This window comes from Rhinoderma darwinii, chromosome 10, assembly GCF_050947455.1.
Source record: "Rhinoderma darwinii isolate aRhiDar2 chromosome 10, aRhiDar2.hap1, whole genome shotgun sequence".
Taxonomy (NCBI): Eukaryota; Metazoa; Chordata; class Amphibia; order Anura; family Rhinodermatidae; genus Rhinoderma; species Rhinoderma darwinii.
Window position 1 is genome coordinate 40,266,360 of NC_134696.1, and position 72,089 is coordinate 40,338,448.

The following is a 72,089-nucleotide window of genomic DNA, read 5'->3' on the forward strand; positions in this document are numbered from 1 at the left end:
TATTATTTGTTATTACGTAGGTTATGACGCTTTAAGGAATGCCTCTTGGCATTGAGTGATTGGTTACTAATATTCATCCCCTATGCATATTCATATGTATAAAATTCTAATATAAACAATACATTTTAGATCAGAAACTAATCCTGACTGGTCTGTTGCCTACAATATTATCTGAAGAGTAAACCCACTGTATTTTCTTTTTATAAAAAAAATTCTGTTATAGGGTTTAAATTGCAGTAAGGAACCAGTGAAATGCTTTCTAAAACAATATAAAAAAAATATAAACAGTATAAATACAAATTTACTTATCAGGTCAAAAAGAGGGACATTCAAGGAGGTGATCAAGACAATGTCAAAAAGAGGCACTGTCCCTCCAAAAGAGAAACACTTGAGAGGTGTGGCCATGCCCTATGCAGCTCTCCCACTACCAATACCTATAGGGACCATAAATGTTTCCTCAGGAGCTATATACTCCGTCTTCCTTAGCTCCGATAAGCATGTGATGATAAGAGAAAATGCAGGAAGACGTCACTGCTGCTGATAAACGGCTCTTCTTGTATTTACAATGCTGCCCAAGCTGCTCTGGCAAAATCCCTCAACTTTTCCTGAGCTGGGGCAAAACTGTGAAGAAGTGACGGAACTTACCAGAGCACATCTGCTGCAGGAGTGACTGGCCAGACAGCACTACACCTTGTAAATAAATTCTCTAAGTTTCGTTTCTGAAAATGATCTGCTGGAGGCGTTCCCAGAAAGAGAATTTACACACAGAAATGTTACTATATCTGTTCTAAAAAAAAAATTATAGTCTGTAGTATGTATATAGTCTAAGATAGAGATTTTTATTGTATATTTAAAGTTGCATCGGAGTGGACATACAATGCACTTGTGGGGGTCCTTCTGCCACCTTAAAAGCTGCTTCCTACTGTCTATTAGATTGCATGTAAGGGACTGAGCTAATGACATTAGCTCTTAATAATTGGTGAATTGTTCGAGACATAAGTGCAGGCTGTACTTTGAAGAAATATTGGAGAACAAGGGGCCCGTATACTGTTCTTGCATGGGGGGCCTTCTGCCTTCCTCGCCTGCCCCTGAGCTGCATCTAGGCATCACAATTCATGAAACCACCAAAAACTATTTATGAACAATTAAACTTAATCAACAATAAATAATAGTTGATGGTTTTCATGTATTTACAATTATTTCTACAACTAATTGAAATCATCATATATAAAGCATTACATTAAAGGCTCTTTGTAGCTTTTTGTTCTCATGAAATGTATGTGTTATGTAATTCTATAAACTTTTCAAATTGACATTTATTAAAAATGTTATTTCATTTTTGCGCTGCAGCCTCTATGTATGCACTATACGTAGAAGCTGCAAAGCACCTGCAGTAGGCAGAATCCATCAGTCTGCTGGACCGACAGCTCGGCTCGCAGCTGCTCCTGTGTGCCCCTAAGGGGGCATTTACATGTGTCAGATTTTGTGGCAGAAATTTTCTGCACTTGTAAATCAGTTCCATGCATTAAAATGGGGTTGTTTTTGAAGCCGGTTGAGGGATTTCCGCAAGTTTCATTCAGAAGAATGGAACTGATTTTCAGTCGCAGAAATTTCTGCAACAAAAGTTGTCGCATGTGACTGCACCCTTATACCGATCACATCTAACTTTATCAACTTAGTTGACCCCAGAAGAAGAAACAGTGAAATGCGCGCTGTGCATGTGGTTGCCACTATCCTGTATATATACCTTTATTATGTTACTCTATTTATTAGACATCTGAGCACTAACCAGCACTAGTAATTTCTCTGTACTGTACAATCTTACTTTACATTAGGCTACATGCATACAACCGTTGTTTTTGTCATTTTTAACAGACAGCACACTGACCCATTCCTTTCTATAGCCCCAACCACACTACCGTGTTTTTCACGGATCCGTGTGGAGGCCGTGGGACCGGGCAGCAAAACTCAGAGCAGGTCTTATTCCTGTCTGTATTTGTGGCTCAGTGTTGCCCATTCAAGTCTATAGGGGTGTGTGTGTGTGTGTGTGTGTGTGTGTGTGGCACTATCTATATGATGTGTGTGTGGCACTATCTATAGGGGGTGTGTGGCACTATCTATAGGGGGTGTGGGCACTATCTATAGAAGAGGGCGGACATATCGCCTGTGCAGCCAGTTCGGCTGCACAGGGGCCCGTAGGGGGTGGAGGCCCGCTCAGTTGCCCTTAACGCTGTGCACATAGATCGGCACAGGGCACCCATCCTCCCTGGGCCCACATGCCCGGTGGTTTTTGCTAGCACCGGAGGGGGCCCCCGGTGCTAGCAATAGCCATATTCACTTATATCTGCATCTTCAGTGTCACACAGAGCATCACCAACACTCTGGCCAGGGATTCCACTCAGGAGGAGCCCTTGCCGCCCAGTCCGGCGCACCTCCCTTCCATCCCACATAGTTGCGTCCGAGGCAGATGCCCACCAGCCCCCCTAGATGCGCCCCTGCTCTGCCATGTGTCCAAACAGCAGTTTATGACCACATTTCTGGTATTGCCGTACTCGGGAGAAGTTTATTTACAAATGTTGGAATGCTGTTTCTAATCTATTCCTTATAAAAATGAGAAAAAACTGAGCTAAAACTTCATGTTATGAATTTTCATGGCATAATTCAAATACATTTACATAGTAGAAAACCTGTGGGATCAAAATGCTCACTATACCCTTTTATAAATTCCTTGGGGGGTATAGTTTCCAAAATTGTGTCTTTTTGTGTGTTCCCTATGTTTTGGCACTACAAGACCTCTTCAAACCTGACATGGTGCCTAAAATATATTCTAATAAAAAGGAGGCCCCAAAATCCACTAGATGCTCCTTTGATTCTGAGGCCTGAGTTTCTGACCAGTAGCACACTAGGGCAACGTGGGATATTTCTAAAAACTGCAGAATCTGGGCAATAAATATTGAATTGTGTTTATTTGGTTAAACCTTCTGTAATACAGAAAAAAAATGGATTAAAATTAAATCTATGCAAAAAAAATGAAATTTGTAAATTCTACCTCCACTTTGCTTTAAATCCTGTGAAACGTCTAAAGGGTTAAGAAACGTTCTAAATGCTGTTTTGAATACTTTGAGGGGTGCAGTTTTTAAAATGGGGTGATTTATGGGGGTTTCAAAAGTATGGGCCCGTCAAAGCCACTTCAGATCTAAACTGGTCCCTAAAAAATAGGTTTTGGAAATCTTTTTGAAAAAGTGAGAAATTGCTGCTAACGTTGTAAGCCTTGTAACGTCCTAGACATATGGGAAATGTTAACTAGTTACTATTTTGTGTGATATAACTGTCTGTCTTACAAGCAAATACATTTAAATTTAGATTAAATTTTTCTAAATTTTCTCTAAATATATGTGTTTTTCACAAATAAATGCTGAATCCATCAACCACATTTTTCCACTAACATAAAGTACAATATGTGACGAGAAAACATTGCTTGAAATCGCTTGGATAGGTAAAACCATTCCAAAGTTATTACAACATAAAGAGACACATGTCAGATTTGAAAAAATGGACTGTGTCCACAAGACCAAAATTGTCCGTGTCTCCAAGGGGTTAAGTAGTGATAAAGGTCTGTATGATTATTTTTCAAATGGGTCTTTCCCTTTATTTATTAGGATTAATGTGATATTAGCGTCTGATATCCTGCACACAGCCTTAGCTGTGTGCATGGTCCGTGATTACGGCACAGACGGGCAACGGAGTGTCATCTGCGGGCCGTCCGCAATCACGTGCCGTGCATACACAAGATGTGCATTCATTTCAATGTACCCGGACAGCAAATGCGGACTGTATAATGACATGTCCTATTTTTTTCGCGGTACGGACTCCAGGCAATGCACGGACCATGGAGACCACGGTCATGTGCGTTGGCCCATAGGAAAGCATGTGTTCTATACTATCCGCAATTGCAGCTCCGCAATTGCGGATAGTATGCGGACGCAAAACTACGGTCGTGTGCATGACGCCTAAGATTGTCTTATCCAATAAACGAAATACTTCTAAAAGAACAAGTAAAGTGACCCCCATCGACGGAACATCATCAATGACATCTTGTTTCAGAGTGTAGTATTGTGCTGTCTGCACAGCTCATGCACAGTAGCTGCATCCTGGCATATGCAGAATAAAGAAGAGCGCTTTCCCTTTTAGGGTATGTTCACACGGCTTATTTTCGGCTGTTTTTTAGGACATAAACGGCCGAAAAATTGGAAGCAGAACGTCTCCAAACATCTGCCCATTGATTTCAATGGGAAAAACGGCGTTCTGTTCCGACAAGCCACGGTCGTGTAAAAAAACGGCTGCAAAAAAGAAGTGCAGGTCACTTCTTGGGACGTTTTTGGAGCCGGTTTTCATAGGCCCTATTGAAAACAGCACCAAAAACGGCCGTAAAAAACGCCGCGAAAAACGCGAGTGGCTTAAAAAACGTCTGAAATTCAGGAGCTGTTTTCCCTTGAGAACAACTCAGTTTTTCAGACGTTTTTGGTTAAGCGTGTCAACATACCCTTATACAAATTAGAACAGCACAAGAGGCTTAAACTACTGACATGCCCCACAAGTCCAGCACTAAGATGTAAACAAATGGCGCGCTGAAAGAAGGCGGATATCGGTCGGTACTTTAAATCAAAGGAATAAAGGTAGGGGCTGACTTTAGAATAGATAAAAACTCCATGGCTGTGTTGTTTTTTGTTTTTTTTTAAATGAAATCAGAAAACCCCTTTAGGGTATGTTCACACGACAGCGTCCGTAACGGCTGAAATTACGGGGATGTTTCCACCTGAAAACATCCCCGTATTTTCAGCCGTAACGGCATGTGCAGGCGCTTGAACGCCGCGTCCTTTACGGACGTAATTGGCGCTGCTATTCATTGGAGTCAATGAATAACGGCTCCAATTACGGCCAAAGAACTGACAGGTCACTTCTTTGACGCGGGCGTCTATTTACGCGCCGTCATTTGACAGCGGCGCGTAAATTACGCCTCGTGTGAACAGACAAACGTCTGCCCATTGCTTTCAATGGGCAGATGTTTGTCAACGCTATTGAGGCGCTATTTTCAGACGTAATTCGGGGCAAAAACGCCCGAATTACGTCCGTAATTAGTGCGTGTGAACATACCCTTAAGGTCAACACTAGAAGAGGATTTACACAGCCAAGGGAAATATGACAAGAACTAAAATAACGTTTTCTCCTGATCCTGAGAGAGAGTTGGAAGTAAAAGAGTAAATTTGCACGGAGCGCTGCGGATTTTCCACAATGGATTTAGTTGTGTAAAATCCGCAGAATAATACAGTAGCAGCAAAGTGGATGAAATATGAACACATCTCATCCACATGTTGCGTAAATAATGAGCGGAAAATACGTTCAGAAATTGACCTGCGGTGCAGTATTTTAATACGCAGCATGTCAATTGTATTTGCATAATCGCTGCTTTGACATTGCGGGTTTTCCTCATTGAATTCAATGGGGAGGTAAAACCTGCAACAAATAGCAGATGTTGCGTTTTTTTCTGCAGAAAAGTAGCGGTTCCGCTGCAAAAAACACACTTCAGAGGCTGGCCTCCTGGGATGACGTTTCATCCCTTGTGACTGCTGCAGCCAATCACAAGCTACAGTGGTCGCATGAAGCCGGACTGCAGGACATCAGAGTATGCAGTGTTCCGCAGCGGACATTCCAACCGAAAACGACACCACAATTTGGTGCAGTTTTTTGGCTGGTATTTCCTGCGGCTCCCAGGGCGGAAACACTGTGTGCTTTTATCCAGCGTACCCGCCCTGTGTGAACATACCCATACTATGACTTTCTTGTTGATTATGGACAATATAGGCCAGTAAATTTGCATGATTCACAAAAATATTTTTGTCCAGCAAAAAATTTCTTCCAGAGCTAAGCTTTAATCCATAAGCAGTCCCTATACAGTTTTTTGAGCATCCTACAATTTTTCCCTATTTATTCCTGTTGGATCCTCTGAGAACTCTCCCCCATTCTGAGTTACATATTACCTCAACATCTTCTGATTAAAAAAGGATTTAGAAGTGTAAATATTTATTTCATGGGAATACCCCTCAGAAATGCCTTGAATGGATCCCATACATAACGAATGTGGGTGGTGCTGTTATTAGTGTCCCAGAACGGGACTATATATCTTTCTATTTTGACATGTTTGTCGATAATAAACAGCCAATACAGGTTAAGTCTGAACGGCAGTTTCCTACTGCGACTAATACTACCTGTAGTGTAGCAAATGTCAAGCTACATAGGAGAGTGGGCAGATATTCTATTAGGCTCATAACCCATTCTTTCAATATGTTCTATTGACAAATTGTTGGTCAGCGCCAAGTCTATTCTTAACATTGAATACTTACGAGCGTCTCAGAGCGTCTCAGACGCCTCGTAAATTACGAGGAGGAGCATTTACGTGTGAAACGAGGCAGCTGTTAACAGTCTGTCTTTTCACACGTAAATGCCTCTCATCGTGTGAACATACCCTTAGGCTCATAACCCATTCTTTCAATAAGCTCTATTGACAAATTGTTGGTCAGCGCCAAGTCTATTCTTAACATTGAATTATGAAAATGCCCTATTATCTGAAGTAGGATTATTCATTACTAATCTAACCCCATCTATTTGTCTGTCTATTATACAGTTAAAGGGAATGTGTCGCTAGAAAATTATTATTTTTTTTTTTAGTTAAACAGTTAGTGTATAGGTGATTAAACATTGTTCTAATTTTTTTAATTTTTTCACGAGTCAGGAAATATTATAAATTAGATTCTAATTAATAACATTTCCCAGCGCTGGTCACTAGATGGAGCAATTCCCAAAATTGCAGCATTGCATGTGGTAAAGCAACCACATTGCTTTATGCTGCAAAATTTGAGAAAACTCACTCGCTCTAGTGAGCTCACAGAATCCCCCCCTCCTTTATCCTGGCTAGTGCCAGAAGAAAGGAGGGGATTGAGCGGTCAAAACTTCTACACTGTGTGTCGCCATTTTTTGAGCTAACACACAGTGTAGTAGGTTTACATACAGTAGTAATCACACAGTAAAACACGTACATACATAGACTTAACTTACCTGCTCCTGCCGCCGCCGCTCCCTCCGTTCCGTCCGCTCCGGTCTGCTCCCTCCGCTCCAAGTGCACAAGTCCGGAAGCCGCGACCGGAAGTAGTAATCTTACTGTCCGGCCGCGACTTTCGGTCCACAAGAAAATGGCGACGGACGGCGCACAGTTCAACTTGGACTGTGTGGGAGCGGCGCATGCGCCGTTCCCACACAGACGGCGTACAGCATAGTGGATGGAACGGGCCCCGTTCGCATTCACTATGGGACTGTATGTGCCGTATTCCATGTCTGTATGTATCGTTAATCGACACATACAGAGATGGAAAAAAAAATGGCAGCCCCCATAGGGAAGAAAAAGTGAAAAAATAAAAAAAAGTAAAACACAAACACACAAATAAATAAAACAATTTTTAATAAAACACTAAAAGCAAATTGATATAAAAAAATTTTTTTTCGTGACACTGGTCCTTTAACCCCTATCCGCACCAGGACGTAACTGTACGTCGTTGCGGGAAGTTACTTCCCGCACGAGGACGTACAGTTACTGAGTTAATCCCGGTGCACACTGTCGGCGACAGTGTGCACCGGGAACCAGGAGGTCAGCTGTCGCCGACAGCTGACACTCCCCTCTTGCCGGCCAGCGGTCCTTTGCCGCTGATTTCGGCGCATTAACCCCTTAAATTCGGCGATCGGGTGCAATCGCCGAATTTTAGGGGTTTCTAACATATCGGCAGACCCCCGTCCGAAATCGCGGGGTCTGCCGATAGTTAGTATGGCAAACGGAAGCCAAACACTGGCTTCCGGGTCTGCCATGGACAGAAGCCCATCAGGACCAACCTTCGGCTGGTCCTGATAGGCTTCCTGTCAGAGTGACAGGAAGTCACTGTGTCGTTCCCGATGCACACTGTCGGCGACAGTGTGCATCGGGAACTTGGAGATCAGCTGTCCCCGACAGCGGACACTCTCCAGTGTTGCCGATCAGCGGCTCATCGCCGCTGATTTCGGCAATTAACCCGTTACATGCGGGGCTCGATTGCAATCTCCGCATGTAGCGGGTTTGTAGCGCATCAGCAGCCCCCATGCAATCGTGGGGGCTTCTGATGCTTGTGATGGCACCTGGGGGCCAGACAACGGCCCCCAGGTCTGCCATGTATGTCAGCCTATGAGGATCAGCCTCTGCTGATCCTCGTAGACCAACTGTCAAAGTGACTGTGACGTCACACTGACAGTTGGAATACATTACACTACCTAGGTAGTGTAATGTATTCTAGCAGCGATCAGAGCTGCAGGTCAAAAAAAGAAAGTGTAAAAAGTAAAAAAAAAAGTTAATAAACAAAAATATAAAGTGTAAAAAGTAAAAAAAAGTTAATAAAAATGTTTTATAAAAGTGTAAAAATAAAAGGTTTTGTTTTCCTATAATAAATCATTTATTATAGGGAAAAAATGAAAACGTTAAAAAAAAGTACACATATTTGGTATCGCCGCGTTCGTAACGACCCAATCTATGAAACTATAATGTTAATTTTTCCGCACGGTGAACGCCACAAACAAAATAAACTGAAAACTGTCAGCATCGCTATTTTTTGGTCACCACCCCTCCCAAGATATAGAATAAAAAGTGATCAAAAAGTTGCATTTACCCCAAAATGGTACCAATAAAAACTACAACCCGTCCCGCAAAAAACAAGACCTCCCACAGCTTTTTTGACGAAAAAATAAAAAAGTTACGGCTCAGAATAGCGTGTCCCAGAAAATAAATTATTTTATAGAAACTTCATTTTATTGTGCAAACACTGCAAAACTTAAAAAAAACTATACACATATGGTATCGGCGTAATCGTACCGACCGGCAGAATAAATTAAAACGTAATTTATTGAGCACGGTGAACGCTGTAATAAATAAAGAATTTAAAGCGCCAAAATCACTGTTTTTTGGTCACCCTAGCTCTAAAAAACATCCTGAGGGGCCAAAATGCTCACTATACCCCTAGAAAAATTCCTTGAGGGGTGTAGATTCCAAAATAGGGTGACTTTTGGGGGGTTTCCACTGTTTTGGTCCCTCCGGGGCGTTGCAAACCCGACATGGCACTGAAAACCAATCCAGCAAAATTTGCTTCCAAAATCCAAAAGGCGCTCCCTCCCTTCTGAGCCCTGCTGTGGGTCCAAACATCAGTTTACGACCACATATGGGGTATTGCCGTAATCGGGAGAAATTGCTTTACAAATGTTGGGCGGCTTTTTCTCCTTTATTCCTTGTAAAAATGAAAAAGTTCTATGTTTCCACAGAAATATAGGTGATTTTCATCTTCACAGACTAATTCCACTAAATTCTGCAAAAAAACTGTGGGGTCAAAATGCTAACTATACCCCTAGAAAAATGCCTTGAGGGGTGTAGTTTCCAAAATGGGGTCACTTTGGGGGGGTTTCGGCTGTTTAGGTACCACAAGACCTCCTCAAACCTGACATGGTGCCTAAAATATATTCCTAAAAAAAGGAGGCCCCGAAATCCACTAGCTGCTCCTTTGCTTCTGAGGCCTGTGCTTCAGTCCATTAGGACACTAGGGCCACATGTTGGATATTTCTAAAATCTGCAGAATCTGGGCAATAAATATTGAGTTGCGTTTCCCTGGTAAAACCTTCTGTGTTACAGATTTTTTTTTATTACAAATGAATTTCGGCAAAAAAAATGAAATTTGCAAATTTCACCTCTACTTTGCCTTAATTCCTGTGAAACGCCTAAAGGGTTAAAATATTTTCTGAATGTGGTTTTGAATACCTTGAGGGGTACAGTTTTCAAAATGGGGTGATTTATGGGGACTTTCTAATATATAAGGCCCTCAAAGCCACTTCAGAACTGAACTGGTCCCTGAAAAAATAGCCTTTTGAAATTTTATTGAAAATATGAGAAATTGCTGCTAAATTTCTAAGCCTCGTAACGTCCTAGAAAAATAAAAGTACGTGAAAAAAAATGATGCAAACATAAAGTAGACATATAGGAAATGGTAACTAGTAACTATTTTGTGTGGTATTACTATCTGTTTCACAAGCAAATACATTTAAATTTAGAAAAATGCTAATTTTTGCACATTTTTGCTAAAATTTGAAGTTTTTCACAAATAAATATTGAATTTATCGACCAAATTTTTTCACTAACATAAAGTACAATATGTCACGAGAAAACAATCTCAGAATCGCTTGGATAGGTAAAAGCATTCCGGAGTTATTACCACATAAAGTGACACATGTCAGATTTGAAAAAATAGGCTGTGTCCTGAAGGCCAAAACAGGCTGTGTCCTAATGTGGTTAAAGTCTCCAGAAATCAAAACTTGACAACAGTTTATCTGGTTAGTGAACGCAACCAGTTCGTTCAGTGCAGAAGCAGAGTTTGGTTGTGGAAAGTAAATAAAGGCCAGGGTGCAGTTGAGACCTTCTTATATACCATGGTAAAATATGTAACTTCCTTCTTTATTAGTAAGAGAGAAGATTCATTTAAAGCATACTTAACATTTCAGGTGAATTTTCATTTTCTGAATAAACTTTCATATGTTTGTGCATGAGTAATAACACTATTTTTGGCTATTAAATGACTTGTATCTGCATTATTTAGCAGTTTTGTCCTCTGCAGGCTCTATCTTTAATTCTCAGTTTTCTCTGAGCTAGTGAGCGGAGTCTAAGGGTATGTTCACACGGCAGCCTCCGTTACGCCTGAAATTACGGAGCTGTTTTCAGGAGAAAACAGCTCGGCAATTTCAGACGTAATGGCATGTGCAGGCGTTTTTCGCAGCATCCATTACGGACGTAATTGGAGCTGTTTTTCCATGGAGTCAATGGAAAACGGCTCCAATTACGTCTCAAGAAGTGACGCGGGTGTCTTTTTTACGCACCGTCTTTTGACAGCGGCGCGTAAAAAAAATGACCGTCGGCATAGAACATCGTAAAACCCATTAAAAAGAATGGGCAGATATTTGCCGACGCTTTGGAGCCGTACTTTCGGACGTAATTCGAGGCTAAAATGCCAGAATTACGTCCGTAAATAGGGTGTCTGAACCCAGCCTAACTGCTATCATGTCTTCTATACACTGCACATAGAGAAGAGAAGAATCCTGCTCTTCTATCTCTGTCTATCAGATATATAGAAGCTACAGCACATGAAAGAGATTAAACAGCAGTAATTAGCAGTGTAGATGTAAATCCAGCACTGGGGTGAGATGTAACACTCAGTAGGAAGCTGCAGCAGCATCTCCGTGTGTCTCTTTCTGCCTCTCTCACTGTGCTCCTGCTCTCCGATCTCTATATACCACACATATAGAAGCTGCAGCATAAAATACATTATATAGCAGTAATGAGCAGTGTAGCAGTAAATCCAGCACTTGGGTGATATATATCACCCAGCAGGAAGCTGCAAAGGGATGCCGATTAATTTGATTAAGGTCAATAAAACTTTTTATTCTGTCGCCCAGGCCTGTAACACTTCACCTTACATTTTTTTACAGACTTCTTTACTTAAAGAGGCTCTGTCACTAGATTATAAGTGCCCTATCTCCTACATAATGTGATTGGTGCTGTAATGTAGATAACAGCAGTGGTTTTTATTTTGAAAAACAATCATTTTTTACCAAGTTATGAGCAATTTTAGATTTATGCTAATTCATTTCTTAATAGACAACTGGGCGTGTTTTTACTTTTTAACAACTGGGCGTTGTGAAGAGAAGTGTATGTCACTGACCAATCAGTGACCAATCAGTGTCATACACTTCTCATTGTTCCAGCCAATTGTTAGGGTATGTGCACACACACTAATTACGTCCGTAATTGACGGACGTATTTCGGCCGCAAGTCCCGGACCGAACACAGTGCAGGGAGCCGGGCTCCTAGCATCATACTTATGTACGATGCTAGGAGTCCCTGCCTCTCCGTGGAACTACTGTCCCGTACTGAAAACATGATTACAGTACGGGACAGTTGTCCTGCAGCGAGGCAGGGACTCCTAGCATCGTACATAAGTATGATGCTAGGAGCCCGGCTCCCTGATCTGTGTTCGGTCCGGTACTTGCGGCCGAAATACGTCCGTCAATTACGGACGTAATTAGTGTGTGTGCACATACCCTTACAGTGTGATATGCAGTGAAAGAAGCTGGGCTGGAACAATGAGAAGCGTAGGACACTGATTAGTCACTGATTAGTCAGCCTCATACACTCCTCTGTACAACGCCCAGTTGGGAAAAACTAAAAACACGCCCAGTTGTCTATTAAGAAACTAATTAGCATAAATCTAAAATTGCTCATAACTTGCTCAAAAATGATTGTTTTTCAAAATAAAAACCACTGTTGTCATCTACATTACAGCGCCGGTCAGATTATGTAGGAGATAGGGCACTTATAATCTGGTGACAGAGCCTCTTTAAATGAAAAATTCTCCACCACTACCTTTGCCACATCCTCTTTTATATTCTCCACCACTTTTTCAAGGTTTTCATTTCAAAGTCTTTTAGCCTTTCCCTGATTTAAGTCCACACAAATCAGTGAGATGTTGCTGGGCACCACTCCCATTTGTGTAGTTAGGCCTTCCAGTGTGACATTGATCTTTTTTACTGTGTTCAATTTGTCCTTTAGAACATCATTCTCCTCATTTCTGTTACCAGCATTGATCCCAGGCCCCTCTAGCCCCTAAGTCCAGCACCGCAAATCTAGAGGTTTTCCATCCTACTGGTAGTTTCTGCTTTATTTGCAGACTACTCTTTTGGTGACATCATCCCTCCAGATTTCCTGTTACCGGATTTCAGGGGCCATTTTTACTGCGTAACACACTTCTGTTAATGGACAGCGTGCTTCTAGTACATAAGACAAATAATTCTTACCTGAGGGCTTTCCTCCCCTCTTAAATGCTTAGTGATCAATCTCAGTTCAGTGAGATTTATTCCTAGAATTTCTTATAGTCCAGGCTGGACCATGGATTACACAAAAATTTAAGGGTTGTGCTTAACCTGAACAACGTTCAGAATTAGCTCACTTTGTTTCTCGTTTGTAGGTGATAACAAATAATAGCTCATCCTCTAGGTCACAGATCATAAAGAAAAAGAAGACAGTGCTTCTCACCATTCTGTTGCTAAGAATTAAAGGGTATGTACACCTTTGAATGTTTTTTGATTTTTTTAATACATTGATGTCAGTGTGATTAGATTAACTTCTTAATTAGTTTTTATTACAAAATAGTTTTACTTTTTTAGATACAGTTGCTCTGTAATCTCTATGCAGAACAGCTGTATCTAGCGCTAAATCCTGTTCCAGGTGCACTGACCTGACGGGTTCAGTGAGAGCGGGTCCTGCCTGTCTCTGACATGCAGGATCCACCTGTTATCTGTCACATCTAAGTTTATAACTTAGATGTGATTGATTATAGGTGGATCCTGCATGTCAGAGATTCGCAGGAGTCGCTGACACTGAACGAGTCAAGTCCGCGGGACTCAGTGAATAGCGAACAATACAGCTTGTTCTGTATAGAGAATACAGAACAGCTGTATCTCAAAAAGTAAACAAAATTTTTAATAAAGAAGTTACACAAAACACACTGACTGATCAACTTACTAAAAAAAAAAGATGTACACAGCCTTTAAGCTTCAGTTGCTTCTGTATTGTGGGATGGCCACAGACTTTCACTATAGCTGATAAGGGAGTCCCGCATCTGGAAGTTGGCATGTGGAGGTTGTAACCATGGTAGAGTCTCGGGTGACCTGTTCCTCAGGGCTTCCTCTTGGTCCTTGAAGACATTGGTGAGAGGCTATGGTTAAGTCACAGGTCAGATCGAGGGAGTCTGTGTCCATACGGTCCGTCAGCGGGCTTTGTGCGTCCTCAATGGGATGCAGCTAAGTTTTTAGCTACTTTCTTCGCATTCAGCATGTTCCGACAAGGAGGAAGGAGGGTGTAGAGCATGGTACAGGCGCAATTACGTCATGCTGTTATGTCTTATCTGTCCCTCCCCTAAAAAAAAAAGTTTTCTGGGGTTTACATGCGATGTGTAATGTGGGGGTGACACAATTGCAGATGAAATGAATGTTGTTACTGAGCACAACTGTTATCACATCAGCACCACATGCATACGGTTCCCTCCTCTTTATGATGCTTGACAAGCTTAATGGTTACAAGCGTGAGGCTATGTTCACACACACGCTTATCAAAATAGGTCTGAAAATACGGAGCTGTTTTCAAGGGAAAACAGCTCCAGATTTTCAGACGTTTTTTGGGAAACTCGCGTTTTTCGCTGCGTTTTCGCTGCGTTTTTACGGCCGTTTTTGGAGCTGTTTTCAATAGAGTCTATGAGAAAACAGCTCCAAAAATGTCCCAAGAAGTGTCCTGCACTTCTTTTGACGAGCCGTCATTTTACGCGTCATATTTTGACAGCGACGCGTAAAATGACAGCTCGTCTGCACAGAACATCGTAAGACCCATTGCAGGCAATGGGCAGATGTTTGCCGACGTATTGGAGCCGTCTTTTCAGGCGTAATTCGAGGCGTAAAACGACTCCATTACGTTTGAAAAGAGGTCGTGTGAACATACCCTTATGCATCATTTACATGAGCGTAATATACGCGCGTGCGACAAGCATGCTTTTCACGCGTGTCGTACGCACCTATATTAGTCTATGGGGCAGTGCAGACAGTGCGTGAATTTTGCGCAGCGCGAGTGCGTTGCATAAAACTCACGACATGTCCTATCTTTGTGCGCTGTTCGTGCATCACGCACACATTGAATTCAATGGGTGCGTGAAAACCACGCATGCCGCACGGAAGCACTTCCGTGCGAACTGCGCGAACTGTCAAACTCAGAATGTAAACAGAAAAGCACCACGTGCTTTTCTGTTTACAAACATCCAAACGGAGTGTCATAATGATGGCGGCTGCGAGAAAATCTCGCAAATGCGCATCATACACTGATGACACACGGAGCTATTAAGTGCCTTTTGTGCACAAAAAAACGCTGTGTTTTTTGCATGCGCAAAACGCACACGCTCGTGTAAATAAGGCCTCAAAGTGGAACATTTCCGCGTTATGCATAAAGCAACTTATGCATTTGATCTACCTAATAGAAATGCTCCGGTGCATTATCTCCGGCATTGTCCAAAGTGTGAGTTAAACAAAGCTTACCTTTTACATGGTCTCTTTGGTTATCCCAACCTGCACGCCTTGTGGAAGGAAGCGCAAGTATATATAAGGGCATGGCCCCACGTGGCGTATTTCTTCCGCAACTGTCCGCATCAATGCCGCACAGAATCTGCGTTGCAGATTCTGTGGCGGATCTGCCCAAAATGTGCAGTAAATTGATGCGTACTGGCCGTTGCGTATTGAGGGGAAAGTATCCTGCGTCAGTGCAGGATAGGGAGAAGGGACAGCACTTTCCCTAGTGAAAGTAAAAGAATTTCATACTTACCGGCCGTTGTCTTGGTGACGCGTCCCTCTTTGGGCATCCAGCCCGACCTCCCTGGATGACGCAGCAGTCCATGTGACCTCTGCAGCCTGTGATTGGCTGCAGCCGTCACTTAGACTGAAACGTCATCCTGGGAAGCCGGACTGGACAAAGAAGCAGGGAGTTCTCGGTAAGTATGAACTTCTATTTTTTTTACAGGTTGATGTATATTGTGATCGGTAGTCACTGTCCAGGGTGCTGAAACAGTTACTGCCGATCGCTTAACTCTTTCAGCACCCTGGACAGTGACTATTTACTGACGTCGCCTAGCAACGCTCCCGTAATTACGGGTGCACACACATAGTCACCCGTAATTATGGGTGCACACACATAGTCACCCGTAATTACGGGTGCACACACATAGTCACCCGTAATTACGGGAGCCCCATTGACTTCCTCAGTCTGGCTGTAGACCTAGAAATACATAGGTCCAGCCAGAATGAAGAAATGTCATGTTAAAAAACCAATACGCTCCGCAGCACACATAACATGTACATGACATCTGGGGACTTCATTGCGGAATTTAGAATCTCCATTGAAGTCAATGGAGAACTTCCGCAATGAGTCCGCAACCAGTCCGCCACAGGTCCGCAACATCCATTGTATGCTGCGGACACCAAATTCCGCACCGCAGCCTATGCTCCGCAGCGGAATTTCCCGCATCGTCTGAACGAACACTACTAAAAAGCAGTGGAAGGCAATGGAGAAACGGGTCCGCTGCGGATTAACGCTGCGGAGTGTCCGCAGCGGAATTCCAGAGCAATTCCGCCACGTGGGGCTTTGCCCTAAAGGAAGTTTGGGCTTCTAAGACCCCATTGACCCCACAAAGTCGATTTTTTCATTATATTCCGATAGATGAGAAAATGAAGATTCCAGTTTCATAGCAATAAGGGGGTACATTTGGCTCTTTTGAAAACAAAATAATGCATTTTACTTCAATGGTTGCAGTCCCAGATACCAAAAATGCATGAGATAATAGTGACTCGTAAGCTCTATTCAGGCGAATGTGTTCGAAATCTGCTGGGAAAATGGCACTTTTTCATGATCCTTTTGCACCCGTGCAGGATCTATTTTCGCGGATCCCTCATAGACTTGAGTCTATTGAGAGATCTGTGAAAATGGACAAAAATAGGACGTTATATTTTTTTCACAGACCCTTCACACGGTCCATTAAAACAACATGCAGCCGTGTGAATTTATTTTTATTTCTTGTCTGTTGTGTATTTTGTTTCTAATTTTTGGGCGACATAAAATGCTAAATCAAGTTTGTTCACGCAATTTGAATTGTTGCATATCATATGTCTATGTATGGCGATCTGAGATATGATGATATGTAAATTGTACAACTCAAATCATGTTGACTTTGTAACATTTTCTACAGCTGTGAATAACAATAAAAATATTGTTTAAAAAAGTGTCAGTCTTTTGAACGTTACTGTTAGGCCCTGTTCACACAGAGTTGTTTGCAGGCAGAAAATCGGCCTCTGAATTCCTTCAGGAATTGTTAGGCACATTTTGAACTGCCCGCACTTTTTTTTTTCCGCATTTTTGCTATGTTTTTGCCCGCGGCCTTTGTAGCTAATGCAAGGACTGCGGGCAAAAAATGCTGCGAAAAACGCTCAGAAGCATGGGTCTTTTTCTGCCTCCCATTGATCTCAATGGGAGGTCAGAGGCTGAAACCGCAGCAAGAAAGGACATTCCGCTTTTTTTTCCCTCGAGCAGCCAAAAGCCGTCTGGGGAAAGAAAACGTCTCTACCTGCCATTGAAATGGGGGGCAACGTCTGCCGTTATTTATTGCTGATTCCTGCGTCAATATCAGCGCCAAATAACTCTGTGTGAACTGAGCCTAACACACATAACCCTCCGCTTACTTTTCCGCCTTTTTGTTAGACGTCATTTTCCTCCGTTTGCGCCTTAACGGTGCCGTTTCCCATCTTGCGGCCATAGTCTCTAAGGCCCCTTGCCAACCAATAGCTCTGACCCCACACTTTAAGGGCTTATTTGATAAAGGACACTACTGTCAAATGTTCAGCCAGCAGACTTACCAGAGCTACCACTCCTTCTGACAAATTGTCTGCCACCAGAACTGGTTCAGCGATGGACCAGTTGAACACGCTAAGCCACCCTCAACCACAGCCTTCCTCTGTCCGTTCTAGACTATATAGTATTAGCATATAGTATTATATAGACTATTTAACAGTCTGATAGCTCCCCATTGTCTCCGTGACTCTTGCCTTTTGCTACACTCCACACAACAGCAGTCGTCTGCTTCAGTTCCTCATAGGCTGTGTCACCCCATTGCCCTCCTGCAGTAAGGCAAGCCTACTCAGGTCACCGGACATCTCTGGCTCTGCACAACTGCAGCAGCCTTCTCTATACTTCACTTGGTAACCTGCTCACTCTTTCTTTGGGCACCCAAACACCCCCTTATATCAGGTACTCCTTCTTCCTCTCCCTATCAGGTTGTGCAGAGCATCATCACCATACTCCACTACTCGCCAGTATTTGGCTCTTCCAGGGCGTGCTAGTCACTACCTATCAGCTCCTGTTCTTAGAGCAGCCGCCTGAATAAAACCTGGATCAGAGGAAATTCCGATCTCAGACGTTTAACCCTTTGATTGCCAAAATCCTAATGACACGATCAGAAATTGGGGACGTCTCTGCAGTCAGCCCTGGGGACCCAGAAAGTAAGCCTGCTGTTAGGGAACACCATATGTTGCCATTGTTAGGAAACATCCGTCTCTCTTTTAAGATTGCCATGACTACTAGTCTAGCTTCTGGGCGGCTCTGGTTTTAGTTGCCGAGCCTATCCCACTTCTCTGTCTTTCTTCCTATCAGATTGAAGGGTGGAGTATTTAAATCTGGTTTGGTTCTGTCTTATTTGCTTGTGATTCTCTTTGTTTGCATTTGTTTGATCAAGCCCCTGATTATACCCTGTACCTTTGACTATTTGAACTTTAGGAACTGGACCTCGGCTTGTCTCTAGATTTACCTTTTGCTTACTGATTTGGACATTCTGCTCCTGGCTGGTTTTGACCTCGGCAATTCCTGATATCCTCTAGCTTTGTGATTTGGACTTTCTGTTCACCCTCGGGCTGTCTTGTTATCTGTTCTGGTATTGCCTGCATTGCACATCTTGTCCAACACCAAGTTCTGTTAAAGCAACCTGGGTTCTATGCAGCCAAATCCAACCTGCCTTGCGGTGGGCTCCATTGAGTAGCCTTAGACTCTGCCGATCAGAGATATGACGGATTTGAGGTAGCGGATTTACTTGCATGCTTTCCAGACAGTCTCCAGCTGCCTTTGGGGAATAGTGATTTCTGCAATATTGCCTGATTTTGCAACTGAGATTAAAGAATGTCAGCAAATCGCTCTGCAAACCACTCCTACTGGGAGATTATTTGTACCTCCTCAGTTCAGGTTTCGTTTGTTCAATGAGTTACATGATTCTGGTTTTTGTGGCCATCCAGGGATAACTGGTCCTAAAAAATTTGTCTTACAGCTCTACTGGTGGCTGTCTTTATCTCATGATGTGAGTTCCTATGTCTCTGCTTGTGATGTCTGAGCTCGCGCTAAGACTCCTCGAACTCGTCCTATGGGTGAACTGCTGCCATCGTCTGTTCCGCAGAAACCTTGGTCTAATCTGTCTATGGGTTTTATCACCGATATGCCTCCTTCTTAAGGGAAAACTGTTATTTGGGTTGCGGTGGACCTATTCAGTAAAATGTGTAATTTCATTCATTTTCTTCAACTTCCTGATTCCAAAACTCTGTCTAAATTATTTATTGATCAGTTTGTATGAATGTTATTCCGGAAAATATTGTCTCTGATACAGGTGTACAATTTGCGGCTAACTTCTGGAGAGATTTCTGTAAGAAACTTGGTGTACAGTTATCTTTCTCTTCTGCTTTTCACTCTGAGACTAATGGTCAAACTTAGTGCTTTAATCAAAACTTGGAACAATATCTTAGGTGCTATGTTGCAGGTAATCAGGCTGAATGGGTCTCATATCTTACTTTAGCGGAATCTGCTATAAATAATTGCCACCATGTTTCTTTCGATACCTTGTCGTTTTTCTGTAATTATGGTTTTCATCCTCATTTTGGTTCATTTTCCACCTCTTCTAGTAATAACCCAGAGGTAGAAGTTGAATCAAATAAACTGTGCACAGTTTGGGTTCAGGTTCAATTGAACCTGAAGAACTCCCAAGTTATTCAAAAGAACAATGCTGAAAAAACGTATGGTGGGTTCTGTGTTTAGTGTGGGTCAAAAGGTGTGGTTTGGTACTAAGAATCTGCGACTGAAGGTACCGTCTCTCAAGTTATGATCCTAGGTTTATTGGTCGATATGAAATTGTTAAAGTTATCAACACTGTCTCTTTTCGTCTAGCTCTTCCTCCGTCTTTTAAAATTCATGATGTTTTGTCACAAATCCCTCCTTAAAAAGTTTTTTCCACCATCTAATCCACTCAAGGAACCTCCTTCTCCAGTTCTGGTAGAAGGAGATATGAAGTTTGAGGTTCAGAGTATTGTGGATTCCAGAAGGGTCAGGGGTACTCTACAGTACTTGGTGCACTGGGAGGGATTTGGGCCAGAAGAACAAACTTGGATTCCTGCCTATTCAGTACATGCTAATCGTTTAGTTAAAGTCTTTCATTTGAAGTCTCCTTTGAAACCTAGGCCAAGGTTTAAGAGTCCGGTGGCCCCTCGTACAAAACGGGGGTACTGTTAGGCAACATCCGTCCCTTTAAGATTGCCATGACTACTAGTCTAGTTTCTGGGCAGCACTGGTTTTAGTTGCAGAGCCTATGCCACCTCTCTGTCTTTCTTCTTATCAGATTGAAGGGTGGAGTATTTAAACCTGGGTTGGCTCTGTTTTCTTTGCTTGTGATTCTCCTTGTTTGCATGTGTTTTAACAAGCTCCTGATTATACCCAGTACCTTTGACTGTTTGAACTTTTGGAACGGGACCTTGGCTTGTCTCTGGATTTAACCTTTGCTTATTGATTTGGACATTCTGCTCCCGGCTGGTTTTGAGCTCTGCAATTCCTGATATCCTCTAGTTTTGTGATTTGGACTTTCTGTTTACCCTCGGGCTGTCTTGTTATCTGTTCTGGTATTGCCTGCATTGCACCTCTTGTCCAACACCGAACTCCATTAAAGCAACCTGGGTTCTATGCAGCCAAATACAACCTGCCTTGCGGTGGGCTCTGGTGAAGACCATGGAGTAGCCTTAGACTCCTCTGATCAGAGTTGTGATAGATTTGAGCGGATTTACTTGCATGCTTTCCAGACAGTCTCCAGCTGCCTTTGGGGAATCACTCACATAGCAATTCCATCAACTTTCACTCTGGGAATTGCTCAACTAGTGATTCCATAAAAGCCATAACAGCAACCTGTGCCACAGTATAATGTATTTACTGGGAGAGAGGAAAAGGCACATGTACAAAATTGCGCACACACAAAATAATAAGAAAGGGATACGAAAAAAACAGGAATGAAAAGACCAAACTTTATTATACACTACATACAAAATATAAAACCATTTAAAAAACAGAGAGAATAAGCAAACCTATAAAAATGAAACAGTAAGCAAATCACAGACAGAAATCTCAACTAGGATTCCAAATGCGACAATATGAGCCAATATCAAAAGAATACAATAGCCGTATAAATGTATTATGTGCAACTAGTAAACCTGGAAGGTTATCACATGCTGAACCACACAAGAATACAAAGTGCAAGAGTGTAAGATAACTTACTATCACATTTCGCTACCCCTTCGGGTTATTTGTATCCTGTATCTTGTTGATACATCACTCAAGCTTCTGTTTATTTACTCATTATCAGTATACATCTTACATAGGTTCAGGTTTAGAGGAATTCTGTCCAAATGCGAATGGACATTGGGTTTTGATTTCTCTCTCCCCACATCTGCGGGCGGCGTCGGGCTTGCCTGCGCTGCCCATGCCCCGGCTTTTTGCCCTATACGGCTGTTGTATTGTATTCTTTTGATATTGGCTCATATTGTCCCATTTGGAATCCTATTTGAGATTTCTGTTTGTGGTTTGCTTCCTGTTTCTTTTTTAAAGGTTTGCTGATTCTCTGCCATGTACCGAAGCATATTATAGTTTTTTATGATAGGAAAAATATGAACATGTTAGAAAAAAGTACACATATTTGGTATCTCCGCGTCCGTAACCAGTGTTCCCTATAAGGTGTGCAGCTTCGCACCTTCCACGTTTGGGGGGCTCACAAATTTTTAAAGCCTGCGCACTGTCACGAGCGGCGGGGAGATACAGTGGCATCGCTAGCATCGGAGGGGGCTCCGGTGCTAGCGACAGCTACATTCGTTTGAATTTACTTCCTGAGGACGCAGATACAAATGAATACTATATACTGCAGGCCACGTTAGGCTGTGTGGCAGTATATACAAGGGGGCTGTGTGGCACTATATACAAGAGGCGGCTGTGTGGCAGTATATACCAGAGGGGGGCTGTGTGGCAGTATATACAAGGGGGGGCTGTGTGACAGTATATATAAAGGGGGCTGTGGGGCACTATATACAAGGGGGGCTGTGTGGCACTACATACAAGAAGGGGGGCTGTGTGGCAGTATACACAAGGGGGCTGTGTGGCACTATATACAAGAGGGGGCTGTGTGACAGTATATACAAGAAGGGGGCTGTGTGGCAGTATATACAAGGGGGACTGTGTGACAGTATATATAAGGGGGGCTGTGTGGCACTATATACAAGGGGGGACTGTGTGGCACTATATACAAGAGGAGGGGCTGTGTGGCAGTATATACAAGGGGTGCTGTGTGGCAGTATATACAAGGGGGCTGTTGGGCACTATGAACAGTGTGTGTGTGTGTGTGTGGGATGCTATCTACAGAGGAATGCGTGTGGCACTATCTACAGGGGGATGTGTGGGGCAATATCTACAGGGGGATGTGTGTGGCGCTCTCTACTGCTTATGTGTGTGGTGCTATCTACAGGGGGCTGTGTGTGACGCTATCTACAGGGGGATGTATGTGACGCTGTCTACAGGGGGTTGTGTATGGCGCTATCTACAGGGGGGCTGTGTGTGGCGCTATCTACAGCGGGGCTTTGTTTGGCGATATCTACAGGGGGTATGTGAGGCGCTATCTACAGGGGTCTGTGTGGTGCTATCTACAGGGCGTCTGTGTGGCGCTATCTATAGGGACAGTAGTGTAAGAGATTGATTCTTTCATTGATGCCTATAATTGGTGTTTCTAACTATAATCTATTCAGTCTATAATCTATTCCAGTCTATTTTACTGGTGGACTTTTAATATTATAGTATTTAAAAAAGTAATTAAAACTAATTTAAAACATATTATCTTATTCTCTTTTTTAGTCACTATATTAGCGTTTACTGGGGGTATTACTTTTGGTCATCAGATCGCCCACCATTGCCCTGCTCCCTACGTGCCCCGCTCAGGAGCTGCCAAGACTTAGATGGAACGTTGTCCGTAACGACCCAAACTATAAAACTATAATATTAGGTTTTCCGGCACGGTGAACACCGCAAAAAAAAAAGTAAAAAAAAAATGGCAGAATCACAATTTTTTTGGTCACCATGCCTCCCAAAATATAGAATAAAAAGTGATCAAAAAGTCGCATGTACCCCAAAATAGTACCAATAAAAACTACAACTCATCCCGCAAAAAATAAGCCCCTACCAATCCAATGATCGCTGGTTCAAGTCCCATATGGGGACTAATAAAATGTGAATAAAATTTATTAAAGTCCAAAAAAAAACCTTTTCCCATTTTTTCTCTAAAGAAATGTAAAAAATAAAAAAAATACACAAAATTGGTATCGATGCATCCGTAAAAGTCAGAAATATTACAATATTCCATTATTGAACTCGCACGGTGAACACTGTAAAAAATACATAATTTATAATGCCAAAATCATTGTTTTCTGGTCACCTTGGCTCTAAATAAAATTGTAATGAAAAGCGCTCAAAAAGTTGCATGTACCAAAAAATGGGACCAATAAAAACTACAGCTCATCCCGCAAAAAATAAAGCCCTCACACCTCTCAATCGACCAAAAAATTAAAAAAAAGTTATGCCTCTCGGAAAGTGGTAAAACAAAACAATTTTTTTTTTAAGAAATAATTTTTACTTTGTAAAAGTACTAAAATATAAAAAAAAACTATATAAATTTGATATCACCGTAATCGTATTGAGTCGTAGAAAAAATGTAAGTTGTCCTTTTTACTGCACGGTGAAAGCACTAAAAACAAAACCCAAAAAAACAATAGAGGAATCACAGTTTTTTTCCAATTTCAGCATGCAATGAATTTTATTTTCAGTTTCCCAGTACATTAAATTGTACTTTAAATAGTGTCAATGGAAACTACAACTCCTCCCACAACTCCTCCTCACACTGCTCTACTGACGGAAAATAAAAAAGTTATGGCTCTTGGAAAGCGGGGAGGGAAAAACGAAAAAGAAAAAAATTGATCACTCCGGAAAGGGTTAATTAATTTCTAATAAAAAAACATTTATGACCACAAGTGGGGTATTGTCATACTCTGAAGAAATTGCTTTACTAATGTTGGGCAGCTTTTTCTCCTTTATCCTTTGTGAAAATGGAAAAAAATTCAACATTTTAGTGGAAATAATGTTGATATTCATTTTCACTGCCTAATTCTAATAAATTCTGCAAAAGACATGTGGGGGTCTAAATTCTGACTGTACCCCTAGATAGATTCCTTAAGTGGTGTACTTTCCCAAACTTTGGGGATTTTCCACTGTTTTGGTCCCTCAGGGGTTTTGCAAATGCGACATGACACACGAAAACCCTTTCAGCTAAATTTGAGCTCCAAAATCCAAATAGCGCCCCTTCCCTTCTAAGCCCTGCCGTGGGTCCTAAGAGCAGTTTATTACCACATATGCCATATTGCTGTAATCGGGAGAAATTGCTTTACAATTGTTGAATGCTTTTTCTCCTTTATTCCTTGTGAAAATTAAACATTTCTAAGTTTTTTACGAAAAAACATAGATTTTCATCTTCACAGACTAATTCCAATGAATTCTACAAAAAAAAACTGTGGGGTTTCCAACTACTCCCCTAGAAAAATTCCTTGAGGAGTGTAGTTTCCAAAATGGGGTCAGTTTTGGGGGGTTTCCACTGTTTTGGCCCCTCCAGTGCATTGCAAACGCGACACGGCACTGAAAACTATTCCAGCAAAATCAGAACTGACGCTCCTTCACTTCTGAGCCCTGCCGTGGGTCCAAGCACCAATTTATTACCACATATTGGGTATTGCCATAATCGGAAGTAATTGATTTACAAATGTTAGGGTGTTTTTTTTCTCAATTAATCCTTGCAAAAATTAAAAATGTCTAAGTTTTTCAGAAAAAACTTAGATTTTCATCTTCACAGACTAATTCAAATAAATTTAGCAAAAAATCTGTGGGTGTCAAAATGCTAACTATAGCCATAGATAAATTCCTTGGGGGGTATAGTTTCCAAAATGGTGTCTTTTTGTGTGTTCCCTATGTTTTGGCACTACAAGACCTCTTCAAACCTGACATGGTGCCTTAAATATATTCTAAAAAAAAAAGGAGGCCCCAAAATCCACTACATGCTCCTTTCATTCTGAGATCTGTGTTTCAGTCCATTAGCACACTAGGGCCACATGTTTCTAAAAACTGCAGAATCTGGGCAATAAATATTGAGTTGCATTTCTCGGGTAAAACCTTCTGTGTTACAGAACAAAATATATTACCTCGACTTTGCTTTAATTCCTGTGAAACGCCTAAAGGGTTAAAACACTTTCTGAATGCTGTTTTGAATACTTTGAGGGGTGCAGTTATCAAAATGGGGTGATTTATGGGGACTTTCTACTATATAAGGCCCTCAAAGCCCCATCAGAACTGAACTGGTCCCTGAATAAATAGACTTTTTTAAAAAAAATTGAAAATATGAGAACTTGTTGCTAAAGTTCTAAGCCTTGTAACATCCTAGAAAAATAAAATGAGGTTCAAAAAATGATGCAAACATAAAATAGACATATGGGATATTTGAAATAGAAAGTATTTTGTGTGGTATCTATCTCTCTTACAAGCGGATACATTTCAATTTAGAAAAATGCTAATTGTTGCAAATTTTCATAAAATTTTGGTGTCATTCACAAATAAATATTACCTTTATCGACCAAATTTTTTCACTAACATAAAGTGCAATATGTCACGAGAAAACAAACCCAGAATAATAACTTGGATAGGTAAAAGCATTCCCAAGTTATTACCACATAAATTGACACATGTCAGATTTGAATAAAATCAACTTCGTCCTCAAGGCCAAAACAGGCTCAGTCCTGAAGAGATTAATTTAATAGGTTATTTAGTGTGAAACAGGAACGGTATCAAAAGTTAACAAAAATTTGTAAAAAATATCTCTTTCCTATATTCAAGCCGCAAAAAAATCACAGAAATGGTACAGTAATTTATCGTACACAAAACTGCATAGAAACCCCCCCCCCCCCCCCCCCCACACACACACACACACACAATTTCTCTGGTGATTAAAGCCCTATCAGGCCTGCTCATTAAATTAAAGGGGGAATGATCGTGATGATAAAAACAGGGATTTCAAGTGAGTTTTAATTAAAAAAAATATTGAATGTGTATGGCTATTGTTTGAATTGTCACTGGCACACACAGGAGATATGTGCTCTGTATATTTTGGCAGTGAGGGATCACTCTGCATACCTTGAAAGAAACTTTATAAGGTATTTGTGTACAGACAATGGTGGGGATCTAGCAATCCCTACAACTTTAATCCTCTCAGGGTCCCAAATACAATCTTCTTCTAATCCACTGCTAACCATGCCACAGTACTCGGGCACCCATGCAGTATTATACCCTTCATTGTGCCATGTTATCTGCAATGGATGGTTTTGACGATCTATCATCTTTACTTTACCTACATTCACTCTCAACTTCAGGATAACCTGATCCCAACGATCATCTAACGGATACCGTGCTGCTTTCTCTATATCTCTGCTGACATATATGCCTTTGCCTAACATGCCCTTACGTGATCTATTAAAACCATTCTGAATAATTTGAATGGCTGCCTCTAATGTGGTGCCATGGTACATCACATAAATTCTCCCATTGTTTGGCTTGTCATTGCTGCGAAGTAAGATTTCACCAAAATTAGGCAGGGTCTCTTCTTTCCATAAATCTTCATATGCTCTGGCCATGCTCTCTGTAAAGAAAATATGTATTAGACTTATGTTGTAAATGACTGCGTATATTCTATTAACAGAGCAGGTTTTACGCTGTGGCCGACTCTTTTTTGTAGGGGCCACCAAAGTGAAACCTGAAATGAAGCATCTAAATCTCACCTGCCTGGACCACCAAAGACTTTACCAATAACCTCTTTGCTGCCCTAGACCACCGTGGACGATTTACCCCTTCACTATTTAGGTATAGTCTGGTAGTCGTGGTGGTATTATTTGGACACTAAATGGTACTATTGTGTGGGAAATATTTGGCAGTGTAAAGTGGGCACTACATAGTAGTGTTATATGGATACTGTATGAAGGTTTTATTTATGCTGTGCATGGAAGTATCATTTGGAAACTAAAGGGCTGTATTGTGTGAACATTGTATGGAAGTATTATTTAGCATTGCATTTTTGCATAAATATTTGGGGGCCTACTTTGCTTATTGCCTGCTCTGCCTCATTTTCTATAAAAATAAACAACTTCTTAAAGGAACACTCCAGGCAGAATTAATGAAATTAACCGTTAGTTTAAATCCTTCCCGACATTTCATGAGTGATAACTCCAATCCTGGCAGTTTAACCACTTAGATGCCATGGTCAACAGCAACCGGGGCATGTAAGCCTTTAGACAGAGAAGGGACCCCACTATCACCCCATCGCCACCCCCCTGATACGCGATCATGAGGTGTCGATTGGTTGTCATGGTGGCCGGGGCTCTGCCATGTTGGGCCACATATTAAGCCCCGACAGAGGCAGGGCTTAATAGGAGATGCCAAAAAGCATAATACACTGCAATACATAATTATTGGAGTGTATTGTGCAAGCTATCTAACGATCACATGTTCAAGTCCCCCAATGGGACTAAACTTTTTTTTAACAATAAACAAATAATGTTTTTAGGAATATAGAAAAAAACGATGAAAAGTTAAAAAAAATATTTTTTTCATTTTTCTCCTAAAGTAATGTAACTATTTGACAAAATAAACAGAATTGGTTTTGCCGCATCTGTAAAAGTCTGAACTATTAAAATATAATGTTATTTATCTCTCACGTTGAAAAAAAAAGCTCTCATAAGAACACATAGATGGAAAAATTCAAAATATGTTTTGCAATTACACTTATAAGGACATTTACATTTTTATAGGAGACATTACACCGAATTTGAATATTTTTTTCTCCTACTGATAACTCTAAGTAGGTTCCTTTCAAAAACAAAGATCACTATTTTAAACTTAAATAGGACCTGTCAGCTCTCCTAATATGTCTGAATTAGTAGACCCCAGGGAGAATCTTTTCTTAGAATTTGCAATTTGCCGATCCTCTATTATTCCTCCTGAAAATTAAAGAACAAAATAAAAACTGGCTGTTACTATACACTTTTTCAAAGGAGCATGCCCATACACACTGTGACACTACCTATAAATTGTCAATTTATTCATACATTTCAGGATAAATAACAGAGGAGCAGCAAAGTTCTAAGACATTTTTTTCAAGACATGTTATTTTATGTATTTACTACAGTATATCAGGTCCTCTTTAAAATTATCTTGTCATGACACAAGTGCATTTCAAAACAAGTCATCTATGAGATGGCCATGAATGGTTTACCTATTGGGCACTGAAAAACACCCAGTAACAAGTCGACACAGCAAAAACACTGCACAGATTCAGCATATGTGGAAATTCTGCAGCGTTTTCGCAACTGAAACTGACATGCTGCAAGTTGAGTATCCGCACCGCAAGATTTGTTTAAATCAGGGAATATTAAAAAAGATTTATCATTTAACATTATCATCTTAGAATGTTTGGTAGAAGATATCATAACATTCTGATAGGTAGAGTTTCTGACCATCGGGACCGGTGTACCTTCAGTAGTTCTCCTGCACAGCAGTTCTCTTGGCCACCCAATGTGCAAGGAACTGCAACACAATGGGGAAAATTGGGCTGTGCTATAGGTCCATGCACAGTTGGTGCCCAGGAGCGTCGCTATGCAGGGGAAAAAACAGTAAAGGATCTGCAGTGCTAGTTAAAGGGGCTGTCCCACTAGTAAATATCATATTCATTGTATAGCTTAGGGGTAGGTAACCTTTTTTCGTAAGGTGTGCCGATAAAGAAAAATAAATCAGAGATTAAATACTCAGTGTGCCATGCAAAAATGAAAGTCATATAAGACAAACTGTTATTATGTATGTGACACTAATCAAGTAATTAAACTTACATTTTAGTGTGACTATTGTGCCTGACTTTCTTTGCAATGATAATCCATTTGTGTTGCATACGAGGTGACTTTCAGCTGAACACAGGCCTCAGAGTGGTCTGCAGTAAGCCTGGTCGGTGAGGGGCTGAAGATGGATTCATGTGTGAGAAAAGCTGCTAACACAGATACTCACAGGAGAGAGCCACTACTGAACACCAGCTTGCGGGGGGCTGCTCACAAGAGAGAGCCACTACTGAACACCGACTTCTGGGGGTCTGCTCACAGGAGAGAGCCACTACTGAACACCAGCCTGCGGGGGGGGGGGGGGGGGGGTTGCTCACAGGAGAGAGCCACTACTGAACACCAGCTTGCAGGGGGCTGCTCACAGGAGAGAGCCACTACTGAACACCAGCTTGCAGGGGGCTGCTCACAGGAGAGAGCCACTACTGAACACCAGCTTGCAGGGGGCTGCTCACAGGAGAGAGCCACTACTGAACACCAGCTTGCAGGGGGCTGCTCACAGGAGAGAGCCACTACTGAACACCAGCTTGCGGGGGGCTGCTCACAGGAGAGAGCCACTACTGAACACCAGCTTGCGGGGGGCTGCTCACAGGAGAGAGCGGCTACTAAACACCAGCTTATGAGGGGCTGCTCACAGGACGGAAGAGGCTACTAAACACCAGCTTGTGAGGGGCCTCTAACAGGAGAGAGCAGCTACTTACACCAGCTTATGGGGAACTGCTCACAGGAGAGGAGCAGATACTAAACACCAGCTTGTAAGGGTCTGCTCACAGGAGAGAGCGGCTACTAAACACCAACTTGTGAGGTCTGCTCACAGGAGAGAAGAGGCTACTAAACACCAGCTTGTAGGGGGCTGCTCACAGGGAGAGCGACTACTAAACACCAGCTTGTAAGGGTCTGCTGACAGGATAGAGAGGCTAGTAAACACCAACTTGTGGGGGCTGCTCAAAGGGGAGAAGAGGCTGCTAAACACTAGCTTGTGGTGGGCTGCTCACAGGGAAAGCGACTACTAAACTCCAGCTTGTGGGGGGCTGCTCACAGGAGAGGAGCGGTTACTAAACACGAGCTTGTGGGGAGGGGCTGCACATTGGAGCACCTTGGGGGAGAACATATGTAAAAGAGCTGCCAGAGATTTATTTTGGGGGGTGCACAACCCCAGCTGGAGGGTCTGACACAAATCTGGCCACAAAACTTTTATCTTTCCAGTGATATATAAAATAAAATTCAGCTCTTATTTGACAGGTGAACCTGTAATGGTGGCGGCGATGACCAAGAGAACTGAGCGGTGCGTTGTAGGTTGCCGACCCGTGGTATAGATCAGAAAAGTCTGAACAATGTTTGCCTAAATGCTGTCACAAAAAATGATCCAGTGAAGTTATGACATTTACTTACATAGTATGGCGCCACCTAGTGTTTAACATGTACAGTAATGTGCGCTTCCACCTATTGAGCTCAGTGACAGTAGACACGCTTGCTCATGCATTTTCCCCACAGCCAGGTCGTTACATAGTGATTTTTTTGTTCACTACAGAGCAGCCAATCAATTAGCTTTCTGCCCTGCTTGTCAGGGAAGGAGCAGAGGCTTAGCAGTAGCATGGCAGTATGCTATGCTGCCATTCTTCTCAGCTTGTTAGGACTGTAAAGCTTTGCAGCCTGATGGAGGATATGAATCCTGTATATGCCCACTCAGTCTTTATTATTTTATTTAAAAATATTTGTATTGGTTTCTAAGGTAGTTATACTGTGGAAGTCACATAGCAAATACCTTCACTACTCTGGATCTCATGTTAACTATCTACAGGGAAAGTAAGAAGGGTCTATATGGTCAGCTGCCAGATGGGAATGAAAACATATTCTGCACCAACCCCTCCCCCAGCAGTACAAATTAGCAGAAGCACCAAGGGGGACACAAGGCAGCAAACAAAATCTGAAAAAAAATATTTTTATGTGCTGGTAACACAAAAAATTACTTAAAAACTACAATTAACAGCATTTCTGAACTTTAGGCATGAAAATGACTTGTGGGATAACCCCTTTAAGTTTTATTCTGAGGAATAGGGGGATGGTTGTCCCTGCAGTCAGATCCCCTTCCTAGCCATATGACATCACTTACTACAGTGGAAAAACCCATTTACGTTTTAAAGAGGAGTTCCTAAAGCCTGGCTGGACTAAAAACATTAAACTACAATTACTATACCTAGTGCTTCAATCTGGAATGATAATTTTGCTGTCTTGATCACGTGTTTTTCTTCTGCAGTAAACTGAAACACATTATTAAGAAAATCGTTATTTCTAAGAACTTCAAGCAGTTACTATATACACACTAACTAGTAATTGCCCTTTGTGCAATGGGACTGTGTGGAACGAAAAAATATATATAATACAAATTAATAACCAGCAGAAAATAAACTATTTTTGTTGACAACACTGGGGTGTTAGGCCAACTAATAGCAATTTTAATTGAAGAATGCATAAAAAAAATGCCTGAAAAGCAAATATACCTATGATCCAAGATACTGTACTTACATCTTATCTATATGACATCTTAGTCTCATATTATATTTTTATTAAATTTCCGATTACACTTCAACATCAATTATATATCCCTAACTAGAGCTTGATTCTTTTCTATTAATTTTGCCATTTCTACAATATCCTCTTAGAGCAGTCTAAGGCTATGTTCACACGGCAAACCAAAACAGCCCCTGATTTTTAGCTTTTTTTTAACCATCAAGCGTTTTTTGCATCATTTTTTTACGGCCGTTTTTGGAGCTGTTTTTCTATTGACTCAATGAAAAACGGCTCAAGAAGTGACATGCACTTCTTTTTTACAGGGCGTTTTTTTACACGCCGTTTTTAAAAACGGCTGCGTAAAAACGCCCCGTGGGAATGGAACGCCTTTTTTCCAATTGAAATTAATGGGCAGATGTTTGGGGGCCTTCAGCCTCCGTATTGTTAGCCGTTTTTCGGGGGCGTTTACGGCCTGAAAAACAGCTGAAAATAGGCCGTATGAATATACCCTTAGGGTATGATCACATGTAGTTTTTTCAGGTGTATTTCTGAGCGTAAGCGCTTTGAAATACGCCTGGAAAAACACTCGCAAAATGCCTACAAACAGCTTCCTATTGAATTCAATGGGAAATACATTAAGCTGTATTAATTAAAAAAACGCATTGTAAAAAGAAGCCTCGTAAAAGAAGTAGCATGTCACTTCTTAAGGCCTAAAAGGGTATGTTCACACGTACAAAAAGAAGTGGCTGAAAAATACAATTTTTTTTAACTTGAAGCTGATTTTGAGGCTTTTTTTGAGCCATTATTTTATGCGTTTTTTGCTGCGTAAATGGAAAATCAGCTCCAAAAACATCTCAAGAAATGACATGTGACTTCTTTTTATGGGGTGTTTTTTTAATTCAGCAGCGTAAAAGTATGCTTCATGTGAACAGCGCGCAGTGTATTTCCCATTGAAATCAATGGCAAACTGCAGGCTTATTTCATGTGTATTTTGGAGCATAATACGAGCCTTTTACGCCCCAAAATAAGCCTGAAAACAAGCCGTTTGAACAAACCCCAATAACCAAATAAACTAAATCCTTGTGGACACTGGATTCTTTAATGTACTTACCAAAGCACATCTGCCGCAGGAGTGATGGACCTGCAAACACTTTAACTTATATAGATTCCTTAAGTTTCGTTTCTAAAGATCATCTCCTGAGGCTTTTTATATTTCTGTTGTGAAAACTAGTGATAGTACGTAGTCTGTTTATTGTCTAAGATAAGGATAGATATTTCATCTATAAAGCTGCATTTACACGTCACAATTTATCACACGACCAATAAATGATCTACGAGCGGTCCATCCATATCAATGATACAGCCGGCAATTATCACTAAAATCAATAGAAACCATAAAAACCATAACAATATTTTATACATGTAAACAGGCCGTGGGGTATTGATTGCATTATTTTACATTATTATATTATGTTTAAGTTTTACTTACAATTTGACTAATACTTAATTTTTACTATTTTAAAATGTTAGTGCATGTTTAGTGAACCTAGGTTTATACAACAGAGAATCGCTTATACAGCAATTCCTTCATATATACTTATGATCAGAATTGCTATTTTCACAAACAGGAGTGATAGTAGAGTTGGGCAGCACTAATTAAAGTTAATTATTACCTGAAATTCTATTCTAGGTCCATCTGAAATTTTACACACTCAACTCATTTTGTGACCTTTCAGGCTTAGTAAACTGATTTTGCTATTCTGTAACCCTCTTTCCGATTATATCAAAGTTAATCAACCTAGATATGATAGAAAAACCGAGCAATAGCCCCATATATTACTGTGGTCCTAGTGACATATCAAATCAACCAAAGAAAGAAAAAAGTCACGACCATGTATTGGAAAAGATACAAAAAAGACTTTATTAATGTTACATGAACATACACATAAATAAGACTAAAAATACGAAGCCTAAAATTACTCTGTATACACTTTTGTACCTGGGGGATCCTGTTACCATGTTACCATCTGGTTTATCCACTGCTTCAGCATTCTAATTCCATTTTTATCCTACGGGGGTTGTTTTATTTCGTATTTTTAGTATTATTTATGTGTATGTTCATGTAACATTAACCCCTTAGTGACCAAGCTTGTTTGGACCTTAATGACCAAGCCAAATTTGTCAAATCTGGTATGTCTGACTTTATCAGAGAATAACTCTGTGAAAGTTTTGAATATCCAAGTAATTCTGACATTGTTTTTTCGTCACATGTTGTACTTTATTTTAGTGGTAAAAGTAGACTGATACGATTTGCGGAAATTAATTAAAAAATAGAAAAATTGAAGAAATTTTGTAAAAATCAACATTTTTCCCTATTTTTAACTGCAATATGTCACATTTGTACACACATACTGTACAATTTTTTTTTATTAAATATATATTTCCATCTGTTTACTCTATTTTGGCAGCACTTTTAAAAAAAAAAAAAAAAATTGTGCAATTTAGAAGACTTACAAATTTAATAATAATTTTATACATTTTTAAGTACATTTTGTTTTCCTGCACCAAGCCAGGTTTTCAGAGGCTCATAGGTGTCAGAATGATGGAAACCCCCACAAATGACCCCATTTTGAAAACTACACCCCTTAAGGTATTTATTAAGGGGTGTTGTAAGTATTTTGACCCCACAGTTTTTTGGTAAGAATTCATGTAATGCAGGCATAAAAAAACATAATTCAATTTTTTTCACAAATGTGTCATTTTAAAGACCGATTTCTTTATAAAGCAAACATGAGAATGAAGAAACACACCCCAAAATCGATCACCCTGTTTCTCCTGTTTCCAAAAATACCCCCATTGTGGCCCTAATGCGTTGCCTGCACAAACGGCAGAGGCCAAAAGGAAGGGAGTACCCGGAGGCTTTCAGGACTCATATTTTGCTTGAAAATGTTTTAGGCCCCACTGTACATTTGAAGAGGCTTTGAGCTGCCAGAACGATAGAAACTCCCCATAAACGACCCCATTTAGAAAACTAGACCCCTTAAGGTATTTATCTAGGGGTGTAGTGAGTATTTTGACCCCACAGTTTTTTGCTAAATTTAATGCATAGCAAGTGAAAAAAAAAAAAAATTCACTTTTTTCATAAAAGTATCAGTTTGAAGACCGATTTCTTTGTAAAGCGACCGTGAGAATGAAGAAACACACCCCAAAATCTTTCACCCTGTTTCTCCTGTTTCCAAAAATACCCCCATTGTGGCCCTAATGCGTTGCCTGGACAAACGGCAGTGGCAAAAAGGAAGGGAGTACCCGGAGGCTTTCAGGACTCATATTTTGCTTGAAAATGTTTTAGGCCCCACTGTACATTTGAAGAGGCTTTGAGCTGCCAGAACGATAGAAACTCCCCATAAACGACCCCATTTAGAAAACTAGACCCCTTAAGGTATTTATCTAGGGGTGTAGTGAGTATTTTGACCCCACAGTTTTTTGCTAAATTTAATGCATAGCAAGTGAAAAAAAAAAAAAATTCACTTTTTTCATAAAAGTATCAGTTTGAAGACCGATTTCTTTGTAAAGCGACCATGAGAATGAAGAAACACACCCCAAAATCTTTCACCCTGTTTCTCCTGTTTCCAAAAATACCCCCATTGTGGCCCTAATGCGTTGCCTGGACAAACGGCAGGGGCAAAAAGGAAGGGAGTACCCGGAGGCTTTCAGGACTCATATTTTGCTTGAAAATGTTTTAGGCCCCACTGTACATTTGAAGAGGCTTTGAGCTGCCAGAACGATAGAAACTCCCCATAAACGACCCCATTTAGAAAACTAGACCCCTTAAGGTATTTATCTAGGGGTGTAGTGAGTATTTTGACCCCACAGTTTTTTGCTAAATTTAATGCATAGCAAGTGAAAAAAAAAAATATTCACTTTTTTCATAAAAGTATCAGTTTGAAGACCGATTTCTTTGTAAAGCGACCATGAGAATGAAGAAACACACCCCAAAATCTTTCACCCTGTTTCTCCTGTTTCCAAAAATACCCCCATTGTGGCCCTAATGCGTTGCCTGGACAAACGGCAGGGGCCAAAAGGAAGGGAGTACCCGGAGGCTTTCAGGACTCATATTTTGCTTGAAAATGTTTTAGGCCCCACTGTACATTTGGAGAGGCTTTGAGCTGCCAGAATGATAGAAATCCCCCATATTTGGAACACTAGAATAGTTATTTAGCGGTGTAGTGAGTATTTTGACCCCACATTTTATTGGTACATTTAATAGAAAGAGAGTAAAAAAAAAATTTATTTCATTTTTTGGACAAATTTGTCATCTTAAAGACAGGATTTTTTGTAAAGCAAACATGAAAATGAAGAAATGCACCCCACAATGTATTCATCTAGAGGTATAGTGAGAATTTTTAGTTTTGTTTGAGGGTTTTTACAGATAATCCACTTTTGTGTGAACAATTGTAATGGTGTTCATCATAGTGACAATTTTGGCAGCACAAGCATTTGCCAGCAATTTATGCAGTGGGTTGGCACAGAAAAAAATGTATACTTTATTTTTACAAAGGTGTCCTTTGTGGCACCTTTAAAAGTATTCATCTAGGGGTATAATGATAATTTTTTGGTGTGTGTGTGTGTGTGTGTGTGTGTGTGTGTGTGTGTGTGTGTGTGTGTGTGTGTGTGTGTTCCAATTTGTAATGGGGCAGTAAAGTAATTGGCAAAAGGGTAAATTACATTTAAATAATCAATCTAAAAAGGGCAAAGGTAACAGAGCCAATAAAGTAGTTGTAAAATTAATATTCTAAAGTGGAATGATAGATTTTGAAACAATCTTTGATACAAAGCCCAGGCTTGGAGGGGCACGTGTCACACTGATGAATTGTCTCTTTGCGAATTCCTCTTTTATAACAGACACAGCATCTTTTCTGGGGCCGTCTTTTTTTTTTTCCTGTGGGAGGCACCTCAGATGGGAAATGTTGCCCTCTAACAATTCTGGAGGCATCACTTCCGGAGGCTGAATTTTCTCCCCCCTCTTCGATGTCTGCAAAAATTAATTTTTTTATTATTCTTTCCTGGTAATCCAGGTACTTTATTTGATGGGCAGCATATCTGTACAACACATAGGAATTGTACAACGCCATTTGAATCAGGTGTACAACTAGTTTTTTGTACCACGTACGGGACTTTCTCATCGCATCATATGGCTTTATCATCTGATCCGATAAATCGACTCCCCCCATATGTTTATTGTATGCCTGGATACATACGGGCTTTGGTGTTACTTCTGCTCGGCCACGCATGGGTACAAGAGTGCTCTCTTCATTGTGCATAGTTGTAAGCATAAGGACATCTTTTTTGTCCTTATACTTTAGGACCAGCACCCCGTCATTACACATCGCCCTGCTCTCGCCTCGCTTCAATTTCTGGGCTATGAGGGTCTTTGGAAGGCCTCGATGGTTCTTACGGACCGTTCCACAGGCCACTGTTTGCTTTAGGGCAAGACTTTTAAAAAGCGGGACACTTGTGTAAAAGTTATCTAGGTACAAGTGGTAGCCCTTTTCAAGGAGGGTGTACATGAGGTCCCACACAATTTTCCCACTTGTACCTAGATAGGGGGGGCAGTCTAGGGGATTTATTTTTGTGTCCTTCCCCTCATATATTCTGAAGGTATGTGTGTACCCGGATTCTGATTCACACAGCTTATAAATTTTAATGCCATATCTGGACCTTTTATTTGGAAGGTACTGCCTAAATTTTAATCTTCCCTTAAAGTGGACAAGGGACTCATCGATTGAGATGTGCTTCTGAGGGGTGTATAATTCTTTAAATTTTTTTGTAAAATGAGCAATGACTGGTCGAATTTTAAAGAGGCGATCAGAGTTTGGGTCATCTCTGGGTGGACACTGGGTATTGTCATTGTAGTGTAAAAATTTAAGAATGGCCTCAAACCTTCCTCTGGGCATTGCATCACGATACATTGGTGTATGAGGTAACACATCTGTTGACCAGTATGATCGCATTGTTGGCTTCTTTGTCAGGCCCATATTCATCAGCAACCCCCAGAATTTTAACATTTCGGTTGCATCAGTGGGATGCCACCTGCATTGTCTGGCAAAAGAGGATTGCGGGTTTGCATTAATAAATTGTTGTGCGTAGAGGTTAGTTTGCACAACCACTGAGTTAATAAAATCATCAGTTATAAAAAGTTTGAAAAATTCAAACTCATTTAGCCCTGTTGTATCCACTCTGATTCCTGAGGCACCAATAAATTCAGGAATTTGAGGGTTAAAATTACATGGGGGTGCCCAGTCCTCTTCACTTGTGCCAGGCAGGGTTTGATGGCTTCTCATTTCAGAGGTTTGAGGGGTTTCCTCATCGTCACTGGAGGAAGTTGAAAGTTGAAATATGGATCCACCCTCACTGGCAGAATCGGTATCAGAATAGAGCATTTGAAATGCCTCTTCTGTGGTATACAGTCGCTTTGCCATAATGATTTTTACAATATATATATATATATGTGAAATATAATACAGTAAACTGTTCTGTATTAGTGATCTAGGTGAACGTACCTATAATATGTAATCTGTTACAGTAAACTCTACTGTAACAGCAATATAATGTAACAAAGTTTTTAGTTTTTTTTCTATATTATATTATTATTATTATTTTTTAACTAAAACGTTCCTATCAAACGTACAACTATCCCTAATGGACAATGGCAGGTGATGGCGATTCACAGCACAGGGCACGTCACTCTGGGTTCCTCACTGGGTAGAGCAGGGAAGGGGCACTGAGCAATGGCAGGTGATGGCGATTCACAGCACAGGGCACGTCACTCTGGGATCTGTACTGGGTAGAGCAGGTAAGGGGCACTGGACAATGGCAGGTGATGGCGATTCACAGCACAGGGCACGTCACTCTGGGATCTGTACTGGGTAGAGCAGGTAAGGGGCACTGGACAATGGCAGGTGATGGCGATTCACAGCACAGGGCACTTCACTCTGGGATCTGTACTGGGTAGAGCAGGTAAGGGGCACTGGACAATGGCAGGTGATGGCGATTCACAGCACAGGGCAAGTCACTCTGGGATCTGTGCTGGGTAGAGCAGGTAAGGGGCACTGGACAATGGCAATTCACAGTACAGGGCACTTCACTCTCTGGGTACTTTACTGGGTAGAGCAGGGAAGGGGCATTTGTCAGTGACACTGGCAGGAAATTGATATAATTCTTTGTTCTCTGTCTTCTCTCACGGTCTCTCACTAACACACGTCTGATCTCCTCACTCTCTCTCTCACAAAAGGAGGAGATCAGACGCTGTGAGCAAATGTTGATGCCCAGAAACTGGCATCAATAAGCTGTGGTTGGTCAGTTAACAGTAACAGTCACTACAGACTGACCAATCACAGTGATCAACAACGACTTTTCCAAAACAACATAAAAGTGACAATCTGCTGTCTTTGACAGCAGTTGTCACATTGTGAACTCCTCCCCTGGCTCCTTCTGCCAGGTAACTCTTAGACTGCTGTGATTGGTCGGTCAGTCAGTAGTGACTGACCAATCACAGAGATCGCAAACGAGGGACTGTGATTGGTCCCCACTGCTTGTCAGTGACGATCTGTCACTGCTCTTTCTGCCGGGTTTTGCTGTGATTGTTCAGTCACTACTGACTGGACCAATCACAGTGATAGCAAACGGGGGACCACTGTGACTGGTCCCCCACATCTTGTCAGTGACGATCTGCTGTCTTTGACAGCAGTTGTCACGTTAAAATCCCTAACCCAGCTCTTTCTACAGCTTTTCTATACTAAAACGCTGTGATTGGTCTGTCACTACTGACTGAACAATCACAGCGATCGTAGGAGGCGCCGCGCTGTAACTGGTCCCTCGCCGTATCAGCGCGACTATCGGCTGTCTGTGACAGCCGATATCATTCTTCTATCACCATGTCTTTTGACATGGTGACAGTTTTTAGCCATGACGTAACTGTACGTCATGGTGCCTTAATGCAGGGCAAACCATGACGTACAGTTACGTCATGGTGCGTTAAGGGGTTAATAAGTATTTTTTGTATCTTTTCCAATACATGGTCGTGACATTTTTCTTTCTTTGGTTGGTTTAACCTAGGTATGATAGGTAATAGGGGTATTGAAAGATTTAGATGGACACAATAAGCACTGACAGCCGAGTCGCCAGTGCAGTTCACTGATGGATGCGGCTAAAATCGCCGGGATGCAACTTCTATGTATAGTGAATGTATAGAAGCTGCATCTCAAAAAGTAAACAACATTTTTAATAAAAGTTAACTACAAATACTGCATTTTTTTAATCAATAAATATTTACATTTATAAAAAAAACTGCCCTCCAAAGGTCTATATAGCCTCTAAGGCAGGGGTCTCAAACTCGGCCGGTAAGTGGGCCGCATATAGAAAAAATGGGAAGTTGACGGGCCGCATTACTTTCAAATTTGATACAATACAAAATGATTGTTAATCAATTAGTTATTTGAACTACTATAACACTTAGTACCGCAGTGCCCTCTGTGGATGCTGCCACAGTTCCCTCTGAGGATGCTGCCACAGTGCCCTCTGTAGATGCTGCCACAGTGTGCTCCGCAGATGCTGCCACAGTGCCCTTCGCAGATGCTGCCACAGTGCCCTCCGCAGATCCTGCCATAGTGATGTCAGGGGCTTGCCCAGAGCTGGAGTCCCGGAGCAGAGCCGCTTCTAGCACTCTGCCTCGGATTCCAGCTCTGCTCCTGACATCAATGTCCATATATGGACAGAGATGTCAGGGGCAACCCTAGATCTGGAGTCCCGGGCAGAGCTCTAGTAGGCTCTTCCTGGGACTCCAGCTGTGCTCCTGACATCACTGGGACTCCTGCTCTGGGGAAGCACCTGACATCATTGTCGATGTATGAACAGCGATGTCAGAGGCTTCCCCAGAGTCCCAGAGCAGAGCCTATACTAGCGCTCTGACCGGGACTCCGGCTCTGGGGAAGCCCCAGACATTGTGTGTCCAAACATGGACACCGATGTCAGGGAATTCCACAGAGTCCTGGAGCAGAGCCGATACTAGCGCTCTGCCTGGGTCTCCGCTCTGAAGAAGACCCTGATACACTGTCCATATATGGACAGCGATGTCAGGGAATTCCACAGAGTCCCGGAGCAGAGCCTGTACTAGCGCTCTGCACGGGACTTCGGCTCTGGTGAAGCCCCAGACATCGCTGTTCATATGTGGACAGCGATGTCAGGGAATTCCAGAGTCTCGGAGCAAAGCCTATACTAGCGGCTCTGTGTCCCGCGGGCCGCAGATGACAGCCCCAGGGGGCGCAGTATGCTGTGCAATTGTTTCCGGTAAAACCACAGACAACCCGAAGGAAACTGAACGGAACCCATCACAGTCAATGGATTACGTTGGCCACCGGTAGTGTCCGTCATGCAACGGAACCGGCACTAGCAGTATTTCCACTGTTCTTCTCCTCTGACAGAGCAAAACAACAGAAAGCCGAACGCAGGTGTGAACCCAGCCTAACTTTATTAAACATTATACATCTAGATTTCTGTCCCATTGCATTATTAGGATTCTCATGGGACAGCTGTGGGGGCCATTGTTAGACCCCAGATTGTCCATCTAAAATGCTCAGTCCTGCCGATTATGATTCTGGACTGATGGAGAGATAGCAAAGCGAGCCCTCTACTATTCCCCATAGGATTAAATAGCCAGAATCAGAGCTTTCTCAGACTCCAGCCAATACCACAGGAGTGCTGCTGTTAATCACTGTATTTGGATGTACCAGTACTTCCAAATCCCTTCATTTTGGCATATACACAGTATGTACAGTATATATAGAGTACATTTTAATAATTAAATTGGAAAACGCTTAAAGGGGTTGCCCGATGATTGTAGGGGTGAGTGCTGTCTGCTTTTTATTTTATTACAGTTGCTGCTACTATTAAACGGAACCTGTCACCTGCATTTCGCCTATTAAACCAGCAATATCTGGTGGAAGTGGATGAAAAATCATTTAGCTTTAGTATTCCATATTTTTGGTGTGCCTGTGCCGTATGCTAATGAGCATAAAAGACTCTTATCTTCATTCCTCAAGCCTTTCCGAGTTTACCCTGCCTCCTTACTTTTGATTGACAGCTCCTCGCCTCCCCCAACACACAAGAAATCCCACGCTTGCGCATCGATGTCCTGTTCTGGTGCGTGTGCGAAATGGGACACCATAGCGGCCATGGACAGTAACTAGATTTGAGGCAGGGAAGGGTGTCCGACCATACATGACGGGCGTATGTGCGCTAGCTCAGACGAGATTATGGTATTCTGTGTGAACCAGTTTTCGGCGGTGGGCGGGCATAAGAAGAGGAACGAACGAACGAACAAACGAACGAACGAACGAGAATGACGGATTATTACCATAAAAGGCACATGTTTAGGAGAGGGGATAACTGCAATTAACTTTTGACAGCAACAGCCAGCGAGGGATGAGTAGAGTTCAATAGGTGAAATGCTGGTGACAGGTTCCCTTTAAGTAGCATTTTTAAGATATTACATATTATTTAGGCACTATATGGTGGCTGTATATATGGCAGTATTATATTTGCACTATATTGTGGTCTGAATGTATTATAAGTAGTATGTAGTATAATAAAGTATGTAATGGGTTTATCTTTACGATAGTTTGGGAACGCAGCAGTCAGTTTCATTCAGAAATAAATCATACAGCAGACTGCTGGAGCACTGATCATGCTAAGCATAGCTCGGGAGATTTAAAGTGTAATGGATCTGAAAGTGGAACTAATCCATACACATCCCCAGGATCCCAGTTTCTATTAATGGTTGGTAAGTTAGTATTAACTCTAAAGGAGTTTTACACAAACAATAAGATTGAAATAGCGATGATTATTATTACTAGGACTAGACTGAGACTTTTTAGCGCTACTGATTGATTGTAACCCTTGAGTGACAGCTGCAGTTCACAAGATTACATGCATCTCAATTAATTCATTTGGACTTCAGCTGTAGCTCAATAGTTAAATTTATCAGTAGCGCTACAAAAAGTCTAGGTGTAGCCCCGGCTTTATGCTGATGACTAAAGAGTCTGGGCAGATTTAACCATGTATTTTTGTGAATACATTAAAAAATATAATAAAATATAATAAAACATTGAAGAAAGTTGCTTGGCACTCACCCTTCCAGATAATCACAATGCAGCTTTTTATTTAGTGTGGAGGCAGGTTACATGACAGTCGGCCTACGGACGTTTTGCGTCCTCCAGATGCTTTCTCAAGGCCTGATGGGATCTAGCGTGCTGACGCTTAAATACCCCACCATACGAAGCACTAAGGCCTCATGCCCACTTCAGTTATTTTCTTCAGGGTGCTATCCATTGTTTTAACTGATAGCACCCTGACACATTCATTTCAATGGGGCCATGCACACTTCCCTTGTTTTAACGGAAAAGTGTGGCCATTCCAGCAAAAATAGGATAGGTTCTACTCCTATCCGATTTTAACGGAACAGTCTCTGCCTTTTCATTCATTTGGTCCGTAAAACAAAGGGATTGCACACGGAAGCCATCCATGTGCGGTCCGTGTTTCACAGATCCGTCATTAGCGGCCGTACGACTGCCAACGGAAGTGTTCATAAGGCCTAAGAAATATACAATGCAACAGTTTATACTTATTAAACATATACACATGTTAGTTTATAAAAACAAGTACAAAGAGAGTAATCGAATACAAAACATCATAAAACAGAAGTTACCTAAGAGATGCCGATAGGTCGTTCCTATCATTTAGACCCAAAGGTCCTAGTGCCTCCGCTTTAATAATTCAATTAGCTCCGTATCTCATAGCTTGACATGTCTGTCACTACCATCTACAGGGGTAAATACACGTTGCAATACTGCAAACAGCATACATTTGTGGTCTCCCCCAAATGACTAAGTAGTTTAGCAGATCCCTTCCCTGTACTTAAAGAAGCACTCCACATTATTTTTTTTATTGCACCCTCCATTTGTATATTGGTGTTGCAGTTGGGTGCTGTGTGCAAAAATACTTACTGATCCCTGAATCTTGTCGTTTTTCTGGTCCAGCGCCGCTCACGTGATCTTCCTTCTGACCTCTTCATATCCTATGAAATCGGAGCTACAGGTGATGAGCTGCGAGGCGTCATGCTGTATAGCTCCTACTCTCACTTTTTTGCCAGTATACATATACTTGCAGTAAGAACAATGTCCACACTTGTGGTTACCTACTGGTGCCACTTCTCACAGCCAATCACCCTTCTTGTCCCTAAATCTCCCCTTCACTAACTCCTCTAGTAAATATTTGCATCTCCTAAATCTCCTATTGGAGGTTGAGAAGCTTTTTCTATCAAATCCTCATCTGCCTCAATAAGGTGCCAGTGTTTCCTTATGGCACTTTTAATGAGACCTGCAGGAGGACTATATTGGAAGGAGAACACGAGTCGCTTGTTCTTAGACTTACTACTATTTTTATTCCTTTGTTATTATACCCTCATTTTATGTGCACACGCTAGCTTGCTTTTACGGCTGAAATGACAGCCTGTTTTCAGAAGAAAACAGCTGCGTCGTTTCAGCCGTAAAAGCTCCTCCTCGTAATATACGAGGCGTCTGTGACGCTCGTATATCTTGAGCTTCTCTTCATTGAGTTCAATGAAGAACAGCTCAAATTACGTGGCAAAGAAGTGACCTGCACTTCTTTGCCGAGGCAGTCAATATACGCGTCGTCGTTTGACAGCTGTCAAACAACGACGCGTAAATAACAGGTCGTCTGCACAATACGTCGGCAAACCCATTCAAATGAATGGGCAGATGTTTGCCGACGTATTGGAGCCCTATTTTCAGACGTAAAACGAGGCATAATACGCCTCGTTTACGTCTGAAAATAGGTAGTGTGAACCAAGCCTTAGGGTATGTTCACACGCACAATTAAAAGCGGCTGAAAATTCAAGGGAAAACAGCTTCTGATTTTCAGCTGTTTTTGAAGCAAAACATTTTTTTTGAGGGTTTTTTTAGGAGTTTTTGGAGCTGTCTTTTAATTGACCCTATGAAAAACAGCTACAAAAAATGGTTTAAGGATATGTTCACACGCTAAGTCAAAAACGGCTGAAAATTACAGAGCTCTTTTGTTAGGGATCTGCCAGGTACTACGTCTAGGTATACTCCTGGGATTAATCAATCCACACCTGAGGCCAGACCTGTTCGACTGACACCATCTCCCACCAACCAGGGTGGCAGGCTCAGGAGTGGGAGAGCCTATCGCGGCCTGGTCAGTCGGAGTTAGCTCCGCCCCCTGTCCTTTATTACCTGCCCTGTTCTCTTCCTCAGTGCTTGTAATTCTTTTGGATTCCTGGCCTCACTGCTGCTTGCTCCAGCCTGCTTCTGCCGTGCTTCTGCCTTGCTGCGTTTCTTTAACCTGCTTTGCTTTGCCCCTGGCTTGCTTCCTTCTCCGTGCCCGATTTGGTATACTCACTTCATCCTGGTCATGACTACTGATTCACCGCTCCTTTTCCTCGTGGCGTTCCGTGGCTACTGCCCCTTCCCTTGCGTGTTCCCTGTTTGTTCTCCCGTGCACTTAAACAGCGTAGGGACCGCCGCCCAGTTGTACCCCGTCGCCTAGGGCGGGTCGTTGCAAGTAGGCAGGGACAGGGCGGTGGGTAGATTAGGGCTCACTTTCCCTTCACCTCCTTCCTGCCATTACATCTTTTAAAGGGAAAACTGCCTCTGATTTTCAGCTGTTTTTGAAGCTGAAAATGTTTTTTCAGTTGTTTTTTGGAGCCGTTCTTGGAGCTCTGTTTGTATTGACACAATGAAGGTCAACTCCAAAAATGGCTCAAGAAGTGTCATGCTACTACTTTATATGGGGTGTTCTTTTTAAAAATGGCAGCGTAAAAAACACCCCTTCTGAACGAAATGCCGCTTTTCCCATGCCTATAGGCAGATGTGCCCCGAAATATGCCTGAAAACACAGCGTGTAAATATACCCTTTTTTCTTAATCTGTCTATAATCTCCATTGACTGCTCCAATAACGTATTGTAGTCTCTATTTATTCCCTTTAACCTTAGAAATCGACCATAACGAAGTGCCCTCTTAACATGAGGTAACATGGAAACTTCTAGAATTGAATGCCTTGAATATTAAGCCATTATTTTATTCCTGCAAAGGTCTGGTAAAAGTGAGACGTGTGTAATTTATATTTGTGAAGCTCCAGATTTTGTGGTTTACATACTAGTAGTGTTTGTAAAACTACAGCGACGAATGCACCAATGCTCATTTACTATATATTTTACAGTGGCAGAATATGACTGGGAGAGGGGCACCATTTCACATTTTAGCTCAAAATACCTGCCAACTTAAACTTCAGTATCAACACTGAGTACAGGTATATAATAAATAATAAGAAGAAATTAGAAAAACAGCGAAATGTTACATTTGATAATAAAGTCTGATAATCCAACACTTGTTTCCAGCATGAAAATGCTAAGAATGTGAAGTTTCAAAGAATGACCAGAAATAACATAGTAAGATAAGGCTGAAAAAAGACAAAAAATCCATCCAGTTCAGCCTTTTCTCCTGCAATGTTTATCCAGAAGAAGGGGGAAAAAAAATCACATTAGGTAAAAGCTAATTTTTCTCAATTTAGGGAAAAAAGTATGGCATGAAGTATGTATGGAATAAATCCCCGGATCAATGACCCATTTCCAGTAATCTGGTAACTGTAACTTGTAATACTTTACATACAATAAGGACATACAGGCCCCTTTCAGATTCTTACGATGAATTCACAATGACATCTTCCTCTGGCAGAGAGTTCCATAGTCTTACTGCTCTTAGGGTATGTTCACACGGCCTATTTATGGACGTAATTCGGGCGTTTTTGCCCCGAATTACGTCTGAAAATAGCGCCTCAATAGCGCTGACAAACATCTGCCCATTGAAAGCAATGGGCAGACGTTTGTCTGTTCACACGAGGCGTAATTTACGCGCCGCTGTCAAATGACGGCGCGTAAATAGACGCCCGCGTCAAAGAAGTGACCTGTCACTTCTTTGGCCGTAATTGGAGCCGTTATTCATTGACTCCAATGAATAGTAGCGCCAATTACGTCCGTAATGGACGCGGCGTTCAAGCGCCTGCACATGCCGGTACGGCTGAAATTACGGGGATGTTTTCAGGCTGAAACATCCCCGTAATTTCAGACGTTACGGACGCCCTCGTGTGAACATACCCTAACAGTAAATAATTCCCATCTCTGTTTGTGTAGAAACCTTTTCCTTAGACGTAGTGGATGCCATCTTGTTAACGTTACAGTCCTGGGTATAAATAGACCATTAGCAGAAAAAAATCTGCACGGAATTTAGAATATTATGCAGATTTTCAAATTAACAGCATGCTTATTCTTGTGCGGAAAAGCTGCAGATTGTCACTGTGGTTTCACCCTGTGCAATACAATCTGACACTCATTCCTCCTGAAAAATCTGCATGTCATGGTCTATGTGATTACCCTTAAAATTTTAACTGCATCTAAAAACACATTTAAAACCGCTAGCGTAAGGTCAGGATCGCACACAGTTTTGATGCAGATTTTGGTGCAGTTTTTGTCTCAACCTTTTGAACCGAAGCCAGAAGTGAATCCAAAAGGAAAGAAGAGTATAAAGAAAAGAAAATGCATCTTTTTTCTTTTGTCCACTTCTGTGTTTGTCTCAAAAACTGCAACAAACACGACATAAAAACCTTGTGTGTGATCCTGGCCTTATAAAAAAATAACGTGTTTTTTTAGATGTCTTTAGTGGCGCTTTTGGTGTCGTTTTTCATTTAGTGTCATTTTGTACATGCGTTTTTGATGACATTTTTGTCCTAAATAGAGGCCCATGGGAAAAACACCTACAATATTCCGTGCGCGGTCTTACTAGTGATTTGTAAAGTGGTAGAATAAGGAAAGTCCTCTGACTAAAAATTTAAGTAATAATAATAGTAGATTTTATGTTAAAAGTAGCGTGGGTTGTCTTACTGAAGGCTCTCTACCCTTACAAATCAGTTTAATGTACTTTTTTATGATCGTCTGATAATCCAGAACATTTGATAATCCTTTACCTATCAATCCTATTCATGCCGGATTATATATTTTTTTTATTGTGCTTACATTTCAGAATAAATGTTTGTTGTTAAGCTACTCTGGTAGTTGGAGTATTCTGAGTATTCTGAGTATTCTGAGCCGCATGACCTTATCTTTTCCAACTTCATTTTCCATAACTGTTCCTTTAAACTGAAATGAAATATATCTACCACAGTGAAGCACAGCCCACATGTCACGGCTCTAAAAATACTGTCCCACAGCCTTCATTGCCCCCAAGATCTTTTGAAGACAGTCACTAAGAGCTGAGATTCCCATTGCATAAAACAGTAAGTCCATTGGTTTATAGGATATGATATAGTAATACCTCCGGATTGTTCATTATTACCTTGTAGTCATATAGTATTATTCCATCATTTCCATTTGTTTCATTTATTTGGCTCATGTAATATTTTTTAATTTAAATGTTATGTCTCAGGTTTTATTTGTAGTGTCATTAGTTAGATGTAATATACGCAAAGTCGTAGGGAGAAAAGTGTCAATCAGCGGCTGGAGGGGCAGCATGAATATATATAATTGGACTCATCGGCTGCATTGCTATAAAATCGAAATACTCATAACTACCTAACATTACTAAATAAGTGATAAAATCCTGAAATCGGAGTGTCTGCCACTTCTTTATTTTGCCCTCAGGCAGGACAGCATTTAGAAGTGACAGATACGCTTTAATAGAGGCACCCTAAATCACAGTCCCACCACCACCACAGTTTAAAACACCAAAAAACTTTTGGATGGAAATAGTGAATCCCAAGAACAAGACTAAAAACCATGGAAGCACAGTAAATGGTGTGCAAACATATAAGGGGGTATTATGGCCCCTTTAAATTGTTACACATGCCTATACGTCACCTTATGTGTAGTGGGAGTGAGAGTATTCTGTGTCCCCATTTTCTCTTTGTCCTGGTGTGGTCTGTCTGTATCTGTGTGTTTCCCATGTCTGTTTGGTCCAGGCTCTCCTCCACGCCATCTCGTGTCAGCGCTCCTGGTTATCACTGGTGGAACCGCTGCCATGGCATCCAATAGGGCATTGTACTGGTAGCTAGGGTGAGGAGAGCAGGAAGGTGATGAGGAGCGTGGGGACAGTTGATAGTTGGAGCAGCGCCATTACAGTAAAGGGGAGAAGTGGAGACTGTATGCCCAGAAGCAAAGGCTAAACGTGGCTGTGCCCAGAGTCGGGCTGAACCAAGAGAGAGAGACTGGATGACTTGAGGCCTGCTGAGGGGCCTAATTCTCCAGACATAAAGAATGAGGGGCTGTTAGGACAAAAAGGGAACTACTGACTAGTCCTGTCTACAAGTTCACATAAGAAGTGTCAGTAACCGGCTTAAATTCAAGAGTACTGAGCCTCCTCCTGCGAATCGAATAGTGGATGTATAGAAATAAGTTGTTCTGCAAACAGCAAGAATTTGTTTACAGTTAATTGCAAACAGTTTAGAGTGGTCATTCTGAAGAGAAGGCAACCAGACTTGGACTAAGAACTGTGTGTGCCACTGTGTGGTTTGGGTATCATACTCCTGGATTTGCAGCCGAGGTTAGTCGGGATCAGTAAAAGATAGAGGCGTAATGGCCACTAGGACCCACAGAGGTGCAGGGCATTAAGGCTCATCTTAAAGTGTTGTGCTAGGATAGGCACAACACTTTAGCAGAGTATATAGGTTTGGAAGGATGCTGCCAGTATTGTTTCCCACGGGCACTAGGTGCCAGCCAAGGATCGAGGAAAAGAAAACTGGAATTGGAATCCACCGCAAAAAAGAGACACCTTTCAGGTGCAAAACTTCCATGACACACTGCTGAGAGACTTTTTCTTTATTGTGTAAATAAAAATACCTGATCCAGCCAATCAGCATGCGTATTTTACTGTTAAATCACCTGTTGTATGCCCTGATTGGCTGTCTAGCAACACCTCTCTACAATACCGTACTGTGCTTTACCTAAGCCATGATAAGTTGTTTCTTTGGACATCAGGTGGGGACGGCTCCATGTTATATTTCTGCTACACTGTTTACTGCACAGGCTCCTGAAGAAGCTCCTGTCCTCATCGTAGCAAGTGATTTACAGCCTCCAGCGGCTCCAGTAGTTCTGACCTTTATATGTGAGAACTTGCTTTATCTGTATTAGTTATCTGCTAAATCATCTTTTTTTCTTATCTGTGATTGACATTTTGGAACCAATTCTTAGTTTTCCATAGAGTTATGGTATCAAAGTACAATATTTTCAACTTACAATCGTCGCCCCGGAACCTATTAATATTGTAACTTGAGGGACCACTGTATACGCTGACACAAACTGCTTTGCAAAGGTGTACATACATTTTTTTTCCACCAAAGGACCCTGACTTCAAACCAGACTAAAATCCCATACACACAGCTGTACTACAGTTTAATTTGTCCAATGCCTTATAGGGCTGTCATAGATGTGCATGCAATGGCGTATCAAGTAGACCATAGGATCTGGGGTGTTCCCCAAACATAAGCCTTCCTTCTCCACCACTGCCCTGCCGTGCCTTGTCTATAGTTGAAACAACCTTTCTGTGCGAGCATTGACAAATAGGTGTTACGATTCCCTGTGTCAAATGGCTGTGTCCCTACATGCTGACAGTCTCCAATCATTGCTGACAGCATCACACCTTGTACGGACACATCCTCCTGACATGGGGAATGGTAACATCCATTTGTCTATTAGTCCTGGACTATACAAAGACTATTTGTGGAATACAAGGATTTCCTATAACAGACACGTCAGGAGAAGTTACAGCTCCTGTATAAATCCAGTGACTAACAGGTGACATCTTCTCAGATTCTATTCGCTATTTTTCTCTTTTCTTTTCCATGCGGTCCAGACCTCATGACGACTTCTGCCGGCCATGAACCATTTTTGCAGCATTTGTCACTCAGATGTCTTCAGCTTCTCACTTTTTCTACATTTAAGCACCTATAAACAAAGTGCCCCTGAATATAATATTACCATACACTGTGCCCCTGAATATAATAGTACCAAACACTGCACCCCTGAATATAATAGTACTCCTGAGTACAATTATGCCAAGCACTGTAAAGTAAAGCACATGCAGTGCCCACTTTAGATAGTGCCACTCACAATGCCCCTTGTAGATAGTGCCATCCACAATGGCCCCTGTAGATAGTGCCCCATAAAGAGCCCCCTGTAAATATTGCCACTCAGAGCCCCCGGTAGATGGTGCCCCCTGTAGATAGTGCTCCCCATAGAGTCCCAGGTAGAAACTGTTTCCATATAGCCCCCTGTAGATAGTGCCCCCTGTAGATAGTGCCATTCACAATGCCCCCTGTAAATAGTAACTCATATAGAGCACCCTGTAGATAATGCCCCACATAGAGCCCCCTGTAAATATTTCCACTCAGAGCCCAATGTAGATGGTGCCCCCATAGTGCCCCCTGTAGATAGTGCTCCCCATAGAGTCCCAGGTAGATACTGTCTCCATAGAGCCCCCTGTAGATAGTGCTATTCACAATGCCCCCTGTAAATAGTGGCTCATATAGAGCACCCTGTAGATAGTGCCCCTCACAGAGGCCCTTGTAGAAAGTGCTCCTCATAGTGCCCCCTGTAGATAGTGCCTCTCATAGAACCCCCTGTAGATATAGGCCCCATAGAGCCCCTGTAGATAGTGCCCCAATAGAGTCCCTTGTAGACAGTGCCTCCCGTTCCTCGCCATCCTCCAGCGACACAGGCAGAGTCCAGGCAGAGTCCAGCAGAATGACGCAGTTGGCGTAATGACGTCTGCATAATTTGTAAAGCGCCAGCGCTAGACTAAGCAATTGTATCTGCATCCTTAGGGGGGACCGGTTCTAGGTACCACTTCTCCCTGGTTCTCCAAACCAATTGTAAATTTAACAACTTTTTGAGGTGGATCCTCATTCAGCATCCTCATCTATCAGACGGAGTAAAGAGCGCATACAAGGAGCTTCTCTTGCTTTAGTAAATGTGGCTTATCTATGCATTACAAAGACACAATTGGTTTAAATAGGTACTGTGTAGTGTGTTTAATGGGTACCGTGTAATGCTTCAATGCTCCTGTGGTGGCGCTGCATGGATAAAAGTCGTTCGTGATCGTCTAACTTTGAGCGGGACTATTTTAACAAAAAGGGATTGTGAAAAGCGCAAGACCCTGTTAATCCCATTTCAGACACCTAGAAAAAGCAAGCAACAAGAAATTTTTGGGGAAACGCATCTTTTACTTATGCACTCAATGTTACAGGTCAAGACATTTGAAACATAAGTGACTATTCAGTGATACTATTGGAAGAGGCAGGACTGACACAACCTGAATCTATTATAAGAATGACAGTTACTGTGATATTTAAAAATAACCATAAAACAGTATCATAGAAATGTGATTATGGAGGATAAAACATTATCTACGCACAAATACACAATATAGGAGTTACATATTTTGGTTGGAATACTCTTTTAACTAATAAGACAGCATACAAAGTGTTTTCTACAGATGTTACAATTTAATGGGAATCTGTGTGTAAAACACTTAACTGTGGTTTAATCACATCATATTTCAATAGATTTTACAGGATTAGCAAAAAAGGTAATTCCCCCCTCCCCGAAACAGCGCAACTCTTGTCCATGGGCTGTTTTTGGCATTGCAGTTCAGCGTGATTCAAGCAAATGAGACTAAGCTGCAATACTAGCAAAAGTCCATGGACAAGAGGCACTGTTTTTAGCAAAAAGTCATAATTTTTTTTAAATCTCGTAAAATCCTTTAGTTCTGAATTTCTTTTTAACCATACGTAGCCGTTTTACTAGAAATCAAATAAGTTTCTAATTTATCTTTATTAAAATAATGCCCCTTTATTACCTGCTGACACCCCCTGCCGCCCATACAGCCACGAGGCAGGAACCATTGCAGCTGCAGCTCAGTCCGTACATGGCTCCTCTCCCCATAGAGTTTCATATGGTCTATTATACAGTATATAACACTGTAAGATGAATCTACGGGAAAGGGAGGAGTCAGGTACAGCCTGGCACATGACTGTTACCTATTAACATGCGGTCGTGGACAGCCAGGAGAGTTGTAGGTTGGCATAATTTTTGATAAAGATAGAACATTTTATGATTGTACCTAATTTGCATACTGTAGTAACAAATACTGCAGCTGTAACAGATGTTGTGGTGAGGCATGAGCAATGCCCACCACCTTGATTCTTCTGGGGTCCCAAATACAATCTTCTTCCAGCCCACTGTTCACCATTCCACTATAGGCTGGCACCCAGGCAGTATCGAAGCCATTTTCATGCCATGTCTTTTGCATATCGTGATCTTGATAATTAATCTTCTTAACCTTGCCGACATTCACTCTGAGCTTCAGGACAACCTGATTTGTTTTGTCAAGTAGAGGGTATCTCAGAGCTTTGTTCTTGTCTCTACTGACGTAGACCCCTCTTCCCAGCATTCCTTTTTCAGATTGCCTAAATCCAGTTTTGATGATATCTGTAGCTGCAGAAAATGTGGTGCCGTGGTACATAACATAGATCCTTCCATCATTTGGCTGATCAGCACTTTGGAGAATCACTTCTTGAAATCCAGGCAAAGTCTCTTCACCCCAAATATCTCCAATGTAGTTGGAGGAATATCCAGAGTGAAATGCCATGATGACTATAATAAAGTAAGAGGATATAGTGAGTGGTAGGTAGCATCAACCTATACAGCAATAGGTCCCCATATCTGCAATATACATGCAACATGTTCCATTTATAAACTTATAGTTGAATTACATGACGTACAAGTTTTGGTAAATGCCCACAACCCACCCTCCTGACCCCTATTGCAGCCATATAGGCGATGTAACCGTGCGTGGCCCTCTTTCCTGAAGTCTATGAGTTATGGAGAGCCAGCGACTCACTTAGAAAAGAGAGTCACTCGCATACATGGTCAATGTCCACCTCTTCTCGGCTGGATAAGATTACAGAACATTACACAGGGTACCCTGATTTTCCAGAGATAAAGTCTCAGAAGTGAGCATTGTATACACTACTCATAAAAATGATGACTACAAGTGGTGTAACTAGAAATTGCTAAATGGGGGAATCGGCAGAACCAGCTTTGTTAGGAAGAATGGGTAGTAAATCCCACCTAGAACCTCATGGTGGATTACATGGGATTACATACACCATGGGGATTGACATCTACTGTGCAGGTTTAAACTAGCTGCCCGACCAACCACGCAGTGACCCAGCTGTTAGAGACTGTCAGGCCCCAAGGAGAAGACAGTAGTGGTTTAGACTGTATACTCAGTACTAACATGTAAGAGCTCATTCAGATGAGCGTAAAACTCGTCTGCGTGCTGTGCGTGAAAATCACGCACAGCACACTGACCCATTGATTTCAATGGGCCATTCACACATGCAGGAGCTTTCACGCAGTGTGTGTTCACTGCATTTCTTATATTGGTGCGTTTTTCATCCGTGTGCTGTGCGTGATTTACGCACCAATTCAATTGAAAATATATATATTTTTTTAAAGATGTGCTTTGCGAGTGTGTGAATAATGCATGCCCCTCGCAAAGCACACTGATGCATAACAAACCAGATTCACGCTCGTGAATCTGATATTCTTGTGTGAATGTAGCCTATAAGTGCAATAACATATATTTACATAACACTGTAAACTACATGAATATGTAAAATGTCATTGCAGTGGAGGTGTGTAAGCTTAGTATATGAATGTCAGATCTGCATTGTGATTGGTTGTGTAATACATCATACTTCATGCCGGTTTTGTAGTTTACCTGGGGTTCTGTAAGAACGATGATTGTCACCTCAACAATAACCTTTGTTTTTCAGGAGCTAAAAATACATAATGAACAATAAAGATAATCACACAGATAGCAACAAAGAGAGAATATAACAAGGGGCCCCACAATAGAATGGTGTATCTCGTTTTGTATTTGGTCTCACTGAGTCTTATTTAGGATATCAGTGCCCATATTACCCAACGTGTGGTATTATTTTCACATAATAGTTTTTTGTGTTTTTTTTCTTTGTGTATTTTCAGAAACAAGTACAGTTTACACTTATCGTGCTATGCTTTGTCATTGCAATAAACTCCATGAGTGGGACAAAGGTAGGCAACATCTGATATTTATAAGGATGGCCAGCCCTACATTAGAGGTGTATTCCCGTCTAATAATGAGGGGATCCTTTTGTCTTATTCCCTGCACAGTGGCACTCCCATCCACCCATTGTACAGTGTTGTAATTACCTGGACATCTGTGAAGGAGCAGCAGCACTTAACCAGCTCCACTCATTATTCATTCTATGGGTTGGCGGGCGTCCAGCACCCCCACTGATCAGGAAGGGACGGCATATCCTACCAATTACTTAGTATTGTGCAAAAACAGGGCTCATTTGGAAATCTTTGCCTTTGGCACCAAGAACTTAGTCCACCCCTGCTATATGCTTATAAGGCTGGGTTCACACGTGGCGGAATTTCACTTAAATTCCGCTGCGGACACTCCGCAGCGTTAATCCGCAGCGGTGCCGTTTGTCCATTGACTTACACTTTAATTTAGCAGTGTTCGTTTAGACGAGGCGTAAAATTCCGCTGCGGAGCATAGGCTGCGGAGCGGAATTTGGTGTCCGCAGCATGCTCTGTCTGTTGCGGAGCAGTGGCGGACTCATGGCGGAATTTCTCCATTGACTTCAATGGAGAGTCAAAATTCCGCAATGAAGTCCGCAGATCTTATGTGTGCTGCGGAGCGTATTGGTTTTACTACCATGACATTTCTTCATTCTGGCTGGACCTATGTATTTCTAGGTCTACAGCCAGACTGAGGAAGTCAATGGGGCTCCCGTAATGACGGGAGCGTTGCTAGGAGACGTCTGTAAATAGTCACTGTCCAGGGTGCTGAAAGAGTTAAGCGATCGGCAGTAACTGTTTCTGCACCCGGGACAGTGACTACCGATCTCAATATACATGTATCTGTAAAAAAACATATAAGTTCATACTTACCGAGAACTCCCTGCGTCTGTCTCCAGTCCGGCCTCCCAGGATGACGTTTCAGTCTAAGTGACGGCTGCAGCCAATCACAGGCCAAGCACAGGCTGCAGCGGTCACATGGACTGGCGCGTCATCCAGGGAGGTCGGGCTGGATGCCGAAAGAGGGACGCGTCACCAAGACAACGGCCGGTAAGTATGAAATTCTTTTACTTTCACTAGGGAAAGTGCTGTCCCTTCTCTCTATCCTGCACTGATAGGGAGAAGGGAAGCACTTTTCCCGCAGTCCGCAGCAGCTAGTCCGCATCAATTTTCTGCACATTTTGTGCAGATCCGCAGCAGAATCTGCAACGCAGATTCTGTGCGGCATTGATGCGGACAGTTGCGGAGGAAATCCGCCACGTGTGGTCATGCCCTAACTCTTAGTATGAGCTTGCCGGATGTTGGTAGAATTTGAAGTGCTGTTTTGTGCATTTCTCCGCTGTTTGGAAACGTTGAAACTAGTTTCGATTTCATTGTAACATCATTTACAGTTCATAATTGACTCCCTTTTTTTTTTTGTTAAAAATATTTTTTTTAAATTACAATTGTATACATCAGCAGCAGATGCAAAAATCTCTCCTGCTCTGAGAGTTTGTTATAATGCACATTTATTGGGAAAATGATTCATGTTAATGACTACAATTGTAACAAACTCTCAGATCTACAGGTTTTCAGCCTCTCGCTGTGAACAAGAATGTTTCCATCCACTGACAGCAGACAGAGCCCTTGAATATAGAACTCCCCTTTACAATGTTTCATAACTTTTCAGTACAAAATTTTAATTTGTAGCTAAAACCGGGACTAGATCCAAAAAAGAATCAATTTAAGTCTGCACTGTGTGAAACTGGTCTACAGCAATAACTCTAAAGTCTGGTCCAGTTTATTTCCAGAAACGGTCTATGTGAGAAAACATAATTTGCCTCCACGGAATGAGTGATTTATATATGTCTGTATACGTTAAAGGGTTTTTCGGGACTTCACTTGAATGGGACTGAACTGAAGTACCCAGTTCTGCCACAACCCCTTCATTGTACTGCGAGTCCAACCCTTTTAATTTTTCTCTCATGTGTTGTACATATAGATAAAAGTATGTCCCTACATTAGTACTTTATATCCCTATAATATGACTATAATATGTCTACAGTAATATATCTATTGTAATATGAAGTCGTAAAGCTCTCGGTATGTACTCACCAGATGTTAGAGGAAGCAGATGTGCAGCTATTTTCCGCACATCTCTGCCTTTTATTAGGTTGTCAAATAGTTTTGGTTTCATTTCTAACCTGTTACGTCAACAAACTTTTATACATTTTTTACAGCAGAAGGGCGTAGTGACATATTTTCATAGTATAGTTGAAGGAAAACACATGTTAAATAAACTCAAGCAGGAAAAGGGAGGAATTGATGAAGGAAATAAAAAATAAAAAAAATCTTCTCATTAAGGGTATGTTCACACGCAGTGTTTTCAGGCGTATTTCGGGGCGTTTACGCCTCGAAATACGCCTGAAAAAACGGAAGCTGAATGCCTACAAACATCTGCCCATTGAAATCAATGGGAAAAATAGCATTTAGTTCATACGGGGCGTCCTTTTACGCCGCTGTTTTAAAAACCGGAGCATAAAAAGACGCTACGTAAGAAGTGCATGTCACTTCTTGAGGCGTTTTTTGGAGCTGATTTTTCATTGAACACTATGAAGAACGCCTCAAAAAACGCCTCAAAAGTTTTTTGCAGGCGGAAATTCTGCCTCAAAGTTCCATTTGGAAGTTTGAGGCAGATTTTCCTCTCCCTGCACGCCGATTTTCGCTGCGTTTTTCACCCACGGCATAAAACTCAGCGAAATACGCTTTCTCTGCCTTCCATTGATGTCAACGGGAGGTCAGAGGCGTAAACACCCGAAGATAGGGCATGTCCCATGGAAAAAGACGCCTCCGCCTCCCATTGAAATCAATGGGAGGCATTTTCGGGCCGTTTTTGACGAGTTTAGCGGCACGGTTTCCGCATCAAAAAACTAGTCAAAAAAACTCTGTGTGAACCCAGGCTAAAAGAAGCTTCATTTTCAGCTTCAAAAACGCCTGAAAATCAGAGTTTGTTTTCTCTGGAAACAGCTTCGTATTTTCAGACGTTTTTTTGTTAAGCGTGTGAACATCCCCTTACTCTTAACCGAGGAAGGTGAAAAAAATCAAACCTCTATAAGGCCAGATTCACACACAGCGTTTTAATGTGTTTTTGTGCATTTTTAGTGGTGATTTTAATGGTGTTTTTAACTGCGTTTTAAATTGCTTTTTTTTAATGTGTCCCAATATTACAATAAAGTCTATAGTAAAGTATAAAATTCACTACACACAACTGCATTTTGGTTTGTGACGTTTTTTAAGCAATTTTGTTGTCAGTGGCTTTTTTTTCCCAAACGCAGCATGCTCTGGGTATGGCGTTTTTTCAGGCATTTTTCCCATAGACTTCTTTACAGGACTTAAAAAACGCCAGGAAAAAAAGCATGTACAAAATGACACCAAATGAAAATCGCCACAAAAAACACTACTGCCCTCGCCATAAAGACGCATGTTACATTTTAATAACACTAGCGTTTATTCATTACTCTATAGAACATATTTCCATTGCTCCAGAGTCCAGTGGCGTCGTGCTATATACTATTTTATTTGATGCTTGGCATTGCGCATAGGGCCACCATCAGAGCAGTACCAGTGGTATTGCCATATGATACCCGGCCTCACATAAATATAGGGACACGGATGCCGACCACCCGCCACTGCCGCCATCAAAATTATACCCAGATTAGTAAAGGTACTTAAAAATCAACTTTTAATCATTACCATTAAAATGTATATGTAGACTAACAAGACAAACAATATGTAACGAAAATCAGGGTTGTTTATTGTCACCACAACCCACAGATACCAAATCCTACCCACTGTATGTGTGACGCAAAAATGATGCAAAAGCGGAGGGGTGTATGTCTATTCAGTGACCACCAATTCAATCAGCCTCAATGTGTGCAAAGAGATAAGGAATCAGATGACATCAACAGTAATAAATGGGTGTAAATGACCAGACATATGCGTGGATTCAGCATGTCTCTTTCACCATGGTTGATGACGGTAGATTCAGAGGCTTTTTCACAGCAGGATTGTAAGTGAAGAAACAGTAACAACTTTCCCTATCTTACCCTACTTTTAGGAGAACTACAGGACACATATTCCTGTTACTGACCGTGAAAGGGAGATTGGCCCATAAGGCCCTATCCCTACACTACACAGAACCTATACATAGCCCTACCATCCCAATGCATTTCTTCCCTCTTGGGAGTCATCCCAAGAGTTTATATTAAAAAAGTGAATTTAGAAGGCACAAGGGTCAATATTGTTTAAAAAAGAAAAAACAGTAGGGTATATATGCCCACATCTGTCAATGCAGAGTTTGGGGTTCAGTGGAACGACACATCCAGAAACAAGAGAAGCCTACTGGGATCACGGAAAGATAAAATCCATAAAGTGAGCACACATTTGAATAGTGACAGGCAGCGTGAAACCGTTCATAAGCAGCGCTCAATGACACTCTTCCATTTGTCCCTTAATGTACCATTCAACTCCACCTCCAGTCGGCGCAAAACGTCACACACTGAGGGTCGGGGGGTATAACGCGCATGCTCACGTCGCTCGGCATCTGAAGTCAAACGCCAAGGCGAGCGGAGCCGGCGCACCATGCGTTGTTGCTATAGTGCTTGTTTAACCAGGACAGATGCGTCACCATGGCGACCGTCATTATTCAAAAACAGTATGGCTTTTGTAGGTCAGACTAGCCCATAGAGCTGCCCAGGCGATCGCTGAAAGGCCATATATCACAAATAATAGAATGGGGACATAGTCAAACAATATATGGTGGCCCCGATGTGAGGCACCAGAATATGCCCAGGTACACTTGCACACCTTAGGTGGCTCACAACTTGGCCACCAGAAAGGAACAAACAAGTCCCAAACAGAATAGGTATACCACAAATATATATATATATATATATATATATATATATATATATATATATATATATATATATATATATATATATATATACACATAGGCAATGGGGCAGAGGAGAAGGGGAGGTAGAGGGAATATCTGGGTAGTTTAAATAAAGCACCCAAATTTAATCTGTTCACCGTCCCTAAAAATCGAATCCATTTCCCTCTGAAGCACTTTTTTGTCCCAGGTCCCCCGTCTTACCGATGGGGCAACCAAATCAATTCCCATAAATCTAAGACCTTTTAGACCATTACGTACTGTGTTATTGTGCCTAGAAATGGGGGTATCCATACCATGAACATGAGTGATGCCACCAATGTGGTCCCCTATTCTTTTACGGAACTCACGGATTGTCTTTCCCACATATTCCATTTTACACCGACAGGTTGCCTTATAGATCACTCCTCGTGACTTGCAGTTTATGAAGTCATTGATCTTAAATGTCTTGTAGTTAACTGAGCTTAAAAAGCTTTTACCACATTGCATAAATTTGCATGCTATGCATCCACTGCATTTTAAACAGCCTACTATAATTCTATCCAGCCACGTCCCCTTCTTAGCCTCTGGGAAAAGTGGCTATGGACCAATCTGACTCTTAGGGATCGACCCCTTCTGTATGTGATGGGCCAAGTACATCTCTGATGTCATAATCCATTTTAAGAATGTTCCAATATTTTGGAAAATTTGTTTCGCTGCATTTGCTCCATTGTAAAATGTTGTGATCATCAGAATCATGTCACAATCCTCATTAGTTCTAGTCTTAGGAATAAGCAGTTCATCACGTTTTTTAGAAACCGCCATCTGGAAAGTCGGTCTAAGTACTTCATTAGGATATCCCCTATTCTTAAAACAAGAACTGAGATCCCCTGATTGAAGTATGAATTTCCAGATGGATGAACAGTTTATACGAAGCCTGAGATATTGGCCCCTGGGAATGCTCCAATTTAAGGGGGAGTGGGTGATTACTCTCCCATCTCAAGAGGGAATTCGTAGCCGTTGGATTTCTATACACCTCTGTATGTAGCTCCGCATCATTTGAGGTACCAATCAGTACATCCAAAAATGGCAAAGAATGTGCATCAATTTCAAAAGTAAATTTAAGACCCATCTCATACGTGTTGAGCCCACCTATGAACTCCACTAATTACTCCCTAATGCCCCGCCAGATAACAAAAATGTCATCTATATACCATGCCTACAATTCCACTTTATCAATTAATGGTATTGCCTCATCACCAAGACCATGGTCTCCTCCCACCAGCAAGTTGGCATACGTGAAGGCACATGGGCTCCCCATCGCAGTGCTCCTGAGCTGGTGGTAAAACTTGCCATTAAATAGAAAGTATTTCCTTGTGAGTAGGAACCTCAAAAGTTCCATCAAGAGGTTACTGTGGGCACGGTACTGACATCGCCTTGTCGCCAGGAAATATTCAACTGCCCGCACATCCATCTCATGCGGGGAGAATAAGGCTTTAACATCAATACTCCCTAGCCACATCCGCTTTTCTATTGACAGTTGTGGCTCTTATATAAGACGGTAACCCAGTCACAAAAGGTCGAAGTACTTTATCGAGATATAGTCCAAAATTTGGAGAGAGGCTCTCAACTCCTGACACTATAGGTCTACCTTTAAGGGTAATCACACCCTTATGTATCTTGGGCAAACAGTAGAATGTTGCCATGCACGGGGCACTAGGGAGGAGAAATTAATATTCTATATCGTCAATCAAATGACTGTTTTTAGCCTCATCCAACAGGCCTTTGAGTTCACTCTTGTAATCAATTGTTGACTGTTCCGTCCCTGTGGAGGAGATATCTAGACCCTGTTCACTACTTGGAGTTTTTTTTCTCCCAAAGAGAGACCCGCTGACACTGAACCCATCAGGTCTGCAGGACTGATGGATTCAGTGAATAATGCTAGATACAGCTGTTCTGTATAGAGAATACAGAGCAGGTGTGTCTAAATAAATAAAAATAATTTTTAATAAAAAGTATTTACAAAGTTACACAAAACACACTGATACACCTTTTTATAAAAAAAATGTTTTGCGTTTCAAAGTTTTACATAGCCTTTAAGGACAGACTTTGCCTCCACTTGAAAGGGTTCAAAGGATATAGTTGCAACATTCTCTGCATATAAGTTTTAGTTTCATTTCTTGTAAATTCTGGGAAAAGACTACAGTTTTGTTTCCTTAGAACACGTCTACGTGTATACCAGATATGTATAGTTTTATATATATACTGTATATATATATATATATATATATATATATATATATATATATATTTTATTTTTTTTATTATTATTACTATTGATAAAAAACGGCATGTTTTATAGAAAAGTATATTTTTTGCATTTTCGCATTCAGGGGGCCATAACTTTTATATTTTTCCGTCGACGTGACTTAATGGAAGTCTTGTTTTTTTTTACGGGAGTTATATTTTTTAATGGTACCATTTTGGGCTACACGTACATCATTAATTACCTTTTATTACTTGTTTAGCTGGGGTTAATGGGAATAGCAATTCCACCAGTATGATTTGGGGATTTTTTTTTATGGGGTTCACCGTGTGGAATAAATAACATTCTAACTTTATTATATATCTCTTTACAAATACGCTGCAGTAATTCTGGCAGGGCCTAAATTGCAAATATAGATGGCAGACATGGGGGCTTGTGTTAGGCCTGCGGCTGCCATAACGAACCCACCAGCACACCCCCCCCCCCTCTCTCTGTTAAACTACTTAGATTTCGCTGTCGCTTTTGACCGCGGAATCTAAGAGGTTAAATGTCGAGATCCAACAAGTTACTCAAAAACTTGCTGTACAGTTACGTTGTTTTGCGGAAAGAGGTTAATGATTCTAGTAGCAGTAAATATAGCTACAGACTGACCGCACCACGCATTAACATCATAAACAAATGTAATGTCGGGGTAGGGAGACAGACAAGTGAGCCCTAATCTACCCGCCACTCAGTCCCTGCCTACTTGCAACGACCCGCCCTAGGCGACGGGCTACAACTGGGCGACGGTCCCTACACTCAATAGGTGCACGACAGACAAACAGACAAGGGTACAAAGAAGCCAGGGAAATGGGGAAGTTGCCCACGGGGACACCGTGGGCAACAAGCGAAGTGAACGAGCCGAGTCAAACCAGGAGCCGTTGAGACGTTACAGGGGGTCGCCCCCCTGTTTTTAGTAATTTAAATGCAGCGATCTCTATTGAACGTGGCATTTAACGGGTTAAACAAGCGGGATCGCGCTTTTTTAGTAATTTCCCTTTCAATTTTAAATGTTATTATCTGTTATTAATGCCTGTTTTTCTCGCATTGTCATATTTAGGTGACTGGGCGACTTCTTTTTTCGCTGTTCCTTTGATATATTCCCCGATCATATACTGGACACAGTGACCAACTATCAAGGACGAGAAGAAACTCACTACACTTAATATTTTTTTTTACTTTTTCACTTTTTCATTTATTATTCTTTTTGTTTGTTTTTGCTATATATATATATCTTTTTTTTTTTAAAAGATGGTCTTCTTTATATTGAGTATGATGTAACACTCTGTCATTATCCCCCTCCTTATTATGTGTTTACATTTGTATGATCCCTTAAATTTATTTGTGTAGGTTATTCATCGCTTGCCTTTTTTCGCTTGCGTCCTTGATACATGCTAATCATGTTATCTTTATTCACATGGGTTTTGTAAATATTTTAACGTGTATATTTAATTTAGAAGTTTATGGTCATAATTCAAGTGTACTCTGTTAAGTCTTTTCACTGCATTGTTGTATTAATAACACAATTATGTGATTGTAATAACAAATGTGGAGCATTCATTAATTTTTAGTCAAGGTTATTTTCATTTATCCCATTACCCTTTCTTTCCTTTCTTCTTTTTTCCTGTTCTCATTTTTTCTCACCAATTCACTTTGTAACAGGGGATATAACATGGCCTTTGTTGGCTCTATATCTACAATAAGATCTGAAAGCAACTACTCCTGTCACACTCATTGGAACATCCTCCTATGCTTTTACGATTGTCACTTATTGCAAGCAAATTTTTTTGCTTGCATCTTCATTACACGTTGATTATGTTCTTTTTATTTCACATGGTTTTTGTCACTATTTTAATATGTATATATAACTCATAATCTCATGGTCACCATCCGTTTATGAGTGTCAGCTTCACTTCAATGTAAAGCTCTTCCATCTCATTATTGCACTAATAACACACTTGTGTGATTGTGATAACGAATTTGCAGTGCCTATACTGGTTACCTTTACTTACCTTGTTTTCCTTTTCTTTTTGTTGTTTTTCTTCCTTTCTTTTTCTTTTCTTCTTTCTTCTTTTCTTTTTTCTATTTCTTTCTTTCCCCATTCACTTTCTGTTACTGGGGATACAATATAATACTAATCAGCTCTTCATTACTGATAGGACCCGATAGTTAATGTTTGTGCCACACTTACTTTATTTATCTCCTTGTGCCGGGGTCATGCATGTGTTGTTAAGTCTGGGAGCCTCGCCCGGCTGTCTGTCGTCTTCACGCTCGCGCTGCGCCTGCTTCGTTTCCATGAACACGCGTCCTTGGGGGCACGCAGGCGCGGTGGGGACGTGACGACGGACAGCGGGGATCTCGCGGCTCATGTCGGACTCTCGCGCATGCGCCGGGGACCGGAACAGAGGACAAACACCGGAACAGAATTAACACTACTCACCCAGCCATATATAAACTTGACAATGCCAAATTTTTTAATACACTACCCCCTGAGGAAGCTAGATCGGCGAAACGCGCGTCGGGGCGCTACCGTGTTAGGCTGCAGTGTGGGGCTATCTTTACTTCTCATCTCCATGGGTAAGCCTGCTTCAATGCCTATTGTGCTCTAACAGTTTCCCTCTATTTTCATGAACGTTGTTCATGTTTTACTCCGTCACTGTGCCTGCCTAACTCTGACTTTCCTTCTTTAGACCAATTGTTCACGGCATATGTGTTAACTCAACCCCTTGTGGTTGGACTATTAGGAACACATGGTTATATGCTCTAACCTGTTGTTTCCTTCTACATTGCATTTTTCATCTTTACCAATAATTTGTGTATATGCTTATGCCACATTATCTTGACATCTATCGGTGGTCTTTGTAGGGCTTGCACAGCTGTTTGGGAACTTTTCATGTAGGAAACTCTGGATCTAACCTATGTATAGCTACCACACTGTTTCTTTTAGATCCCTTTAAATTTTATATACATATATGTCATTTTATGTTTTATGTCCTAATAAAATTTGCAATTATATTCTAAAACTTTTGTGTGGCGCAATGACTTCCGTTTCTTAGAGTTTTTCAATGATACAATGAAGCTTGCATATATATTATATATTAGAGGTGCTCGGACACTTGCCAGTGGCACCTAGCTTGTAATTTTACCTGCTGAGTCTTTATATTTAAATTATATATATATATATATATATATATATATATATTTTTTTTTTTTTTATTACTATTGATCAAAAACTGCATGTTTTATAGAAAAGTATATTTTTTGCATTGTCGCATTCAGGGGGCCATAACTTTTATATTTTTCCGTCGACGTAACTTAATGGAAGTCTTGTTTTTTTTTATGGGAGTTATATTTTTTAATGGTACCATTTTGGGCTACACGTACATCATTAATTACCTTTTATTACTTGTTTAGCTGGGGTTAATGGGAATAGCAATTCCACCAGTATGATTTGGGGATTTTTTTATGGGGTTCACCGTGTGGAATAAATAACATTCTAACTTTATTATATATCTCTTTACAAATACGCTGCAGTAATTCTGGCAGGGCCTAAATTGCAAATATAGATGGCAGACATGGGGGCTTGTGTTAGGCCTGCGGCTGCCATAACGAACCCACCAGCACACACACCCCTCCCTCTGTTAAACTACTTAGATTTCGCTGTCGCTTTTGACCGCGGAATCTAAAAGGTTAAATGTCGAGATCCAACAAGTTACTCAAAAACTTGCTGTACAGTTACGTTGTTTTGCGGAAAGAGGTTAATGATTCTAGTAGCAGTAAATATAGCTACAGACTGACCGTACCACGCATTAACATCATAAACAATATTGTCATCAACAACAGCATATCCTGTTCTGACTAAGGCTGATCTATGACCAACATTCAACCACAATCTGAACAAGTATAATACTAGTCACTTCTTATGTGGCACAGGTACCAGGGCTCGAGTGTGACTGCTACCACGGCACCCTCTGTATTTAAGTTCCTGGTGATTGACTTTACTGCAAAATATATTCTGCGCACCTTAATGCAATTTGGAATATTGAACATCTCATTAATAGTATATGAGTGAACAGGTAGAATCAAGGATCCTGAATGGGATGGACTTGACAAGATATGGGCTCAGTCACCCTGAAGGTGTGAACCGATGTGTAGCTGGGGACAACTAGACTGAGCATTACCCCTAAAGTGCATATAAATAAGGGTCAGTTCACACCACGTCAGAATCAGTGCCAAAAAATGGCCGAAATCACCCCCCGTTGATTCCAATGGAGGGCAGAGGCGTTTTTTTCACAGACAGCTTTCAGCGATTTCCACATCTGACCACCTATTGAAATCTGTAGGAGGCAAAAAATACCCGCCACTCTCACTTCTGAGCATTTTTTGAAGCATTTTTTGCCTGCGGTCCTTGCATTAGCTTCAATGACTGCAGGGTGAAAATGAAGTCTGCCTTAAAATTCCTGAAGGAATTTGAAGGCTGATTTATTTCTGCCTGCAAAAAACCCTGTGAACAGGGCCTAATTGTGTGATGTATATACTTTTTTTGTCCTGTAACATATGAATATTTACTTCTATAAGGAAATATTGCAGTGCTGGGTATAAAATGTCAATAGTAGGTCCCATACACCTTGAAAAAGCTCAGAATGGGCATCTATATAAGTGAATAAACCAACTGTCCCAAGTTAAGTTAGTGCTCCATAACAACTCGGCTGATCGCTGAGGGTCACAGTAAAATGGTGGGATTATAATCACCTCTATGCTTCCGTCTGGAAAAAAAAGTTGCAAGCAACCATTGAAATAAACCTGACATGGTTGGATTTTTTTGTGATGGTTGCTGCTATTTTTCAGCGACTACAGGGTTAGGATTTAACCTTATGATCACTGTAATGTGACTTTGATGAGTGTCTAGAAAATCGTGAAAAAACACATGTAAAACAGAAAGAAATGAGAAACAGCTAAAGAGAATTCTAAGAACTCTACAGAAAGGCCGGGTTCCCAAGGGTTGGAAACACTGTGTAAAAAGCAGCGTAACTGCAGAAAATCTACGAAATCGCAGCATAAATTGACATGCTGCGGAATTAAATTCCGCACCGCAGGTCAATTTATTAACGTTTTTGCTGTAGTTTTTTTTCCGAACCGTGGGTATTCGCTTTTCAAAATCTCATCCACTTTGCTGCTACTGTAATTGCTGCAGAATTTTTGAACAGAATTCCGTTGCAGAAATTCGGCAGCCTTTACACCATGTTGGATCCCGACCGAAAAGGCAATTCCATCATTCATGTTTACTGGGTTGTTGTTTTGTTTTTTTCATTTTAAGATTAATTACTTTTTATGTTTTTCGAAGAATGAGAAAATAGAAAACACTCAGTTAAATAATCAGCAGTAACACAAATTAACCACAGTAAGAACGTACACAAGTATGGGGAAAGGGTTTTTCCCACTCTAGCTAATCCCCTGCATTGCACATACTTACCAACATGTCAATCCCCAAAATTTTGACATTTTAAGCCTTGCCTGTTCTGCCTTGGAAAATCTACTTTTACGTCAAGTTTGCATAGACCATGCCCTTTTTGTGGTCTGGTTGGTAAATATGCAGCTCTTACCCTTGCACTAAAACAGCTTCCTTACTATTAAAGTTACCCTCCAGTCCAATCACCTTCAGGATCTGAAAAATATAAATTATTATTATTATTATTATTCAAAAAAGAGGGAAAAGAGTGGCGTTCAGAGACATAACCTGAAAATCCTTGCCCTCAATGCAAAACCTGTAACCGTCGCCCACCTACCATGTGCCATTTATAATACTGGTGTCTTCTTATGTGGTAGAAGGGCATTTGAGCCACCTCATACATCAGGGCCTTGGTATTGTAATGTTTCATTTCCTCTGTGGTAATGTTGCAGTTAAATCAAACAGATGCTGCTCCCTTGTCTTTTTAGGGGATTTCACATGGAACAGCTTTTCACCAGCTCTTCTTTGTACCTTTTCAAACTTCAGGACATCCTTTCTATGAACTGGTATCCAGAACTGAACTGCATATTACAGATGAGGTCACACTAATGCTTTGTAAAGCAATAATTTTATGTCCCTTTCCAGTGGGTCCATGTTTCTTTTACTACACAACAATATTCTGATGGCCTTAGAAGCAGCTGATTGACATTCCAAGTTATTCAATCAATAATCTTTTAGTACAGTTACTTCCGCTTGGACATATTTTACAGGGAGATTATTAGTACTCAGATGCTTAACTTTTAATTTTTCCACATTGAATCTCATTTGCCTAGTAGATGCCGAAATTTGTTGTGCAGTTTATAACAACCTGTTGTTTTCTGTTATCAGCCATTACAGACTGAAGTGTACTTGGCTACTGCTTTATCTTATAATCTTAGTGGCCAGTTTATTCCAAACACATACTCTGTTTGCCCATATATTTTTAATGTCTGGCATTGGCCTGTGTATTGTGAGGATGGGACTTGACTTGGTCCCAGATTCTCATTATCTGTCACCTGACTATTGCTCATCTGTTTACCTGCACAAGTCTAACAACCCTCCGCTGAACTCAACAGTATTCAACAACTGTTTTCCATAATAAACATGGGGGGGGATCTATTAAGATTGGCGTTTCATACGCCAATTTTAATATGAACGGCGCTGTAGTAAAAAACGCTTAATTTATTATGAGGCTCGTGCCTCTTAATAAATTAGGCTCATCTCTGGCCGTCCATGCACCAGAAATGGAAATCTATGCCAGCTATGAGATTTTTTCCTATAATTTACGCCAGCTTCTGGTGTGAATTATAGTAAACTTGTCAGGGAGCGGGTGGCTCCGCCCCTTCCTCTAGGTTCCGCACACCTTTTTAAAAAGTGTTGTGAGCGACGTAAATGCATCAAAAGTAAAACATTTTTGCGTAAATGTATGTATTTGCGACTTTTCTATGACAAATAAACTTCCAGTTCTGGGAACATCCAGAAATATTTCCATACATGTGTGGAGTGAGATTAGTAGCTTGTCTGCGCTCTCATACGTTGTCTGAATAAGTATTTATGTCTGACGGACGAAAAGTAACATGACCGTATGAGTCAGAGCATGAACGTGGAGCAGATATAAATACACAAGGACTAACTTTCATTTCTCTGGAAAAGAAACTTACAGCAAGTTATTTAGCCTTCATTTTCAGTCCAACATTGCATGGAACCAGTTATTTTTTATGACTTCACTGTTATAGTTCTGTTTATCTTTTATAGTAAATAGGTTTCAAAAGTACAAAAACATCAACAATAAAAATAAGATGTACAGGTTATATTATAAGGAAGGAAAGAGTCCTAGTATGTACCTAGTATGTACCTAGTATGTACCTTGTATGTACCTAGTTTCTACCTAGTATGTACGTAGTATGTGTCAATTCCAACCCATCCTTGGGATGAAAAAGGTTAGGCCTCATGCACACGACCGTAGTCATGTGCACGGTCGTGATTTCCGGGTCGGCCGGCCGCGGAGTGACAGCCGCGAGCCGCCCGCAAACTGCGGGTCGTGCACATGGCCGCGGCCATTATTTTCAATGAGCCTGGACCACAGAACACCACCGTAATAAAGCTTGCCCGTTCTTTCTGCAGTCCGGGCCCCGGGGCCATGCACGGACCATGAAAAGCACGGTCGTGTTCATGGCCCTATAGGAATGAATGGGGCCGCATTCTCCCGTGGATTTTCGGGGGAATTGCGGCCGCAAAAGCACGTTCGTGTGCATGGGGCCTTAATTGTTTGCATTACATTATATATCTGTTTTAACCCTCTTTAGTTTACAGGGAAGATAAGCATGGTATTACTGTCCCTTTGAGGCTGTATATATAATTATATAATTTAAGGAAAGCACCCAATATATGCATCATAAATTAGAAGCAGGACATAGATTAGCTAACAAAGTAAGTGATATTGGCTATCTGGGAATTAAAACAAAATGTAGCACAACGTATTCTGCACAAACTTATAGGGGAAACCCATGCTGTTTACGAGAAAAGAGCACAGTCTACGGCATGCTGCCTGACAATTACCCTAGTGTCTCAAGTACTCAGATGGTACGACCAAATCAGACCGAATAAGTGCTCTGGTTATCCTGCCACGTCTGCCTTTGGTACAGGATAGGTGATAATTTTCTGATTGCTGTGGGCCCCACCGATGGGACTCCCACGAGCCAGCACGCCAACCCCTGTGCAGCAGCAGTTGACACTTCCTCTTCACGGCCTTGGGTTCTACCGACTCCCACTTCTAGCGGCTCTGCTCCGGGAATCCGTCTCTGGGAAAGCCCCTGACATCACTGTCCATGTATGGACAGTATTGTCAGGAGCAGAGCAGTGTCCCAGGCAGAATGCTAGTAGCACTCTGCCCAGGACTTTGGCTCTTGGTTCTTCCCTGAAATCACAAGCCGTAAATGGACACTGATGTCAGGGGCTTCCCCAGAGCTGGAGTACATGAGCAGACCCTTTACTAGCACTCCATATAGGGACAGTGATGTCAGGAGCAGAGCAGAAGTCCCAGGCAGGGCGCTAGTAGATCTCTGCCCGGCACTATGGCTGCCCCTGACAACGCTGTCCATATATGGACAGTGATGTCAGGGGTTTCTCCTGAAGCAGAATCCGCAGCCAGAGAATCAGCAATGCTCTGGCTGGGGATTCCACTCCTAGAGGGAATATGGCTATGTGGTACTACCAGGGAGTGTGGCTATGTGGCACTACCAGGGAGGGGGGGCTGTGTGGCACTACCTGGGAGGTGGGGGCTGTGTGGCACAACCTGGGTGGTGGGGACTGTGTGACACTATCTGGGAGGTGGGGGCTGTGTGGCACTACCCGGGAGGTAAGGGCTGTGCGGCACTACCTAGGAGGTGCAGGCTGTGTGGCACTACCAGGGAGGGGGCTGTGTGGCACTACCTGGGAGGGGGGCTGTGTGGAACTATCTGCAGGGGGCACTAAATTTATAGGGGTACAAACTGGGGGCCTAGCTTCTATATGGGGGCATAAACAGGGCCTAACGTCTATATGGGGGCACAAAGTGACGTTTTCTGACATTTTACTGCCGCCGTGTGTTCGCCTTCAAAGGGGCCTACTAAGTCTGTCGCCCAAGGGCCCACATAAGCCTGGAGCCGGCCCTGTTTAAAGCCTAAACATATGAACATGGCCTTAGTCAGGATTCACACACAGCGTTATTTTGGTGCGTTCTTTTGTGTAGCCTGATCTTACATTAGAGTCTATAGTCAAATATAAAACGCACTGCATGTACACTGCATTTTGGTTTGTGGTATTTTTGTGGTCAGTGGCATTTATTTCAAAACACACCATGCTCTGGGTGTGGTGGACATTTTTCCTGTAGGCTTCTCTACAGGACTACAAAAGTGCCAGTAAAAACGCACGTACAAAATGAGACAAAATAAAAACGCCAGTAAAAACATATTACATATTTTAAAAAAACGCTGGAATTTTTACATTAATTTTTAATGTATTTAAAATGCCAGAAAAGAACTCTGTGTATGGCTAGATTCACACGAGCGTTTTTCTGAGTTTTAGTGTGGCACTACATATAACTTTGTTTTGGTTTATGCCATTTTATACGGCAATTTTTTGGTCAATGGCATTTTCTGCCAAATGCAGCATGGTTTGGATATAGCATTTTTTCAGGCTTCGATATAAGGGTATGTTCACACACTTACTAAAAAAACTTCTGAAAATACGGAGCTGTTTTCAAGGGAAAACAGCTCCTGATTTTCAGACTTTTTTTTAGCAATTCGTGATTTTTCACAGCCATTTTTGGAGTTGTTTTTCAATGGAGTCAATGAAGAACAACTCCAAAAACGGCTCAAGAAGTGACATGCCCTTTTTTTTCGCAGGCGTTTTTTTACGTGGCCCATCGGAACAGAACACCGTTTTTCCCATTGAAATCAATGGGCAGATGTTTGGAGGCATTCTGCTTCTGATTTTACGGCCGTTTTTCAGCCGTTTACGGCCCGAAAAATGACCGAAAATAGGCCGTGTGAACATAGTCTA

At 41.5% G+C, this 72,089-nt stretch overlaps 1 protein-coding gene across 1 annotated transcript; it reads right to left on the reverse strand.

Moving 5' to 3' along the window:
* Positions 1-26,200: 26,200 nt before the first annotated feature.
* On the reverse strand, positions 26,201-54,552 carry LOC142661978 (uncharacterized). The gene is made up of 4 exons (XM_075839756.1): positions 54,493-54,552; positions 52,862-53,360; positions 50,208-50,214; positions 26,201-26,730 (listed from the first exon to the last, which is right to left on the reverse strand). Exons 2-4 carry the CDS (start codon positions 53,353-53,355, stop codon positions 26,302-26,304), a joined length of 930 nt encoding a protein of 309 aa, XP_075695871.1. The 5' UTR covers positions 53,356-53,360; positions 54,493-54,552; the 3' UTR covers positions 26,201-26,301.
* Between the last annotated feature and the right edge of the window lie 17,537 nt (positions 54,553-72,089).

Coding starts and splice junctions, on each gene's coding strand:
- LOC142661978 (XM_075839756.1), bottom strand. CDS start 53,355: ATGGCATTTCACTCTGGATATTCCTCCAACTACATTGGAGATATTTGG.